This window comes from Canis lupus, chromosome 29 (assembly GCF_048164855.1).
Source record: "Canis lupus baileyi chromosome 29, mCanLup2.hap1, whole genome shotgun sequence".
NCBI lineage: Eukaryota > Metazoa > Chordata > Mammalia > Carnivora > Canidae > Canis > Canis lupus.
In genome coordinates, this window is record NC_132866.1 from 27,401,721 (window position 1) to 27,468,226 (window position 66,506).

General features: G+C 51.8%; 1 protein-coding gene and 1 pseudogene across 1 annotated transcript; both read left to right on the forward strand.

The window, feature by feature from the left end:
- Nucleotides 1–28,078: 28,078 nt before the first annotated feature.
- LBX1 (ladybird homeobox 1) lies at nt 28,079–30,740 on the forward strand. Its single transcript, XM_072804732.1, has 2 exons — nt 28,079–28,440; nt 29,142–30,740. The coding sequence occupies exons 1-2, from the start codon at nt 28,116–28,118 to the stop codon at nt 29,660–29,662; spliced, it is 846 nt and encodes a 281-aa protein (XP_072660833.1). The 5' UTR covers nt 28,079–28,115; the 3' UTR covers nt 29,663–30,740.
- Nucleotides 30,741–58,433: 27,693 nt separating this feature from the next.
- LOC140620630 (SWI/SNF-related matrix-associated actin-dependent regulator of chromatin subfamily E member 1 pseudogene) lies at nt 58,434–59,098 on the forward strand (annotated as a pseudogene).
- The last annotated feature ends 7,408 nt before the right edge of the window (nt 59,099–66,506 follow it).

Consider the following 66,506-nt stretch of genomic DNA (forward strand, 5'->3'; position numbering starts at 1 on the left):
GGCACCTGATAGAGGTGGAAATGGTCATAGGTGGCAAGAAAGAAGGCAGGCAAGTAGGCTTTTAATAAACAGAGCCTACTTGAGTGTTTGCAGCCATTATTCCTACACTACAAGACCAGGGAAAACCTTGAGTATAAATGTCTAAAATATTGGAATGATAGTCACTGTCCCAAGCAAGAGAGCTTAGAACTCACATAATCATCCTTGGCCACCCGTAGGTACTCACTCTCCTTTTGCTGCTCGAACTGTCCTCTTACCCCTCTTAAAAACTTCCTGGGGCACCTGAGTGGCTCAGTTGGTTAACGTTTGGGTCATGATCTCGGGGTCCTGGAATGGAGTCCTGCGTCAGGCTCCTTGTTCAGCAAGGAGTCTGCTTCTTTCTCTCCCTCTGCCTGCTGCTTCCCCTGTTTGTCCTCTCTCTCTCTTTGTCAAATAAATAACCTTTTAAACAAAAACAAAAACACCTTTCTGACCAAGGAACATCTAGGAATATGCTGAGATTTGGGCTGCCTTTATCAAAGGCATTTCTTTTCTTTCTTTCTTTTTTTTTTTTAAGATTTTATTTATTTATTTATGAGACACACAGAGAGAGGCAGAGACACAGGCAGAGGGAGAAGCAGGCTCCATGCAGGGAGCCAGACGTGGGACTTGATCCCGGGACTTCAGGATCATGACCTGGGCCAAAGGCAGGTGCCAAATCGTTGAGCCACCCAGGGATCCCATCAAAGGCATTTCTTAAAAGGAACAGGCTTTTCTTGGAGGTTATCTGCTCCACTCTCCTGCTGCCCAAGGCTCTACGTTTAGATCTGTAGGATATGTAAGCCTGGGGGGATAACCGCATTCTGGGGATAGCAAAGACTGCTGGTTCTCCCCCAATATCCATCCGCCCCTTCTTTTTAAAATAACAAATCCCCAGAGTATTAGGCAGAACCTGGCCACCCAGTTTAGTACTACATTCCCCAGACTCCCTTGCAGCTAGGTATGTCGAGGTACTTAGATTCTGGCCAATGGTGTGCAAGCAGAAGTAATGCTATGCCTTCTGGGCTCAGCCCTTAAAAAGAAGGAGCTGACCCTCCACATTGTCCACTCCCTCTTTCACTGAGTATAAAATGGACATGGGACCTAGAGCACCCATCTTAGAGCCCAATATATAAACCACGTATTGAAGATTGTGGAGCAGCAACTGAGGCTGTGGCCTTGACACTGTGAAATGGAGCTGCCATCTCTGCTCTGGAGTACTTCTGCTTGGACTTAATGGGAGAGAGAAACAAACTTGTTATGTGCTTAAACACTGTCACTTTGTAATTTGCTTGGCTTCTTTCCTTTTGTTTCCCTAAAGGAAAAGCAAATGATCTAAGGCAGCACTGTACAATATAATGTGAGCCACGTGTGTCATTTAAAATTTTCTAGGGCAACCCGGGTGGCTCAGTGGTTTAGCGCCACCTTCAGCCCAGGGCGTGATCCTGGAGTCCCAGAATCGAGTCCCATGTTGGGCTCCCTGCATGGAGCCTACTTCTCCCTCTGCCTGTGCCTCTGCCTTTCTCTGTCTCTGTGTCTCTCATGAATAATAAATAAAATCTTAAAATAAAATAAAATTTTCTAATAGACACAGTTAAAAAAATTAAAATAAACATGAGATTAATTTTAATAATCTATTTTATTTAATACAATATTTCCAAAATGTTTTTTCAGCATGTGATCAATATAAACAATTAGTTGAGATAGTTTCCATTCTTTTCATCATACTAAGTTTCCAAATCTGGTGTATATCTTACACTCCCATCTCACTTGGACTAGCTGCATTTCAAGTGTTCAATAGCCACATTTGGCTAGTAGTGACAAGATTGGCCACCACAGGTCTAAGGGAGCGGCCAGAGGTTGAACCAATTAGGGACTGAGGTAAGTACAGCAGCTACAGTAACCAGTGCTCCTACTGCTACAAAGAGGGCCTTTTGGCAGTTAGCCCACTCGTAGCCAGATGTCCAGATAGCCATTATGCTCTGGCCCCAACCTGTAAGGAAAAACTTCTCTACCTTAGTTTCCTATTTTGGACCTTGGAGAAGGGGTATTTTAGGAAACGAGTAGACTCCTAGGGAGATGGAGAGAGGGAAGGGAAAGTGGAGTGTGGGTTACCCTCTAATCTCCAGTTGGCTTGTAGTCAGCTGTGATCACAGAGGCTTTAGGAGGAGTCCTCCCTCCTACCTCAGAGAACCCCAAGGCCATGACACATTCCTCCAGAGCTCACCTGAAGGAGCAGGCTCATCTCATATACTTGTTAGGATTAAGAAAAGAACAATAATACTAAACAGAGGGAGTCCATATTTACCAATGTAATTCTTGTCACCAAGTCCTGCATCTGGACAGTTGGACATCTCTAACATCGTCACAGCCACCTTCACTTGTGACTATAATTATCCAGGGATACTATCCAGGGATACTATCATCACTCCCAAAATTATTGCTTCTGTCACAGCTAGTTTCAACATTACCAGGTTTCACCATGACAGCAACCATCACCACTTACTCCCTGTATCACCATAGTAGCAATTATCCACACCACCATCATGACCGCTCAGCACCCCATCCTTGCTATTACCAGGGTTGTACCATCATTATCATTATCAGCATCATGGCCACAGCCACTTCTACCACCCCCATAATGAGTATTAGGATCTCCAACATCTCCTTCACCTCATTTTCTAAGGTCACCCCTAGCTTGTCCCTGTCCTAATTAAGAGACCTTGGAGTGTCCCCCTAGTTTCTGTCTGATTCAAAATAACCCCGTGTGCCCCTTGCACCCCAGGATCCCCCTCACTCAACTACTCTGGCCTCAGAATCGGGTTTTCTTTTCTTTTCTTTTTTTTTTTTAAGATTTTATTTATTCATGAGAGACACGCAGAGAGAGAGAGAGAGGCAGAGACACAGGCAGAGGGAGAAGCAGGCTCCATGCAGGGAGCCCGACGTGGGACTCGATCCCGGGTCTCCAGGATCACACCCCGGGCCGCAGGCAGCGTTAAACCGCTGTGCCACCAGGGCTGCCCCAGAATCAGGTTTTCATTGCCCTATTTCACCTTTTGGACGCTCAGCCCCTGGGCTCTTGCCCACCCTAACCCGTCCATTGACAACCATCATCCCTTTCTGCCTGCTTGGATGCTCTGGGTTTGGGTCTCTCGGTTTATCTCTAACTCATGGCCGCTTAGCCATAGGCATTCTGCCATTACGTACAGAGGTCTGCCTGGCCAGGCCTGGGGGGCTTGACATCGCTGTGCTCTCTCAGGGGACCAGCATCCTGCCAACACCTTTTCTTGGATTTAGGCTGAGTGAAAACAAGCTGGCTTTACATAGTTGGTTCCTAAAGGCTGTTTGGTGACTCCCAAGCCCAGAGGAGGCTGGAAAAGGGTATTTTTTGGCAGGACTTACCAGAGACAAACCTAGTGCCTAGAAAGTGTGAGAGGAAGGGGAAAAAGTTGAGGGGAGGTTTGTCCAATGGAGATTACAAGATCATTGCCCTCATATATTTCCCTGTTTACTCCAGAAAGCAGGGGAATACTGCTTGCTCTTTTATAGAAAGCTTGTGGTAGAGAAAGACCCTGGACACCTCCTATCTCTTCCATGGACAGTGAGATTTTGGGAGAGGAGGCTCTGCTGGTGTTAGTCTTGGTGGTGGCCATATCAGGGGCAGCAAGAGCTCTTCTCTCTCCCAACCCAACCCCTGTGCTCTGGCTGTGGTCACCAGTCACCCTCGTACCCCCCCCCCCCCATGGATCCACAGGTACCCAGGTTTTCTGTAAGTAGTCAACCCATCCAGTCACACCTGGTTCACAGGGAAAAACGGATGTGTATCTGGATTGAGTTTAGAGTTCAGGGTACATCTCTTGATCTGATCATGTTACCAGGAAGGAATGGATCTCCAATCCCTAGATCTGAGTAACATTTACCAGAGGGCTGGGGGTGAGGTAGGAAGGAGGGAACTGCATTCTTGTTTTATATTATTTTGAGGCCAGACCCTTCTCAATGCCTGGCAAGAGGTTCTTCCCAAGGTGAAAGGGACTTATTTACTGCTTATCTGTACAGAGGATGAGTTGGTGGCTCTATCACATGTGAGTAAGTCTGCCTACATACTGGGGAAAGCCAATGAGCGAGTGCTCATTAATAGTGACCGTCCTCCCAAATGCTGGCCAGAAGGATTGCACAGTGACTCAGGGAAGTGGCCAGGTGGAAAGGAAAAAAGCAGCTGCCTGCATCACTCACTATAAGAAAACCCTCTGGTCATAGACAAATCAGTTAATAAACACAACCACTGAGGCCCATGGGTGGCTTAGTCAAATGAGCATCTGACTCTTGGTTTCTGCTCAGGTCATGATCTCAGGGTCATGAGAGGGAGTCCTACTTTAGGCTCCACACTCACTGGAAGGGATCCTCTCCCTCTGCCCCTACTGGCCCCCTTATAGCATGTGATCACATGTGTGTGTGCACGAGCTCTCTCTCTTTGAATAAATAAATAAAATCTTTTTAAAAAGATGAAAATGCGGAGGAGGTGGTATTTCTTTTATTTCTTTTTTTTTAAGATTTTATTTATTTATTTATTTATTTATTTATTTATTTATTTATTCATGAGAGACACAGAGAGAGAGAGGCAGAGACACAGGCAGAGGGAGCAGCAGACTCCACACAGGGAGCCCAGTGTGGACTCGATCCCAGCACCTGGGATCATACCCTGAGCAGAAGGCAGATGCTCAACCACTGAGCCATCCAGGTGACCTAATAAAATCTTTTTTGAAAAAAAAAAATAGGGATGCCTGGGTGGCTCAGCGGTTTGGTACCTGCCTTCAGCCCAGGGCGGGATCCTGGAGACCCGGGATCGAGTCCCACGTTGGGCTCCCTGCATGGAGTCTGCTGCTCCCTCTGCCTGTGTCTCTGCCTCTCTCTCTCTCTCTCTCTCTCTCTCTCTGTATCTCTCATGAATAAATAAAATCTTTTTAAAAAAAAAACAAAAGAAATAAACACCACCTCCTCCCCATTTTCATCATCTAAGAAAAGAGGGGAAGTTCCCCCTTCTCCCCATTTTTATGCTTTCATTTGTTCCACCTGTTCTTCGAGCAACTACTATATGCTGAGCATTGAGCTGGACTTTGGAGACACAAAGATGTATCAGACTTGGTTCTTATACTTAAGGAAGGAGTCCCCAGTTGTCACCAAGAAAAAAGTAAGGAAAAGGTACCACTGGCCCCTCAGCTTGACAAGGGTCAAGCAAATGCCTGGGCCTGTCCCCCTGAGAGGGCGGTGGGCAACATTTCAGCAGGTAATGGATGAGGGCAGCTATGCCTTGACAGGGACATTACCTGCAATTGGTTCCAGTCATCTATGGAGCCAAGCAGCTTTGAAAATTGCCAGAGGATGGTGACAGAGGACAGCAGGCCCCACCCCTCCATCCCTAATCTACCCAATCCCTCTCCTGAAAAAAGCAGAGTCTGGTCTCCTATGGCTGGAAGCAGAGAAAATATCTTTAGCCTCTTCTCTTGTTAGGCCGACCTCCACACAGGCTGGAATCCACCCCCAGGGAAGAAGCACTGAGGGCCCTAGGAGAGAGGGCAGGGGCCAGAGGCAGGGGATTGCCAGCTCATGAGGTCAGGTTCCAGAGCAAACAGCAAACTGTCTGCCTTTCCTGACTCTGGAAGGGTGGGAGCAGGGGTAGGAGAGGAGGGGAAATGTTAGGGTCCCTGTGGGCTAGAGGAGGGGCCTCCAGGGTTTGATGGAGCACTCTCAGGACATCTGAGCCTCTGCTAGGAAAGGAGTCCAGAGGCAGCCACTGGGTGAGGGCAGCCCTCGGATCTGGCTCTGCAGTCAGGGTTGCATAGAACAGTCTGAGCTGGCGGAAAGCTGGCAGAGCATGTGGTCCTCCTCCCTCACCTGGAAGGAGAACTGAGGCCTAGGTCAACAAGGACAACCAGATGTCCTCCTGTTGGATGGCCCTTTGGTCTCCCTGGCTACTCTGACATCCGGCATATCTCCCTCAGGGACTCTCTGAGCACATTTGCCCAGATAAACAAGTTCCCACCTTGGCCCCTAAGTACCAACGTGAGTAGACCTAAGGGGACAGTTTCAGATTTTAGGGGTAGTAGTGAGGCTAGCTGTGCTGACGGCCACCTAGGACTCTGGCGACCTCTAGACTCCTCCTACCCTCCACCCCTGACCCCTGCAAGGCTGAGGACAGGCCCCTGTCCGGAGCAGTTTGCCTCCTGCTCCACCCTAACTTGTTCAGCCTCCCAGCATGTTTACCTTCTGTCCCCTCAGGCCTTGTCTCTGCTCTTCTACCAACCTCCCCACCACATCTACCGCCTCCTTGACCCTTCTCATCTCTATAACCCCCTACGTGTCTCCCTCAAAATATTGGGCCACAGGGCTCTCCGTTTGAGGAACTCTGCTGTCTTCAGGGAGGCAAAGGAACCCTGTGTCTACCTGAGCAAGTCTCCTGGGGACACAAGCAGGATTGGCAGTCAGAACCTGCAGGGTGAGGCACACAGGGTATCAAGGGCTGGCATTGGGATGGGAGCCTGGACAGCACGGGCAGGGTTTCTCTCAGGCCCAGCTCTGAGGAACCCCCATCAGGGCCTGCTCAGTCCTGGGTGTCTGTGGACCAATTCGCAGGAATCTTCTCAGAGCCTCAAACAGGCCTGAGAGACAAGGCAGAGAGCATCCATTCAGGTGGGTGGGGAAAGGTCTGATCCCTTGCTATCTCTCCAGCCAACAAGCCCACAGTTCCCTCCACCCCTAGCCAGGAACAGTGCAGAGGTAGAGCTGGCCTTCTCCTCAAAGATCTCCCTGTCTCCAGGTCACCGGTCTTTGGCCTAGTTGGAGGAGAGGGCTTAGGAAGTAGGAGAGAAGAGGGAAGCCTGGGGGGCTCAGTGGTTGAGCATCTGCCTTGGTTCAGGTCCTGAGCCCGGGGTCCTGGAATCGAGTCCCACATCAGGCTTCCTGCAGGAAGCCTGCTTCTCCCTCTCCCTATGTCTCTGCCTCTCTCTCTATGTCTCTCATGAATAAATAAATCTTTTTAAAAAAGGAAATAGGAGAGAAGCAGCTTCTGGAGAATGCCAACGACACTCACTTGCATGCACACATGCAGAAGATACACACAAACTCTCGGTCAGGTCCACACATCCACATGCATGTGCACTCACAGATGAATACTTGCATCTGTCCCATTCATTCATTCATTCATTCATCCAGCAAATGTCTGTAGAGCCACCACTCTGCCCCACACATTAGGCCAGGAGGAGTGTTCCAGCCAGGGTAACACTGACTAGACAAGTGGTCCTAGCAGTCACACTCTGCACAAGAACTCTCCGTGAGAGCACAAGTGAGGGAGCGATATCTTTGGGGAGGAAGGGGTACCTTTTTCTAATCTTCACAAAGTCACCTCATGGGCTGGCAGAGACCTGAGATCTAGCCCCTTCTGGGGGTCAGTGTCACATCTAATACCCAATCTCATAATGTCTCAAGGCCAGTTTCAGGGTCAATCTCACTGTCACACATACATTATTATACAATACCCTAGCATGCTCTTCTCAATCCCCCACACCTACTCAACAACACCCACAGGCTTACATTGGCTCCAACACGCTATTACCGATGTGCCTTTGACGTGCCCTTAAAGGGTCCTCACGATCACATGCAGATTCTCACACATAAACTGTCACATGTGCAGACACAGCTTCACCACAGTCACACATAATCTTTCATATCCTGTTACGCACACGATTTCTCTCACACCATGTCACCCATATGCCCACTGCTTCACTAGAGTTGCACACAGTCCCTCACACCCTGTTACACACACACACACACTCACACACACACAGTCTCTCACACACACAGGCGGCCACGCTCCTGTTAGGCTTCTGGAGACAGGCGTGTGCAGCCCCTGATCACAGCTAAATGTCAGCGAGTCCCTCTCCTCCCAGTTAGAGATGAATTGTTGCTCGGGAGATATTTCATCCTTAATGCCTCCTGCTTGAACTGGAGCATGCGTCTCAAGGAGGTTACGTTTTTCCCAATCCGTCTGCTGCCCCCCGACTGGCTCAGGGAACTGCCCTCCTGCCTCTCAGCTTTCATGGGGGGAGAGGAGGGCTCCCTCTCCCCTTACAGCCTCTCCTCATCCTTTCCCTTCCCGACAGCTCAGCTCCTGGCAAAAGAACAAAGCCTAGGCAGCCTCCCAGGCCCCCTACCCAGCTCCCAGCACAGGTCTCCCCAGAACCCGGAGGCCATAGCCTGACTGACACCCCACTCCTGCCCTAGCTGCTAGCTGCATTCAGGGCCAACCAGACCAGACTCCCCAAACCCGTTGCCTAGAAGAATTGAGCATAGAAAGAGGGATCTGGAAATGAGAGACAGCCCCTCTTAAGTCTTCTGCACCCACAACCTTCCCCCTTGTAAACTTAAAAAAAAAAAAAAAAGCCTGAGTGATGCTGGTGTGAGAGTAAGCTGATACCACCCTTCAGGAGGCCAGCTGGATAAAATATATCCACAGCTTCTATAAGGTGTATCTCTTGTGCCCCAGCAATGCCATATTTAGGAATGTATGGTAGGAAATAAGCAGGGATAGTCCAGATGATTTAGCTTCAAAGGGCTCATCCCAGCCTGCTTTATAAGAGTGAAAAATTGAAAACAACACAAACACCCCACAGGAGGGATTGGCAGTGACACAACCATCAGTGGAATATCACACAGTCATTAAAATGATAGCGTGAAAGAATGTTTAGCATCATCGAAAGGTGCTTACATGTAACGTTGAGTAAAATAAGCAGGTTGCAAAACAGTATGTGCACCAAATGTGATGTGGGGCCTGGATGGGATCCTGGAGTCAGAAAAGGACATTCGTGGGAAAAACAGTGAAAACCAAATAAACTCTGGAGCTCAGTGAACAATAATGCACTGGTGCTGCTTTCCTAGCTCTGACAAATATACTCTCTCTGGTAATGTAAGATGTTACCACTGGGGGAAGCTGGCTAAGGGGCATGTGGAAATGCACTGTACTCTTTGTAAGTCTTCTATAAATCTCAGATTATTCCAAAATTAAAAGTTATTTAAGAAACCATTATGTGATTCCCCTATTTTGTTTTTTAAAAGTACATATTCATCAAGTTCTGAAAGACTGCTCACCAATATGTTAACTTTAAGAGTATCTGAAGGGTGGGATTTTTTTTTAATTTTTATTTATTTATGATAGTCACACAGAGAGAGAGAGAGAGAAAGAGAGAGAGAGGCAGAGACATAGGCAGAGGGAGAAGCAGGTTCCATGCACCGGGAGCCCGACGTGGGATTCGATCCCGGTCTCCAGGTCTCCAGGATCGCGCCCTGGGCCAAAGGCAGGCGCCAAACCGCTGCGCCACCCAGGGATCCCCTGAAGGGTGGGATTATAGGCAATTTTAATTTAGTTAAATTTCGATCATTTGATCATTTTGATAAATACATTTGGTCATTTTGATCATGTTGTTTTTTTCAGATTTTTTGAAATATAACACCGTGTAAGTTTAAGGTATATAACATGTTGATTGAGCACACCTATTGCAATATGATGACCACTGTAGTGTTAGCTTAACACCTCCTTCATATGACATAATTACCATTTCTTTTCTATGGTGAGTACACTTAAGATCTACTCTCTTTGTGGAGTACTTGGGTGGCTCAGTGGTTGAGCATCTGCCTTTGGCTTGGGGCATGATTCTGGGGTCTGGGGATCAAGTCCCATGTCTGGCTCCCCACAGGGAGCCTGCTTCTCCCTCTGCCTATGTCTCTGCCTCTCTCTGTGTCTCTCATGAATAAACAAATAAAATCTTTTTAAAAAATCTACTCTCTTTGCAATTTTCAGGTATACAATATACTACTGGTAACTATAACCGGAATGCTATGCATCAGATCCCCAGATTTTTAAAAAAGATTTATTTATTCATAAGAGAGACACAGAGAGAGAGAGGCAGAGACACGGACAGAGGGAGAAGCAGGCTCCATGCTGGGAGCCCAACGTGGGACTCCATCCTGGGACTCCAGGATCACGCCCTGGGCCGAAGGCGGCGCTAAACCGCTGAGCCACCCAGGGATCTCCTTTTTTTTTTTTTTTTTTTTTTAACAAAGGAACATGAACTACTTGTATAATTAAAAAAAAAAAAATCAAACCAGAGGAAAACCAGTGGGGATGCTGAAAGCAGCTTAATTCCAAGCCACCCCACCCAGCCTCGTCAGTCCCTCGGAGGTATTGAGCTCAGACATTCTGGACACTTTCTTGTACTTCTCTCTGGCCACTAATTGGCATGACTACCCCTGGCCCCTGGAAACTCCAGAATTTCAGAATTTGCAGTTCTCTTCTTTGATCCCAATCTCTTATCACTCTTTCCCTCCTTTTTACTGACTCTTTCTCTGGTCCCTTAAACTCCCCATGTTCTCCCATTCCATCACTCCCATTCTGGCATTACTTCCTCTCTTCCCACCCTGGCTCCATAGCAGCCATTTCAATAACGTGCTTCCTGCCATCCTGCCTACCAGTTTCTAGCCTTGAGCAACACTGCCATCCACTCTCTGGCTCCTACTCCTGGGCATGCTGGAGCTGGTGAAAAAACTGGCCCATTTACGCTTCCTCAACTCATGCTTCGTCAGTATGTGTTAAAACACAAAACCCTCTTTTCCTTATCTGTGATTGAGTCCTCATTACAATTCCACAATCACCTCACACTTTCTCTACAAGACTTCAACTCTAAATTGACCAAGAATATGGAGTCGGATCCTCAAATAATGTTCCCCTTTCCACCTATCCCCAAACTCATCAATTCATCCCAGAATTTCCCTATTACCCATCCTTGTTCTTCCCTCTTGTCCCTGAGAAAGAAGAGTCTTTTCCTCCTTACCAAGGACCCAATCTCTCCAGCATTTTCCAGAACTTCCTGTTGTGCCTCTTCTCCTACCTCTTGTCCATCTTACTTTTCCTCCCATACTTTTTTTTTTCCTCCCATACTTTTTGAATGAGAAATTGCCCTAATTGCCTCTAGGCAATTCACTTCTTTGCCATTCCCTTTTTTTTTTTTTTAAGATTTCATTTATTTATTCATGAGAGATACACACAGAGAAAGAGAGAGAGAGAGGCAGAGACACAGGCAGAGGGAGAAGCAGGCTCCACGCAGGGACCCCGATGTGGGACTCGATCCCGGGTCTCTAGGATCACACCGCGGGCTGAAGGTGGCGCTAAACAGCTGAGCCCACCCTCCCGGGCTGCCCGCCATTCACTCTTCATGCAACATCCCCACCACGCTGTAGTCTCTTACAGTTGCCTGTAACCTTGGCATTGCCAAACCACTGGCTATTGATTTTGTCCTCCTCCCTGATCACTCTGCAGGATTTAATACCAATTCCCTCCCCAAAAGCTTCCATCAATTTTAGGTCACTAGCTTTCTTTGTTTTTCTCCTAACTTTTCAACTACTCTTTCTTCGTCTCTGACTCCTCTCTCTCCTCCAACTTAGAGTCTTCCATGATTCAGCGTCCAGTCTTGTCGCACTCTGCCCTTTGTCTCTGGCAAGCTTACCACTCCCCTGGATTCCGAAAGCCATCTCTTTGGAAGAATCCCTGACAGCTTCTTAGTTCCTGTCTGGAACGTCCAACTTCCTGCTGAGCATCTCTGAATGGACGTCCCAGAACACCTCAAACTCATCATAACCACAATTATCATCTCCACTCCCTAGTCGCCCCAACAAACCCTGCCTTTAGGCTTCCATCATTCTTCCCAGCAATCAAGCTGAACACCTAGGAGTCACTTGGACCACCCTCCTCTCCTTCACTGCCCACCTCCCAAATCCATTCACCTGCTAGGTCTGACCAATTCTGCATTAGCCCTGTCTCTTGCCCACACTCCTTTGTGTTCAACCTTCTGTGCCCCCACCTGGTTCTGGCCTTCCTTGCCTGGACTATGGCAATATCCTTACCCATGATCAGCCATGATCAGCCTGCCCCTCAGCCTGGCCCACCCTCATTGACCCTAGCAGACTCATAGCCCACAGCCTCTAAAGATGGAGTGACCATGTACTTTACAGTTCAAATCCAGATGCTTTTGAGGGTGAAAAGAGGCTCTGTAAATTATAATAAACTTTAATAAAAATGATAGTAATTACAGTAGGGCAAAAGGCATAAATAAGAATTGCCTTGGGCACAGGGTCATCCTACCAAAAGCACACATCTGTTCATATCCCCTTCCTGCTCAAAGACCTATTCCAATAGGAATAGATTCCTATTGAATTAAGTTCACACTCATGTTGGCATTCAAGTTCCGCCTTTCAGCCTGTATCCCAGGCACCCCACTGTTCCAATAAGCAGAACTCCTCAGTGGTCCTTGCACAAGAGTCGTGCTATCCTAGTCCTATACCTGTGTTCATGGTCTTCCTTTCTCCAGGAAATCTTCATTACTAACTCTGCTCCCTAAATCCCATCTTATTTCAAGACACAAACCACAAACTGGCCTCCATGAAATCTCCCCTCACCCTTTTTCACACCTCTCTTGTAGCACTTTGCCCTTCGTATGATCTTATTTCTAATCTTGGATGTATCAATGATGCTGATCTGTGGCTGCATACAGCCCCGCTCCCCGCCAGCTCTTTGGCTGGGCAGCTGCTTATGATGTGGCCTGGCATTAAAAGATGAGCTGGGCCAATCTGATTTCTTCTCCTGGGAATTCGAACCATGAAATATGGAGAGACTAGAGCAGTTAGCCGAGGTGATGCAGAGAGAGACGCAGGGAGGCCGGCTGGTCAAGTGCAAGTCACGGTTATGAGAAATTATGAGGGAATCCAGGAAGCTCTCCATGCTGCACAGAGGTCAGAGGCAGTTATGAGCTGGGGTGCCCGGGGCCTGCCCTGAGTGAGGATCCTGACTCCTCCACTTCCTGGCTTGACCCTGGGGCAGGATATTAAGCTCCTTGAGCCTCAGTGTTCTCATATGCAAAATGGGGTAACGATATTCACTAACTCACAGTGTTCTTTTTTTTTAAACAGAGTTTATTTATTCATGAGAGACACACAGAGAGAGGCAGAGACATAGGCAGAGGAAGGCTCCCTCCCCTGCAGGGAGCCTGATGTGGGACTTGATCCCAGGAGCACAACCTGAGCCAAAGGCAGATGCTCAACCACTAAGCCACCCAGGTGCTCTAACTCAGTGTTCTTAAGAGGATTTACCTTAAGGTAAGTTTCTAGGTAAGCATGGAAACTGATGTGGTAGGCATTTGGTATGTGTTCAGAACCTGTTAGCTATCATTCCTCCTTCCCCCTAATAATAATTATTATTACATTAATATTAATGAGGAGAGAGACACACAAAGAAAAGAGAGACACTTTGAAGTGCTTCTCCATCTTACCATGAGAGAGAAGTTGGTCTCCAGAGCTGCCAGGGTCCCTACATGTTTTCTGGGCCCAGTTCCTTTTTTAAAAAAATATTTAATATATTTATTCATGAGAGGCAGAGAGATAGGGAGAGAGAGAGAGAGAGAGGCAGAGATATGGACAGAGGGAGAAGCAGGCTCCATGCAGGGAGCCTGATGGGGGACTCAATCCTGGGACTCCAGGATCATGCCCTGGGCTAAAGGCAGGAACTAAACCACTAAGCCACCCAGGGATCCCCTCTGGGCCCAGTTCCAATGCCAAGCCATGTGCTTCAATAGAAAGGCCCTCCTTAAAAAAAAAGAAAGAAAGAAAGGCCCTCCTTTTTCTTGGGATTACTCAAGTGTACCTCTGTTTTTTGCAAATGGAAGGACCCCTGCCCAGATTCCTGTCTTCCTGCTGCATCTGGACTAGAGCTTCTCACAGTGCAGTATAATGAATGCTCTATTTCAATATCCTGCCTGGACCTTGAACACAGCTGATGCTTATTTCTTGAATGAATGAATGAATGAATGAGAGTCTAAGTCCTCTCTAGGGAACCTATAGAAAGGCTACTTTTAGAAGACTCAGAAATCCATGGGGTAGTGGTGGGGAAGAGTCAGCCCCCTGGTTTGTGGCTTCATCCTTCAAAGCAAGAAAGGAGGAAAGCCAGGATGAGGGTCACTCTGGAGACTGGCCTTACCTACATGCTGCCAGGCCTTGCCTCCTCCTTTCCTCACCCCCTTCAAGCCCAGGATGAGGGGCAGTAGGGTCATGGGAGGGAAAAACTGAGGGAGGAGATTTGCCAGGTCAGTTGCCAGCCGGCTGAAACAGAGCTGGGCATCACAGACCAGGCCTGGCCCACTCCCCTGTCCAGCCCCATCCACTCCACTTCACCTGTATCTCAAACCCCAGTGACATCACATCTTTCCACACCCTTACCTTCACCATGCACTTTATTATGCCTTTGTACATGCTATTCCTTCTTCCTTACATGCGCTTCCCTGCCTTCACCTCCAATGAAAACTCTCACCAGTATTTTAACACCCAGCTCAGGGCCAGCCCCTGTTGGAATCTTCCATGGATCCCCCAGGCAGGGTTAAATGCTCCTGTTCTGTGCTTCCAGTCCTTGTGGAAATACTTACGAGCACTTTTACCAATTACCCGTGTATTTGTCTGCCTTCCCCTGAGATGGTCTCAGCTATAGGAATTACGTCCTATTCATCATCATGCCCCCAGTGTGCAAATGCAGCAAAGAACTTGGCACATAGTAGGCTTAACTGAGTGTTCATTGACTGACTTACAAATATATGAATCAATTAATTCAGTTTCTCCCAGCTCTGGGAGCCCTAGATCCTGCTGTTTTCTCCCTTTCTCTAGCTGTCTTGGGCATTTCTTGAAGACTTCTGCAATCCCATGATGATTTCTGTCAAAGGCACTACTACCCACCCCCAGTCCTGAGCAACATCTGGTGTCCACCATGTAGGACACTGCAGGGTTATGGACCTGGAGCACTTCTAGGTGAGAAATTTGGGGTTTAGGGATTGAGCAGGGACCAGAAGAGAAGGAGGACAAAGTGGGGCAGGTTGGGGACTTGAATGACTTCATTGCCATTTGGGTCCTGGTGGGTGGGTCCAGGCTCTCCCTCCCAGGCAGGCCTCTGACTGGGCTGCTGGGCATGGCTGCCACTTGCCTGCCCTCCTATCTCCCCGGGCCCATGGCTGAGCGGCTGGCGGAGGCAGCACTGGGCCAGCCCGAGCAGACAGCCTTACGCGATTGCTGGCTCCAGGCCTCCCAGCCCAGCTTGTAGCTCCCCCCAGAGTGGCGGGATTGATTGGCTGCAGCCGGAATGGGCACCAGTCTCCCTGGCTTGGACAGAAACGGGGCCATCTGTTACACCTCTAGTTAAAAGTACATAAAGTTGAGCATTTGTGCGCCGACAATACCACCCCTGACACCCTCCACGCGGCACAGCGCTCCGGCTCCTTGGCAGGCTCGCACTCCGCGACAGGCCGGAAGAGCAACGCCTACATGCTGGCTGGGCTGGCACCACCGCAGGCACCACGGCTCCATCCTCCAGCGGCCTGGCCCAGCTGGGTTCAACCTAGAGGTTGGGATCCCACCTGTATCAGAGGGCGGAGGGAAGGACAGACAGTGGGGGAAGGGTGTATATTGGTGGGTGACTTCTGCTGCAGTTCAGAGGGCAGCAGAGGATGCCAGACTTCAAGTTCTGATTTGGGAGGACTCAGGACAGCTGCTCATGCCAGTCCTAAGAGGCAGGCTTCAGGTGGCCCAGGCCAGCTTTGGGCTCATGCCAGGTCTTGGGTTTCCCTGCCCAACCTGATCGGAAGAGTCTATCTTGTTACCCAGGAAGCTCATGAGCCTGGAGTATGGAGTGCTATGGTGGTGTCTTACACTCACTGGGAGGACAGCTTTGGATGAGGCTGGGTTCTGGACTTTGATCTTCAGTTCTGACTTCTACACCTTGATTTCTGAATCCCAGTTTCTGGTGTCTGGCAGGGCTTGGGCTTGGACATTCAAGGCATTCCACAAATGTCTTTTCCCACTTAATTTCACTCTGGTGCTTTATCTAGCTAGGCCAGCCTTCCCAACTCCAAAACTGTTGTGAACAGTCCTGCTCTGGCTGCCCTCTCACTCCGACCTGGAATACTCTATTTCTTCCCACCAACCTCTCAATTTTTCCTACCTTTCAAGGCCTAGCTCTAGTCCCAACTCTGCCACACAGACTTCTCCCTGCTTTGACCACCCCCCAGAGGCCTCCTCCCCGACCCAAGTGATTTCTCCTGAGGCTCATCCAGTGTGAGCATAGAGCTCTTCCTGAATCGGTAGAACAGGGCTGCGCCCTTGTCTCACCCACAGACTAGAACAGGGCTGGGCACACGATGTGGCAGGAAGGTCTATAAGTGTGCCTGAACTCGGCTCAGCTGTGGGGAAAGGGGGACAATGACTGTAGAGGTGATACTGGCTCTCCCAATACCCACCCTAGTGGCCTTGCTGGTCATAGCCCAGGAAGCATATGGTCAGGCATACACAGCTTCAGATGCTCATTTACTCATGTGTTTGTTCAATACATATTTATTAAACAAATGCTATGTGCCTTATTCTGCATGGGGCATGGAAGAGGCGAGGGAATGGTAAAAAAAAAAAAAAAAGAGAGAGAGAGAGAGAGAGAGATTAGACATAGTCCTCATCCTTAAGGAGTTTACCCATTAGTAAAGGCCACAAAACAAGTCCAAGTAATAACTATAATGCAGTAAACCAACCCAAATTAACAGAAGTGCCTTTTGTCTTCTGCAACACTAGACTCTTAGAGCTGAAAAGGACCCAGAATATCAGAAACTCTGATACCCCATCCTTGGCCAAAACACATTTATGTGCATTACATGAGATAACAAGGTAAAGCTCTTACGTAGCACAATGAGAGCGACAGTAGAATGATGACGATGATGATGACAATAAAATTGTGACTATTAGCCTTCTTGGCAGGTTCTAAGCCCTACTTGTATACCCTACCTGTTGGGGGAAGCTCACTCCCACACAAGGCAGCTCATCCATTGTTTTCATTTCTACTCTTCAGAAAGCCATTCACAAGGATAAGCTGAAGTCATCCCATCTCCACTCAGCAATTCATGGTAGCAATTCTACCCCAGGGACCACACAGCAGAGCTGGGACTAGGGTGAGGCAAATGAGCTGCCTAAGCACAGAATTTAAGTACACAACACTGAGAACAAGTACCCCTTCAATCCTGTGCCCTAGGCACTTCATTCCTCTTCCCCTAGTCCCAGGCCTGCCACACAGTGAGTCTGTACCTTCCTCCACTAGCCAGCTCTGGGCGGGAACTGTCACATAAGCTTCCACCAACAGCCTATGGTATGTGGGGAGACCTAGGACAGCCCCAGAGATGAGGTGATGGGGGCACAGGAGGACTGAGAATGATGGGAAGATATTAATCCTAAAATATTAATCCTTACCTGCCCACTCCAGTCCTTTCCTGCACAACATCTTCTGTCTGTCCTGGTTGTCCCTAACCCTTCCCCACAGCAGTGCTACAAGGGCCTAAGAGTAAGGCTGGTGTTCCCAATCTGAGCCCTGAAAGAACCCAGGCAGTGGGCTCTGAGGGGCAGTGGGCAGTGAGCCTGGATATGGAAATTCATGCGACTGTTCCTCCTTCTTATGTGCATCCATAGAAAGCCAAACTATAAAGCTTACAGGCCATGGAAAACCCTGGAGGATGGAGGTGGGGAAGGGAGAGAGGAGGAAGGTAGGGAGTGGAAGGGCTGGGGTAGGAAGGAAGCAGAGTCTGAAGACTGTATGACCCGCTGCGCTACATTCCAGCTGGGTCACCTCAAGCAAGCCACTCGACCTTTCTGAGTCTCAAGGCCTGAGCTGTGAATTGGATCACAACGACTGCCTGCCTGCCTGCCTACAGGGAGAACCGAGGGAGAGCCCACTGTGACCGTCCAAGAGCTCTCCTGCATCGAGTTGCCTTCACCAGCGGCAACTGGTGAAGCCCCGAAACACACAAACCTGGGCTCTGCTCCCCAGCCTGGGCTGGGGCCCTACTTGAGGTTCTACGTTGCCTACAAAGAAACACTTTTGTTGTAGCCCCCCCGTTTCTCTATGGCCGTCGCTGGGCCCCTCTCGACAAATACTTGCTTTTTTTCCTTCCTGTTTATAAAGCCCTGTCCACCCCCACGGCTTCTTCGGCCTCCCCGCGAGGAGTCCCGAGAGGAAAGGGGATAGTAACCCTTGTTTCCCGCCCCGCCTCCGCCCCCCGCAGGCACAGACGGAGGCCCCGGGTCTGTTAGAAGCGCGGGGTGGGGGCCTGGCCCGGCTCTTCCGAGGCCCTCCTCCCAGGCGGGGCCACAGCCGGCCCGACGGGCGCTCAGGGTGGGCTCCGGGCGAACCAGGCGGGGGCCTGCGCGCTCCCCGGGCGGCCAGCAGCAGGCGCTGTGGCGGACGCGCCCCCGTACGGAGCGTTAACTTAAGAATAGCTCACACTAATATCCCTGGCTGTGGGGAAACAGCGTTTTATTAAATGCTTCACACAGATTTGGTATAATAAAGATGAATATATTATATCCTTTGCCTCCCCCAGAGTGAGACAATAATAAGAGAGAAAAAAACCAATAAAGTGAAACATAAATACAATATAATGGGACTTGTGCCGAGGGACGCATGGCCTATCGGGGCTGCGACGGGGCGACCTTGCAGCGGGAGCTCAGGACGGGTCGCCGGGGAGCCAGAGTCCAGCTCTTCCCTGCCCAGCCAGGGGACCCCAGGCCCGCGCTTCCAGCCTGCGCACCTCTGCTCCCCCACAGCCAGTCCCACTTCCTGCAGCTAGGAAGACCCTACCCCAGAGAAGGGCCCCTGGAAAGTCTGAAAGAGTGTGGGGTTGGTCCGGCCATACCTCTGCCCTGAGCCGGGTGCCCTCTCCCTAGTGCTCCTTGTCTCCCTCTGACCAGGACTTCTGGGGACATAGGCCCCAGGGGACAGACAGACTCAGGAGCGGATGGGTAGAGTGCTCGGAGGAAAGACTCAGGGAGCGATGGCTTCCACCTTGGCCCTGCTACCACCACCTCCCAGGGCTGGGCTTTGGAGAAACACTGTCCTCCCTGTCCTGTCCCAGAGGCTGTTCCCATAACCTGCCAGACGTCTCTCACTGGGTCTTATTTCCATACTTCTCTGGGAGCCGCCAAACTCGTTTACCTAAAAACAAGAATTTCAAAGCTCACCCAGGGTGGAAAGAAGGGAACACTTGAAGATTCAGCCCAACCCCTCAAAGCTTCAGTCTTAGCCAGCCCTGGGAGGCCTCAATTCACCAATCTAAGGCAAACTGCGTGGCATAAAAAGACTGCCTCCAGCTGGATATGGGTTGGAACCTCACCTTCCGCACTGACCAGCAGGAGGTGATCTTAATCTCAGTTTCCTCTCTGGTAAAACCAAGACCTGGTGAGGATGGGAGAGAAAGTTTCTAATGCCTGGCACCTATCAGCCATAAAAGAAAAATAAAAAGCAGCTACCAGCCGAAATATTCGTTAAAATAAACGGCCATTCCAGACCTACAATTCTCCCAAACTTCACTTCCTCCTCAGGCCCCAAAGAAGGCAACCCTTATTCTTAAACGAATTAAAAGGCTTAGTCTCCCATCTCTTTCCCTAAACCTCCTGATTTTTGCCCCATCAAAGCTCAGAGTGGTTAAGAGACTTACCCAAGATCACACAGCTGGCCTGGAGTGGAGTTGTCTGAGGTCATGGTGCCATCAGCCTTCTCACCTGCCTCTGCAAAGACACTCAGGTGGTCCTGCTGCAGAAGGCATTGGAAATTTGGCCATTAACCCAGCATTTCAACTGAGGACTGGAGAGGCAGAGTCAGCCCAAGCCTCCCCAGGGGCCAGAGGCTGGGGTTGACTACACCTCACTTAAGGAAAAAGCCAGTGAGAAAAATGCCTGGGGGCAGAGGGATGAGGAAGAGGAGGAAGCCTGGGCAGTAGACTGGCGGGAGTGTGGAGTGGGCCAGGGAGGAAATGAGTTGCCTTCCACCACCACCCCTGCGAATTCTGGTATGGCTGCCTGGAACACCAGTGAAGACCAGACTGAGGGCCTTGTTGGAGCTGCCCTGGGCTCCTGGCAGGCCAGCAGGGCCAATGTGAGGGTCTGGGTGGGAGGTTCAGCACCTAGGGGTATGGAGCCTGCTGCACAGAGGATGAGGTCGAGCTAATGGAAGTGAAGGAGCATAAGAAAGAGCTGGAGGAATTAAGCCCCTGTAGATGTTTGATGGGATGTGATCCCTGGATATCAGAAACCCAGGGACCGGTGGGAAGTGGAATAGCCAAGGGGAAGTGATTTCACAGAAACGAAATAAGGCTGCAGGTACTTTGAAATTAGCCTCTCTCTCGGAACAGGCAGCCTGGGGCTTCCTCCCCTCCCCTCCCCCCCCCCCCCCCCCACAGCCACGCGACCGCTGACCAACAGGAATTGGATCCAGGGGTCCAGAGAAAGGCGACTCCGGAGAGAGGCGGGGTAACCTGGGGTTCACCGCGAATGGAGGATCCTGCGGCTTCCCGGGAGTTTCGCTCCGATAAAAAGGGACATCTCGGCCTGCTGAAGTAGCCTCAGGGCATCCGGGCTCAGAGAAGGGGCCCCAGCCAGCCTTCTTCACCTTGTTCAGAGCCAAGCCGCCCGCATCTTCCGCGCAGTTGGGCACTGCCGCAGCTCGGCTCTCCTCCGAAGGTTGCCCCCGCAATCCCCTATTCTGGTTCTGCCGCCTGAGTTCTCTTGACCAGGGTCTGGAGAGCAGTTTAGCTGGAGCAACGCCGCCCTGCAGGCAGCCCCCTGACCTTTGGGGAGCGGAGGAGATCGACCCCGAGTTGTCTGGGACTTCTGGGACCCCTGCCGAATCCGGGATTGGGGCAGGCAGGGGGTCTTCTACCTGGCTCCCCCTGTCCCTCGCGTTAGTGACCCCCTCCCCTCAGCGGGAAGGCGAGGGGCTGAGCTGGCGGCGGCATTGCAATGAGCCCCCCCGCACTGGCTGCTGAATTATTCACGCGCAGTTTATTATGAGAAGCCTGACTCAGGCCTTTCCTGAGCCGCTGAGCAGCCACCGCCCGTTCCTGGGCCTCCTTGCCTTTCCCGGCTTCTGTTTCTCCTAGCCCCCTTGCCCTCGCCCAGGCCCCATAGGGGCCTGCAGCCTGGTGAGCCACAGAGAATGACACGTCTGTGGAATGGGTAGCACTGACCAGCATTAGTGGCTTTGCTCAGACCCAAGAGTTCCTGGGCCAGCTAGGTTAGTGAGAGAGAGGGTCAACTGTTGGAGCTTCTGTAGATAGCAAGGGGAACGGAGCCCCATGGTAGGTCCAGGAACAGCAAGGGCCGGGGATGCAGCCTCTCTAACTCTGCTAACCCCCTGCAGTGGGTAACAGCCATCCCAGGAGCCCACCAGCCGCAGGCTGTGCACCTAACGGGGGTGCACAAGGGACCAAAGATTTCAACCCCATGCTAGCAACTTGCTGCTCTGCAGCAGAGGAAGGAAACAAAGGGGGACACTCTGGCTCCCCCCTGGGTGGCCACTCCTGGCTTCTGGCCTGGCTGTTACTCTTCCCTGGAAAATGGTCCTGGCTTCTGCACCTACTCAAAAGCTCCTGGGTTTTTAAAACTCAATACAAATGCCACCTCCACTGGGACAGAAACAGACTCCCCCTCCCCCCCTCATCCTTTACTCTCTTCATAGTCCCCTGGGCTACTGGGATGGGGGTGTGTGTCTCCTGCCACTCCTCCCTGCCCATTACCCTCCTTCTTCTGTCTGTTCTTCCTCTCTGCTTCTGGGCCCAAAACATGGTGGGGGCTCAATCCTGTAGAAAATGAGAGAGAGAGAGAGAGAGAGAGAGAGAGAACAAACTCCATTCCTGAATCAGGCCACACCACAGCTGGCTGCAGAGCCCAGGACCTCCCTCCACCCTCCACCCTCCACCCTCCACCCTCCATAGCCAAAAAGCATTAAAGAATGACTTCTCTGTGCCCCTCTGTGCATGTTAGAGGTATAAGCAGCAGGGGCGCCTCACACATCTGCACACAGCTGGCTAAACAATGCACGTACCCTTCCCTCACAGCTCTGGTCCTCTTTCTGGAGCCCAGGCTGAATGAAGTCCCTGCCTGGCTCTCTCTTTTGTCTCTTATTATTCATTCGTATAGTTTATTCACTCAACACATGCATAAAGAGCCTGTGGTATATGCCAGGCTGGCACAGGGCATGGAGAGAAGGTGCAGGCACCTTTCCTCCCATAGCCAGGTGGAGAGAGGGGTGGAAGGACAGACAGATAAACCAGCAAGTTCCTGACAATCTGATAGATTCCAGGGGCAGTTGTGCTCAGGAGCACGGAGGAACTGAACAGACCAGGGCAGTTTCCCCAAGATAGCTGAGCACTAAAAACCAAGCAGAAGGTACAAGGAAGGGGAGTGATACTCTTCTGACTCCAGTTGAGGGGAGCAAAGGCTTGGAGCCAAAAAAGAGGGATGTTCTGGAGACTGCAGAGTATGGTCTTGTGGGTCATGAGCACCTCCTGGGAACTGTCTCTTACTGTCTCTACTTGTCTTTTTCTTTTTTAAAAAATTATTTATGTATTCATGAGAGACACACAGAGGGAGGCAGAGACACAGGCAGAGGGAGAATCAGGTTCCCTGCAAGGAGCCTGTTGTGGGACTCAATCCCAGATTCCAGGATCTCGTCCTAAGCCGAAGGTGGATGCTCAACCACTGAGTCACCCAAGCATCCTTCTACCTGTCTGTTTTTTTTCCTACCTGTCTTTATCACTAAGTGGTCTGTCCATGCCCTCCGCCCCCCACATTTCCAAAGGGCATCCCCCATGTAGGGCTGAAGTGCCTGGAAGGAGTTGGCCCAGGTGGTGTAGCCATCCTTTCACCACCCTCTGGAGTTCACAAAAGAAGCGGTGGGGGAAGAGCAGGAGGAGATGCTCCCCAAAGCAGTGCCCTAGCCAAGGTCTCTGCCCCCGCCTCTCTTAGCCTGATGAGGTCCTGAGAGCCAGTGGCCACAGAGAGCCGGACAGGTCCAGAAGCAGGCTTGGAGCTTGGCCTGAATTTTGGAGCACCTGGCTCCCTGCTCCCCAGACCTACAGGTAGGTAGCTTCTCTCCCCCACTTCCCGTATTGGTCTGATCCTTTTCTGGATCTCCAACCCCTTTAGAGAGTCCAGTGTGTTATGTAATATCGCCCCTGGAAAAGTGTGCCCACTTGGACTCACATAATTTTACACACAATTTCTGGGACCTGTAGAGCCCTGGAAGCCCATTCAAAGAACCCTGCACAAGGCGGGGGGTGGGGGGAAGGGGGGGTGTCTCTGGGTAAAAACCCCCATCGTTCTGGGATTACAATTAGAGTCAGAAAAATCAGTCTTCAAATCCTAATTTTTCCAAAACAGGCTGTGTGACTTTGGATGGGTTACTTAACTTCTCTGGGACTCATTTTCCTTATATATAAACTTGGGGTAAAGTAGCTACTACCTCACAGGGTTGTGAGTAATAAATGAAATGAATAAAACTCTTAGCCTAAAGCCAGGTACACAGTAAGGGCTTATGGTGTTTATTGTCATGGTTATTGTTGTTGTTACTGCTGAAGGTGGCCCAGGGCAGAAAATAAAAACCAAGTGGGCAGTCCTGGTTCAGTCAGGAAGGCAGGAGGCCATCTATTGGAGTCTACTTCTACATCAGAAGAAACACTCTCTGAATTCCACAAGGAGTGTCAGAGTAGCAGGTCCCTGGGGAACTAAAATAATCCCAATTGGTGGTCAAGTTAACTCCTTTCAACCAGTGTCAGAACATTTCTCTCTGAGGGGAGCTCTGACTGGTGCTTACACAAATAATCTGGAAACAAATGGTGCTACCAAAACAATCTGGATTAAAGCTGACCAAACCTTTGGGAGTTTACTTGAATTATTCTCTTATGCTAAGGAATAACTCATTTTGTTTGATTCTACTGGGTCCCCTTTTCCTGGCAATTCATGCAATGCTCTTTCCCTCTTCTTTGTCTGAAATAGTCACTGAACTAGGGGGAAAGCAGATTTTTGCCAGACTAATCTCTTCCCCTTCCACTGAAGACAGAATAAGGCTGGACCCTGGCCATTTAGGTAGCAAGCAGGAATTTGGGAGTCAGGATACCGTATAAACCAGGCTCTGAATACAGGCATTCCCTGTGCAGCAGACGCCAGGGATCAAATGCTTCCAGCTTCATGGGAGAGGACACTAACTCAGCTGACTGGGGGTGGGAGACCCCACAGTGTCTTCCCAATTCAGCCTTGGATCCCAGGAAGGTGGCTTGGGCAGGATAGAGCCTAGAAAGCAGTGGCGGAGTTCTTCCCCTCATCTCTCCCCACGCCCCCCACAGCCCCTGAATTACTCCCTTAATTTTCACCATCTCCAGAACTCCTCTGAGAGAGGAAAGTCAAGGCCCAAGCCTTCCCCCTCCACAATACACCATCATTTATACTCCATTTGCTCAATAAAAACTCATTCAACCAGTACAGGGAGAGCACCAGGTATCAGCCTGCCTGCGCAGGTCTGGGATGGATAGAGTCCCTAGATCAAGGTCCCTGCCCTCAAGGATCTCCCTCTCAAGGAGGAGAGGGAGGGAGTCTGACTGCAAACCCAAGATATAGCCCCCTGCTGTGCTGGAGGAGTCCGGGGGAGCCAGGAGATCTGGGTTTCTGAGAGTTCAGAAGATCTTAGCCCACACACTGGGTGTGGAGTAGGGGAAAACCTCAGGGTTGGGGAAAGGTCGGTGGGACAGTCGACCTGTTTTTTGAACATAACCTGGATAAGACAATAGAAATAGGGGACCCTAAGCAACAAAATGGGTGTGTGGCACCATATGCCCCCTGAACCCCCAGCTGTGCCTGCTGGAGCTGTTTTGCTGAGAGTCCAACCAATTAGGCTAAAAACAAAGCCTTCTGATTGAGCCTCAGGAAAAAGAGGTTTAGCCACAGTGGGTTTAAGAGGTAATATAGCAGATGACTGTGGAATGTCCTGTCCACTTTGACATGATGTGGCCAAAGACTAAAGATCCCTGGAAACAGGGCTCCATTGAAGGAATTCTGTGCTCCTGCCCCAGAGCTCCCCAAATTCACATTCCTCACCTTCCTGGCAGCTTCACAGTAACACTGAACTCCACTGTTCCTGAGAGACTGGGAAAGGGACAACAGCAAGGTTGTCCTTAAGCTCCTGTCCTGCAGACCAATAGCAGGTGCAGCCAGGAAGAATGGCCGGGGGGGTTAAGAGATGGAGCTTCTTCCAGGATAGGGCCTCAAATGTTCCTCTTCCCTGATCTGGAGAGGCCTCCTCTCTAGCATGGAGGATGTGGCTTGCCTGGGGCTCTGGGTCAGGGCTTTTGGAGTTATAGCAGGAAAGGGCTAGAGGCCAGAGGCAGAGGCAGGACCCTGAGAGCAGAAAGTGAGAGAAGGCGGACCCCTTAGGGTCCCCAAGCTTCCAAGCCATCAGAGTCCATCAGGCTCCCAGGCACCTTCTCTCCCAGGTCCCTGTCCACCTCTTTCACCTCTGACTCCACTGTTGCAGGGCCCAGCGTCACCTCATGGCTCCAGAGAAGCGCTGATGCACTAGAGACAAGCCTGCTTTAAGGACAGTTCTGTGGCTCTGGGGGAACTGAGAATCCCATTCTCACCATTCCTGCCTCTGAGCACCTGTCCTCCCCGCAAAAACAGGAAAAAGACGGGAACAAGGGTAAATAACACTTCCCAATACTCCCAAACAGGGTGAGGGCAGGCACTGGGGTCCCAATACAGGAATTTTTTCTCCCTACACTGTCCCTTTTACTCTGGGGAGCTGCAAGCATGTTTCAAACAAACAACTAAACAGGAGATAAAGAAACCAATCTCTGCTGTGCAGAGGCCCCTATGCTGGAGGCATCCAGGGAGAGAACCTGTCCCCTGCCCTGCAGCCCAGCTCGGCTCCCTCCCTCTCTGGGACAGTACTAATGGGGCCCAGGAAGCCCAAAAGGTCCTATTCTCCCCATCCTAACCTCTAGGCTGGGCCACAGTGCTCTGCAGGGGCCTCTCTGGGCCCTTCTCTTGACTAAGCAGGGCTGCCAAACCACACTGCTTGCCCAGGAGTTTACAAACAAAGCCAGGAAAAGGGCTGAGGCTGTATGTGGGGAGAGAAACAGCTCCCTTGGCTCCAGCCCCTTCTTGCTCCCGTCCTTTCTTCAGGCGCAGACAGGGAAGAATAGGGTGGTGGGGCCAAGGGTCCCATACAAACCAGGGGAGGGAAGCAAGAGTAAAAGGAGCCTGGGGTACAGCCCCTTTGGGTGTCTCTGGGGAATGAAAGATATAAGTAGGGTTCAAATACACCTAAATGCCCACAGGTTACATATGTTTACACAAATATACACATTGCGAACTCCACACAAACGTACATATTCAAAAACGTAAACACATTCAAATACCGATGCGCACAAATGCTCGCCTGATGTACACGGAGTCGGCCCCGGAGGGTTCCCAGCCCCCAGTCTGACTCGAACCCGGCTTCCCTGCGGGTTCCTGGGAGCGCAGCCCCAGCCCTGGCCCGGCCCCCTTCGGGCCCCCGCCCCGCATCCGGAACAGCTGGAGTCGGGCGGTGTACTGGAGCCCGGCGCTGGGCTGGGCGGGGCCGGCAGCGGGGCCCCGGCCGGGGCCTGGGCAGAGCTCAGCGGGGAGGCCCCGAGCCGGCCCCGTTAGCCCAGGCAACCGGCCGGGCTGCCCGGTCGGGCGCCGGTCACCAGGAGGGCCGTGGCCCCAGTGGGCCGGGAGAGCCGTGGCCCGAGGAGTGTGCAAGACTGCCGGAAGAGGTAAGGTTGTAGCTTCGGGCTCAGGCCGAGGGGAAAGGTGCCTGGAGCCACCAATAACTAACCCCCTCAGCCTACCCGCTGGGAAGACTAAGCCCTCAGACCCCCTCCCCCAACCCCTGGGGTCCTCCACCCCTGTCCCGTGTCGCTTCACCCAGGGCTGCAGTACCCGCACGGACCTCCCGCGGGCCAGCCTGGAAGCTGCGGATTCCCTTTCCCCAGGCGTTCGGACTGAGGCCGGGGGTGACCGAAAAGAGGGTCGAGGGGGTAGGGAGGCTGGGTCCTTGAGAGCTGGGCAAAGTCCGCACTGGGCGGCGGCGGGGCCCACCCAGGCTCCGGGTCTTACCTGGCCCGCGCGGCGGCCGTCCCTCTCCGGCTGGGCTCACACCGCCCTTCTCGGGCGCCAAATCCCGGGTCGGAGAGCCTGAGACCTCCGGGCCAGCGCTACCATCGCAGCCAGGCGGGCGGGAGGCGGGTGCGCCGGGAGCGAGGCTCGCAGTTTGGGGTGGGGGCGGCGGCTTTTGAGTCGCCCGAGGTTCGGGTGCAATAAAGGCGCCGCTAATGTAATTTACAAACAGCTCGGGCCGAGCGCGGCGCAGCGCCCGGACTGACAGGCGCATTAGGCAGGCTAATTCCAGCCGGCTCCTCCTACCCCCGGCCCGCTAATTAATGAGCTTCCCAACTTAGAGCCGCCTGCATTGGACAGACAGAGAGTGAAAGAGAGGGCGAGGGAGAGGAAGAGAAGGAGAGAGACGGGGGGGAGCAGAGAAGAGAGAAGAGAGAGAGAGAGAGAGGGAGAGAGAACAGGAAGAGAGAGAACAGAGAGAAAGAAGAGAGAGGAGAAAGGGAGAAAGGAGAGAGAAATAGAGAAGTGCCGCTGCAGATAATTGATTACTCCTCGATCAAGGCTAACTTGTTAGCAATAGTCAATTGCCCCATCTCTCCGCCTCCCCTCGCAGTACGGGATCGGCGCCCTCGCCTCGGCTTTTCCAACTGCCGCCGCCAGGACCCGGGGCCAGGAGCCGCCGCGGAGCCACCTGACACCTTTAAATAGCACCGGGGCTGGCGAAACTGGAGCCCCGCGCGGCGCGTCCCGGCTCGGGCCCCGGATTGCTGGAAGCCCCGGCGGCGGCGGCGCCCGCGTCAGCACCCTCCTCCCGGGGCCCCGTGCGGCTCTGCTCGCCTCTGCCGCTGCGCTAATCGGCCCCGCGCCCGGCCCCGCGCCCGGCCCCGCGCCTGGCCGGCGCGGCCTCCTTCCCGCCCGCCGCTGCCACCCACCCGCGCCGCCCGGCGCCCGAGCTGCCCGCGGGCTGGGTCCCCGCGTCCCGAGCCGCCCCGGCCGGGCCCCCAAACGAGGCCGAGATGACTTCCAAGGAGGATGGCAAGGCGGCGCCGGGGGAAGAGCGGCGGCGCAGCCCGCTGGATCACCTGCCGCCACCCGCCAACTCCAACAAGCCGCTGACTCCGTTCAGCATCGAGGACATCCTCAACAAGCCGTCTGTGCGGAGAAGTTACTCGCTGTGCGGGGCGGCGCACCTGCTGGCGGCCGCGGACAAGCACGCGCCGGGCGGCTTGCCCCTGGCGGGCCGCGCGCTGCTCTCGCAGACCTCGCCGCTGTGCGCGCTGGAGGAGCTCGCCAGCAAGACCTTTAAGGGGCTGGAGGTCAGCGTCCTGCAGGCAGCCGAAGGTAGGCGCCGCTGCTGGGTTCCCCTGCTCCCAGTACCCCACGACCCGCTCCCCGTGCCCTACTCTTTGTGCCCTGTGCCTCTGCCCACCTCCTCCCGCGCCTGCCGTCAGGGCTCTCCAGCCCAAGCTGCTGCCGCTGGGAGTGGAAATGAGTGGGACAGGACCCAAACCCTATTTCCTAGGGACCTCTGGATAGGCCAGAGTTCAGTGACCCAGGAGGGGTGGCAGAAACCCAAGATCTCTCCGCAGTTTGCCTGCTCTGCTTGGCTCCCTCCTGTTCCCAGTGGCCTGGGCGCTCCTTGCCCTGTTCCTGGGTTGGGGAACGGAGATCCTTTCAGCTTGGATCTTTTGGATAAGGATAGAGTCGAGGTGATTGGGAAGAGGTATAGAACCAACATTCACCCGGCAGTCAGGGCGTCCCTGTCTGGCTTCGTTGTGCTCTGGCGACCTTGGTTCTTTCAAATCAACTCTTGGGTGGGGAGCAGAGACTAAAACAATTTTTCCTAGAGACTCCCAGTAGACAAGAGTTGGAGGTTAGAAGGTTTGCCTTAGGCGAGGCTTGCCCTAGTCCCGCAGGCCGAATCAAGTCCGAAAAGGGAACTGCAGCAGACCTCAGGCCGCAGGGGCCTGGGTGGGGTGAGCGAGAGCCGGGGTGTGGTCTCCTCTCCCCTGGCGCAAGCCTATACTATGGTTTCCTCGCAGGCCGCGACGGGATGACCATCTTTGGGCAGCGGCAGACCCCTAAGAAGCGGCGAAAGTCGCGAACAGCCTTCACCAACCACCAGATCTACGAGTTGGAGAAGCGCTTCCTCTACCAGAAGTACCTGTCCCCCGCCGATCGCGACCAAATCGCGCAGCAGCTGGGCCTCACCAACGCTCAGGTCATCACCTGGTTCCAGAATCGGCGCGCCAAGCTCAAGCGGGATCTGGAGGAGATGAAGGCCGACGTGGAGTCCGCCAAGAAACTGGGCCCCAGCGGGCAGATGGACATCGTGGCACTGGCCGAACTCGAGCAGAACTCGGAGGCCGCGGGCGGCGGGGGCGGCGGCTGCGGCAGGGCCAAGTCGAGGCCTGGCTCTCCCGCGCTCCCTCCAGGCGCCCAGCAGGCCCCGGGCGCCGGGCCCCTGCAGCTCTCTCCCGCCTCCCCGCTCACGGACCAGCCGGCTAGCAGCCAGGACTGCTCAGAGGACGAGGAAGACGAAGAGATCGACGTGGACGATTGAGCCGCGCCCGGGATCTTCCGCCGCGCCGGGCCCCTAGCGCCGGTACGCCCGCCGCCTCCCGGACCGCCGAGGGGAGCTGGGACCTCCTCTGCAACTCCCGCCTTCTCTCCCGTCCCTGGCCCGGACTCAGCTCCCGGCAGCCGCCTCCTCCCTCTCGAAGCAATAAACCCGGGCTGGCCGGCCGGGCCGGCCGCTGCGAGCGGCCTCGGCCGCCCCGGGAGCCCTCGCCGTGCAATTCTGTATGGCTTCTGTATAAATATTTAAACTTATATAGCGGGTTCTTCCCACCTCAGCCTGACTTTTTTCTTTCTTTTATTTTTTTAAAATCTCGGAGATTTCCACGTTTTCAAAGCTCTCAGGCTGCCGGGTTTGCTGAGGGCGAGGCAGTATCGAGGGTAACGAACACTTAACCCCGCGGTCTGGAGGAGGGGGCCCGCCCCAACTGTTTTAATTTTTCTCTGCATGTGGCGAATGCACTGGCCCTTTTCCTCCTCCCTCGCCTCCCTAGGCCTATTGCAGTTGACTTCTTTTATTTCCTTCTAACCTTTTTCCCCTCGTGGGAAGGGGCTGAGGGGGACAGCCGGGGTCCTGACTTGCAAGTTTCAAATCGATCTTTTCTCTCCCCCATCCCCGTCCCCAAAAGTCTGTTTTCGATGCCATTTCTGCCTCCTGATGCCCACTAACGCTATTTTTAAGATTCCTCCTCCCTCTCTCGGTTTCCTTGGATTGACTGCTGGGGTCCGGGTCTTAGGGACAAAGCAGGGGGAAATCCAGCCAATCAGCCAACTAAAATGGAACCCAAAGCCCTAGAATTATTTTTTACTCTTTTTAGAATTTTTTTGCATGTGACAGAGACTGAGAGGAGGCCACCCGAAGCCCTCACCCCACCTCCTCCGCAGCTCTGGGTCTGATTGCAGTCTCCAACGCCCTGCTCCTAGCTCTACTTGGCCAGACAAGGGCGACTCGATGAGGGTGGGTCCCGCGTGCCCCTTCCCTGCTCCTGCCCTGCCCTCTCTGCCCCGGACTGTACCCAAGGCCTCTTTCTCCGATAAATAAAGTCTTTGCCATTTTACTAGAACCGGCGGTGACCGTGTCTGAATGAGTGGGCCCTATTCAGGGAAGCCGCGGCCGACTCCGTGTCTCGCCGCTGCTCGCTGCCGGCTGCCCAGGCCTTGGAGATATGGAGGAGTTTCAGGGCAGGCTCGAGAATAAGGGGTGAGGGGAAAGCAGGAGGTGAAGCGCCTCTCGCCCAGAAACACGCGGCAGCTACCAAATTGGAGGTGGGGGCGAGAGAAGCGGGCTTCGTCAGGTCCGGGTAAAAAGTGAGGCGTGCATTGCTGGGAGAAAGAGTGCGTACATTAGGGGCGCCACGACTGGAAAATTAATTTCGAGAAGGGTAAAGGTTGGGGGGGAGGACTTGCCCTGCGGCTGGCATCCCACCTGCACCCCAGGGCATTTCTTCCCCACTCTGCGGGACTCGGGCTAAGCGTCAGGTGGACGCAGGTATCTCTCGGTCCGCAGCAGAGTGCAGCCCGAGGGCTCCCAAGTTTTGGTTCTGCCAGAGGGCCTTGCCTTTGGGGACAGGAGGAAAAACGAGGCACCAAGGGCAAGCTGAATCGCGCACACGAGCACGGGGAGGTGTGAGCCCGAAGCGTTTGAGAGTTGGGGTGAATTTCTGGTAACATTCACAGATTCTATCCCCCCCCAACTCGGCTGCGGGCAGAGACATCCATCTCCCCAGGACTCTCTGGAGTCCCCGCGCCCTGAGGGCGGCCAGGGCAGGGACGCAGGCAGCTTTTACTTTTCCGGACAGAGCGGGTTTCTCTCTGGGCTTTTGTTTTCGTTCGGCTGGCGAGTGGCCGCTGTCACCAAAGGAGGGTCCCGCCTCCGGGCCGCTCGGCTCTCTTTCTCCGCAAAATTGATGTGAGAAATGCGCATCTGGTCTCGGGCAGGCGATGGGGCCCCGGGGCCTGAGTCGGGAGCGTGCGTGTCCAGGAGGAAACTAAGAGACAGAGAGAAACAGAACAAGCACAGAAAGACACTCCAAAAGCAGAGCCAGAAAGCGAGAGCCACAGGGCGCGCGGGGGCGGGGGGTGGAGAAAGAGGAAAAGCTTCACAAGGAGAGACGGAGACAGAGAGACAGAAACGGAGAAGAAGGGAATGGAAAGGGAATGGGAAAGGGGGAGAAGCGAGAGGAGAGAACGTAAGGAGGAGAGGCAGCGGGGCAGCCAGGCGGGCGTGCGGCCGGATCCTCCCGGGCGACATAAATCGCCCTCTCTCAGGATGGATGGGTCTGTAATTCGGAGCGCGGACCATGAAGGCCGGGACGAATGGACCCGGGCGGCCGCTGACAGGCGACAATAGCCGGGCCCAGCCCCCCGCGGCTCCGGGTGCGGGCGCGGCCGCGGCCCTCCGCAGCCCAGAGTGCGCCGGCGCTGGCGACCATATGGTTTTTGAATTTTCTTCACAATTTGTAGACAATTTGATGGATTAGGTCCCCGCGCGCGCCTCCCCGGCACAAAGGCGGCGCGGGGACCGCGGCGCGGCGGTCACCCGGGCATCTGCGCCCGCCGTGCGCACCCCCGCCCCCGCCCGGCCCCCGCCCGGCCCCCGCCCCTCGCCCGGAGCCCGGGGCCGCCCGCCCAACACGCCCATGAATCCCAATGAAGCGGCCCTGGCACCTCCGGCCGCTCGCTGCTTCGCTGCCCCGGGCCGGGCCCTGCTGGGTCCCTCCGGGCTGGGGGCGGCGGCCCCGGGGCTGAGCCCACCCGAGCTGCGGCGCCCGCGGGGCGCGCAGCTAAGCAGGCGCATCGGGGCTGAGGAGAAACGGGGCCATTTATCCGCCCGTCTAGTTAAAGCGGGTTATTTGTTTGCTTCTCCGGCCTCCCCTCCCCTCCTCTCCCCTCCCCCTTCCCTCCTCCCCCTCCTTCCCCTTCTGCCTTTTATTCTTTTGTCTCTAAATGGATTTAATGAGCCTGAAAAACATGACAATTGAATATAACCAAGAAATAAAAAATAACGAGGGAGGAAGGAAAGAGGAAAAGAAAGAAGGAAAGACGGAAGGGGAAGGATTCATAAAATAAAGGGAAAAATCCATTCCATTCAGCAAATGTTTATTGTGCGTCTTTTCTGCTCCGGGCCGCGCCGGGGGCTGGGGAAATGGAAACAAATCAGATGCAGTTCCTGCCCTCAAGGAGCTCCCAGTCTAGCGGACGACCACCGTTGCACCCCCCTGGCGCTATCAGGAGGCCAGGGCTCTGCGGCAGGGAAATGCCATTCACAGAACCGGGAGGGCTGGCTCTGGGCTTGGGGTCGTAGGGGCTTCCCGGAGGAGGTGGCATTGGACCCAGGCCTTGAAAGATGAGAAGGAATTCGTTGTTTCTATAGGTCAGAAAGAAGGGCGGGCGAAGGAAGTGCCAGACGGTCGTCGGTGGGAAGCGGAGAGAGGTGTAAGCCAGAGCCCTAGGCTGAGCGAGCCGAGGAGGCCTGGGGGGAGCGCGCCGCGCATTGGGTCCCGCATAGTTTGGGGAGAGCATTCGAGCACACACAGCCCCCCCCCCCCCCATCAGCCTCCTCGGCTCTGCTGGACGAGAAGCCTCTGCCAGGCTGCCAATGGGCTTCCGGAGCCCGGCTGCCAGCGTGCGTGGCCGTTTCGGCCAGTCTCGGTCCGACGCAGCGCCGCGGCCTGGGGTAGTTTCCCGGCGCCCTGGCGCAGGGAGAAGGCGGCGATGGGCAGGGGCTGAGCGGTCGTCTGCAGGCGGGAGCGAGGGTCGGGGAGTCGGGGAGGCCTGGGCTCCGACCCACTCTGTCTTCCGCTCTCCTGGCTCAGACTGGAGTGCTGGGGGGCGGGGGGGGTGGCTTGGCCGCGCTCCGGGCGCTACCATGGGGACCTGGGATGTGAGACGGCCTCGAATCTTAGCGCGGCCCTGGGCCTCTTAGCGGCCGCCGGCACGGCCTGCCTCGGGGACGCCCGCGGAGTCCTGTGCACCGCCTGCGTACGCTCCGAGGGCGCGGGCCGCACGCATTCCGTGGCACTCCCCGCGCGTGAGTGTACGAGTGAGTGTGGCGTGGATGGCGTGAGGGGCTGCGGGCCCTGCGCCCATTCACGGGGCGAGGCTCCTTAAGGCTTGGGACCCTCTGGGCCACCCGCCCGTGGCCAGAGTTCCTTCACCCCCGGGGCTGTGGCAGGCAGGTTCCCCGAGGACGCTGGCCTCTGTGCAGACCCGCTTTCTGCTCCCGGCCGCGCAGGGGAAGCGGCCTGGCTTGGCCTCTTCCTTCCCTGTTTGGTCCGGGGCCTGGGCCCGGCTTGCCAAGCTCCGGAACGCGGGCGGTCTCTGCTCCCCGGGCCTGGGACCCCGCGGCGCGCTGCCGGGCCGGGCCCCACCGCGCGAGCCAGCTGCCTCGGCTTTCCCGCTCCTCCTTCCCGGGCCTGCCCGGCGGGTGGCGCCGGGTGAGGCCGGGAGGCGCAGTTCCTTATTTTACGAGGTGTCGGGCCGGTGTCAGACGCAGCTCCGATAAGTAATACTCCAGTCTGAGGGACCAGAACGTGGTAATTAATCCCAAAGACTTAAGTGTATTTTAGTTCAGGAGAAAAAAAATCACTAATTCAATCGTCCGGAAAATTGAAGTTTGATGCATGAGTCCCCCCTGAAAGGGACGGGCTGGGGCCGCGCGCCTCCCCTCCGCCCCTGCCGGTCGCCGCGGGGACCCCCTCCTCCCCACCCTTCTCAGCCTCTAGATCCAGGGAAGTCCACTCACCCGGTCCTGCATGTCCTCAGCCACGTGAACCCAGGGGCACCTTGGCTTCGCTACCTACCCCCACCACCGACCCCTCTCTCTTGGGTCTCAGAAAGTGATTTGTGCTGAGACTACAGATAGCCCCCCCCCAAACATGCACAGGGAAAGGGTATAAGGGGGTCTAGGAGGTGAAGGAGTGACTGGATAAGGGGCCCAGAGTGGAGAGGATGAGGTGCTTCAGGGCACTTGGAACCTGAGAGGAGTGGGGTCCTGCGGGCCAGCAGGTAGGAGGCTCCTGTTGTCAGGCGGAGAAGAAGTTTGGCTGGCAGTGAGGTGATGCGCCTGGCGCTGGAACTGTTGGTGTGCTGGGTGCTGTGCATAGGTTGGAATGTAGAACTGTGTGTGCATAGGTTGGGTGGGCAATGGGTGCATCCCTAAGCTGCAAGTGAAGCACTAGGCCTCCTGACAGAGGTCAGGAGGCCTGGGGGAGATCAGCCTGACCCGGAATGGGTCCACAGGCCACAGTTCCCAGAGAAGTGGCTCCTGGGATTGGAGTGAAGGAAGGTGAGGGCTCCCAGGCCTGGTGCAGACTCCTGAGTGGGGTGCAATTATGCTGGAGGGAGAATGGACCCCCTGAGGTTCCCTGGGGCCCCACCTCTGCACTCATAATCCATATCTGCTACCAGCAGGTCACCTTTTCTCCTCCTAAGGGTTGCCTGTCCTAGGAGAGACCTGAGGCTGGGTGGGGAGGAGGGGTTGCATGAATTGAGCTTCACAGACATCAACAGGGTGTGCCGATGAGTGTGTCAGTGTGTGCAACTGAAAGACTGGGCCTGTGCAGCTGATTGACGAAACAGAGCATGTGCAGCTGGGGGTGACTGGGGGTGTGCTGCTGTGTTCGTGTAACCAGTTGTTGCAAGCTAGTGTGTGCAACTAGGTGTGACTAAGTTTGTGCAATAGAGAGAAGTAAAGCTGTCACTGGGGTGGGTGTGACCAGCAGGCGAGTGATTCCCCGGGGAGCATGATGTGTGCAGGGAGCTGGTGTGAGCAGATAACCAGGAGAATGCACGTTGATGTGGAACTGAAGCTACAGAGGACCAGAATCTTAGCTCCGATACAGCTTTGATTAGGCTGGCTACTCAATTTTTCCACTTACAATAGAGGGTGGGGAGATGAGCACATGGCCAGGAGGAGGCTCCTGAAAGGAGTGAGCAGAAGGTGGGATGAAGAACCTTAGCCTGGGCATGAGTCTACTCTGAAGGCAGCCGAGGTCAGTGAATAAACGCTATGTAGGCATGGACTGTGCTTGTTTGAGACCAGGTTAGGGTGAGGGCCGGTCCTCTGCTGTGCTGTTGGGTAAAGGCCAGGCTGTCCTGCCTTGCCCCTTCCTTCTCCTGTTGGGCCTCAGGCTGAACCTTTGTCTCTAGAGTAATCTGCAGACCCACCTTTGCCTCTACTGCTTCCAGGACTCCCTTGAAGGCCCAGTTTCCCCCAGTTCACTCAAAGGAAGTTACTCCTCTCCGTGGGGGCTCAACTCTGCCTTAAATGGGGAGGGTACAAATGGTGATATGTATGCATATGCCTGGTGGATCAACAGTGCCACTAGTGGGGTTGGGGGTGACTGAATTCTGCTTGCTTTGGAATCTGGTTTGTGTTAAGTATGAGTGTGTGCAGGGACTGCTGTGCATTGGTGTGTGCCTATGGACAAGTGCACCCTTCCCCATGGAGAGCTAGATGCAGCTAGTTGTTTGTGAGTAGGGGTGGACTCAGTGGGGAAGGAAGATTAGCTACCTGTGACTGCCATGAGACCTGTGTGGCTTTAGTTAGCAGCATGTGTATACAGAGGTTTGAGATAAGTTGTCATCACATGTGGAAGTGGCATCTGATGATATGGGACAGAGTAGTTCCTAACTGGGTGTCTGCACCACACCCCTACCAAATTCAGGGGCCTAAGTCAGAAGCAGTAGGGTCCGGGGCTCTGTGGAAAGGGATCCAGGTCTGAGAGTCCCCTCCACCAGGAAATGGAGACCTCATTTGCCCTTCCTTACCCCTACCCTCCCACCTCCACCCCACATGGAGGCTGGAATGGGGGCTAGGGTGGAGAAGAGGTGACCCCTCCCAGACGGCTCAAGGTGAAGTGCTCACTTCCATAGGGACTGTCTCCCCTCCCCTGATGTCTGTGATGGGGCCTATGATCTGGATGCCTGAAGCCCCGCTGGGACCACGCGCCCACGTATAGATAAAGGGCAGGCACAGGTAGGCTCACGTACATGACGCATGGCCAATCCAGAGCACACACAACAGGCACACGGTGTCACACAGACATCTCGGGAACAATGCAAGCACACACAAGTCAGGCACCGAGTTACCCAGACCCACCATGGAGAGACCCAGTATACACCCCAGTGACACAGACATACAGGCAGTATGGTTACATATGACACAGCACACCCACTGAAAGAGGCAGCCAGTGGCATATACAACAGTTAAACGGATAAACCTTTGCTGTTAAACAGATACACCGCCCCCACCCACCATTATACACACAATACAGAGTGACAGAGGCGCAGCCCACAGTTACCGCAAGCACACAACGTACAGGCTTTGAGACATTCTTTGCAATCACAGGCATGGATAGAGAGTTAGCTGGTTTAGGCGACTTTGGGGGAGATGTTGTGAATGTTCTGATGTTCTGAGAGGAGTCCAACATCAGTGGAGGGCAGCAGATAGCAGATCAGGGTGGTGGGGCCGGGCGGCTCTGGCTGTCTGGGGGAGCTCCCAGCCCTCGGCCCAGGAAAAAACCAAGTCCCCAACCACCTCAGAAATGCAATCAAAGCTGCCTGCCACCTACCCGCCCTGCACAATGGCTCTGGCTGGAGTCGTTATCATTTTTGTTAACTTTTTATCGACTGTTTGCTAGATGGCGTGTCAGTAAAGTGTATGATTTGAGATGAAAAATTAGGCAGATTAACCTGAGGGGAGAGCCTGATTGATTACTAAATAGGATCAATTTGAAAGTTTTAGTCCTGGCGTTTCTGCAGAGCCTCTTAATACTTCAAACTTCAATTTTACGGGCGATTGAACTAAGCATGTTTCTGACAAAATTGATATATGTATTAATTTGCTTTAACTGGTGATTAATTACTCTCCACTGAAAGAATTATATGGAGCTGTTTGCCTGCGATTTGCATATTAATCAAATTCTAGTTGATAATTCCGCTGGTGGGGGGGTCGGGGGCGGGGCGTGGGGCATAAGGGTGTGAAGGGGTGTTTGCTTGCAGGCGGGTGTGTGCGCCTGTATATGTGGGGGGGCTCCCTGCCCCCCCTCCTTTGCTCGCTCCCTGCTTAGCTGCCAGTTTAGTGCATTAAAACCAAAGATGCAGAACGAGTTTGCCCGGCTATTTGGCGGGAGCAGAAATTGCCTGTCCGGTTTTATGATCTGCTCAGCCTGAGCAGCCGGGTCCTTAATGTCCCCTGTCAAAGTGTCCGCGATTTAAAGGGAAAACGGCCCCCGCTTTAGCATTGCACCGGCCTGACAAGGGGCAAGGCAGGGACAGCACCCCCTAAAATAAATCCCCTTCCAGAAGGACCATGGTTTCCGGATGCACCCCAGCTCTGGGGACCCTAAGCCAAGCCATGTCCTTGGAGAGGTCCCAGTTCTCCTGATGTTCCAGCCATGCAGTGCCCCCCACCAACACTCATATACTATATGTGGCCAGGGTGGGGGGCACATGCAGGCACAGCAGAGACCTAGAGACACGGTCAGACGTTGTCACTTGAGCTGACAGGCAGGAAGCCACCCTCTTAGACACGTGCAAACACAGCTACCCAGTCACACTTCTGTTCACTTAGACCCCTGCTCTTGGGTCTGTCTGTAGACACACTCAGCTACCCACATGTACACTCAGACACACAGAACCACACACAGACAGGGAGCACACATAGGCACCCAAGTCACGTCCACAAGGCCTTTCAGGCACACGTGGTCATGCACACTCAGACACACGCACGTTACGTTTTCAGATCCACACGCAGACCTCGTCCACACACCCAGGCAGGGGGGCAATCTCGCATTGGGATTCGCAGCTGGACACACATCAAATGTTGATTCACACCCTCCCTGGCACACACAGTCCCACAGCCCCCTCCAGGTCCGCTTGCCTGGCCCGAATCTTTAAGCTAAAGGGGGCAGCACCACTGAATCAACTTTTCCCATCTCTGGATTCAAAGGGTAGGAGTGTAATTAAAACCAGATAATTAATGAGACAATATTCCTCCAGCTACATCTTTAATGAACAAACCCCTTCAGGGCAGCCTCTTCTTCTAGGCTCATTAAAGAGAAGAAAGTTGGGCGGCTCGCGGACTTCCCAGCGCGTTAATAACGAATCCGGAGTGGGTGCCTCGGCCGGGAGCGCGGGAGCAAGAGCCGCGCACCCTGGCTCTGGTCCTCCCACCACCACTTTGCACCCCTGCCTGCCCCCACTCCCACCCTCCATCGCCGCCTGGTCCCACCGTCTCTGGCGGCCCTCCAGCAGTCCCAAAAGCCGCTGTTCGGCGACTCTCTGGCCTCTCCGTGGTGGGCTCTCCAGCACTAGGCAACCTGCGCTCAGATGCTGCGCGGCGTCGGGCCACCCAGCTTCCCTCCCGCTGGGCGCTGCGCGCTCCAGGCTCTTTGGCTGGGTAGGGACGGCTCTGTCCAAGGGAAATTGAGGCAAGGTAGGGGCCCGAGTCTCCCTCTGAACTTCAGTGCCCTAGCGGATTGGCTTAGGACTGGCGTTTGAGCTGCCCCGCGAGGGCGGGGGCTGGGAGGGAGGATCGGCGGTGAGGAGTAGGGGGTGGGGATGGAGATCACTTCATTTTCCACGCGCGCCCCGGCTCACTCTCAGGAACGCGCACTAGCAATTGCAGGCATGTGCACTCGCGTGCACGAGAGCGTGCGTACACGGACAAGCCCTCTTGCTTGTGCACCCAGGTGCCGGGTGGCGAAGCCTCGGATCCAGACGGCGCGGTCCGGGCAGCCTGGAGCACCTGGCTTGGGCCTTCCCCCCACCGCGTGAGGTCGCCCTTGCTTCATTCGTCTCCAGGGTGGGAATCTTCGATTGGCACGCAGCCTCCCGGGCCTGGAGCGGACAGCCCGGCCAGAGACACTAGGAGCGCGCAGCGTAATGGGGGCCCGGGGCCCGGGGAGCCCTAGTCAGACCCAGGCGGGGGCGGTAGCTCTGGCAGCGGCTTTGGCGGAGGCGCCTGTGTTCGCCTGAGCTGGCTTTTAGGGATGAGTTATGTGGCAATGAGCGAAGTAAATCTGCATGCGCAAAAGATGCTAATTACTCTTAATAGCCTACCCAGACGCCCCGAGACTGGAAACCCAGAAACGTAAATCTGCTCCCGATAAATATTTTTAATTGTGAGATTTCCTGGAAAGAAGGCTTTGGGTGCGCGGGCCGAGGCATTTGGCTTTGGAGGGAGGGAAACGGCCCCCACTCCGGAAGCGGGGTCCAGAGTCCGGGCCCGGCGCAAGGCGCGGGGCGCGCGGGCCGAGCGACCTGAGCTGGGCTGGCCGACGCTGGGTAAAGTTAGTGATGTATCGCATTAATTACCAGTGTGAGCTGCAAATGGTTCGAGGCCCAGGGAAAATTAATGGGAATCCAAATTCTAATTATGTAGCTGTTGTTAAAGAGTTTAACTAGATAGTCATGGAGAAAATTGGATTATGCATAGAAATATGCAGCCAGCGCGAGTGGTCCGGAGGATGGGTCTGGGGGACTCTCAGCCAGGCCAGCCCCCTGCCCTGGAGGACACTCCTCTTCTCAAAGGAAGAAAAAGACCCACCCCTGCGCCCCAACGTATAAATAAAGATCCCCCGTTTTCGGATGGCACTGGCGGGGCGGGTCTCAGGATGGGAGGAGAGGCCGAAGCTTGCGGATGCACGCGCTTGGATACAGGGTCGGTGTGGAGGTCCGGGGTTCCTGGGTCTCTTGGTCTGGGTAAGCATTTGTGCCCATTTCTCAGGTTGCCTCTGGGTCTCAGCGAATCCTTCCTGCACCTCTTTCTGATAATCATATAATTACATCTGGGCGCTGTGGACTTATATTTTTACCACTGTCAGTTTAAGAAAATAGCCACCAACCGGAAGCCCAATTACACCCGATGCCTCGTCATTCACTTTATTAAGGACCCTGGATATGTTTCCATTTTCGCAGGAAATGAGGTCTGATCAAGCAGCACTAATATCTCGGGCCTCGGGGAGGGGGCGGGGACTCTCAGAGGCGGGCTCCAATCCCCCAGAGGCCCGGCTGCCGCTGGCGCCTAAATTAGAAAAGGGTGGGGCACTTCGGGGCGGCAGACATCCAGTCCCCCACTTCTCCCAATTTCTTCCAGTTCTCCCGGATTTTTCCAAATTTTCCTGAATTTATTCTGTCCCAGGGTACCCACTCTGTAGGCCCAGGCTCTCCAGCATCCCAGCCAGCAGAGCCTGGAGCTCCTGCCACGCTGGCCCTATTAGGGGCAGGATGGCGAGGACCTGGGAGTTGAGGGGCATTTCAGCCTCCAAAGGGAGAACTAGGGTCCTTTCAAGACCACCTACCCCCCTCCCAGGAGCTTGGCCACCTCCGAGGATGCTGCTAAGGCCTATAGTGCTGGGCAGGGAGGCCTGGACAGGGAGGGAAAAGCAACACCTCTCGATCCCAGTCCTCTCCCCTTTTAGTCTGATTCCGGATTTCTATCTCCCTTTCAACAAGAACGAAACCTCTCCCCACCACCCTCTACTTTAGAAGGGGGAAGCCGGCGGTCTGGGTCTCACTGAAGAGCTCCAGTCCGCCACCCAGGCCCTGCTTGGTGCTTCCCACCGCCAGCAGATTCTAGGACCCCTCATAGGACCTAGATTTCCTAGACTAGCCGGGTGGGATTAACGCTTGCCAGCGCTGCCAGCAGCACGGGCCTTGGGGGCTCTCCAAGGCTTCCCTTCCTTCCACACTGGCTCCCATCTGAACTCGGAAAGTGAGGATTTGGGGAGAAATGGGATCTCTGGGCCAAGCCTCGGGAGACCGGGATGGTCTGGAGGGAGGACCCCAAGATCCCAGCATCAGAGTCTCAATAACTTGCAGCTGGTGGGAAGAAGCCAAACCGGGACACAATGGATCAGTTCAGAGAAGGCATCACGCAGAGAAGGATGAATGACCCCATGGCCCCGGGGGTGTCCCTGAGAGGCAAATTCTGACTGGGGAATGGATCTGGGTCAGACAGATGCCTTTAGAGCACCCTTCCCTTCTGGGCTCTGGGGGCCATTTCTCAAAGCTTTGGGCCAACTCCCCACTGTCAGCAGAGGGTATGGAAGAAAGAGCAAAGGTTCAGAGATTACAGCCCACTCCACCTGCTTCCCAGGGTGGAGTCTGGAAAGCCCAGAGCAGGAGGTAATACACAGATCCACAGATCCTGGTGGAAAACACAAACAGATGGACAGTCATGAGCATGCTCTTGGATTTTTTATTCCTGGGTCAAATTGAGGTTCTTCTCCCAGTGACCTCAAAACAGAACCCAGAGGGGCAGGTGGACCTACAATAGACGAAAAGATCCAGTATCCTCCACCCTTTTCCAGGTCCTGGGGCAGGTCTAGGGGATCCTTCCTCTGTCTCAGCCAACCCGAGCAATGCCTTATGCCCCATCTTCTCCTCACCCCTTCCAGGACTCCTGGGAACCGTGACTGCTCCGTAGGCCTCCAAGTACCCGAGCTGTCCCTCAGTTCCAGTGAGGAGGGTCCTTGGACGGCAGCTGGCTCCTTCCTGCAGCCCTCAAGGGGTCTCCAAGCCAGCCCCCTCCACCTGAGCCACTTTTCCAAAAGCCTGCGTTTCTCTGATGCAGGCTTCGAGCGCCACCTAGCGGCATTTATGGAGATGCGCAACAGCAGCGTGCGCCCTCCTGCCCCCCGTCCCCTCCTACCCATCCTGGAACCCCAACGCCTATCCCGACGCAGTCCCACTCTCACACCACAAGCCCTTCCGTGAGCACGCTTCACTTCCACTTCCTGGTACTTAGCCATTAGGAGAAGGCCACGGCAAGGAAGAGCAGGCGACAGACACCACGATGGCTGGGTGTCTTCCCTGGAAACCCGCAGATGCTCGGGACCACGCTCTTTCAAGGAATTGGGTATGCGGTAGGGCTGAGAAAGGGGCCGCCTCATGTCTCTGCTGGGGGTGGGGAGAAAGGGTCCTCCTTGGGGCACTGCAAGAGGACACTCCCTCTTTTGGGTGAGCGCCTAAAGGGAAAATTATGAGCCCTTAGTCATTCCTATTCCTACCCAAGCCCGGCCCTCCTCTCTGCAGGCACCTGCACATTAGAAACAAACGATCAGAACGCTCCCGGGTCGCCCAAGTTGACGTTCTTGCAAGCGCCTCTGCGCGGGAAAGGTTAGACAAGAGCTCCCTCTGGTGTCCATAGTTGGGTACTGCTGCAGGCTGCCGTGCCAGAGGCTGCAGAAGTCAGACCAGAAGCAGGGTCTGCTTCTCTGATCCCAGTCTGATCTGCTGGCGGTCATCTTAGCCATCCCTCTACCTTCAGGAAGGATATCCCTTTCCAAGATGGGCAGAAGAGGTTTCTCTGGTCCTCATGGGTCTACACAAGGAAGAAAGGACTCAGTCCTGCTGAGTTTCACCCCTACCGTTCTATGCTTATCTGACCTCTTCCCATTCTTCTGCTGGGTCAGCTGTCCCTCAGCTGATACGGTGCTGGAAAGTTAGAAGTTTCTTCCTCTACGTTATGATTTTTAAGCTTGACAGGAGGACCTGTATTACCTTGTTAGCACTCTACAGATGGAAAGGTCAGGTGAGGAGAATGCCAACCGTGTCTGGGTGATAGCCAGCTACTCCCTGGCACAGAACCCCCATAAGGGCACTCACAATGCCTGCCACAGCCTGATTCCCCCACACACCAAATATTCCCTTACACTGACCCAGGCTGTTGACACTGAGCCTCCTGACCACAGCCACACTATGGCACAGAGACCCTCTCCTGAGATCTCCCATGCAGAGCATTTTCCAGCCCTAGACAACAAGGAGAAGCAAGGATCAGAGTGGGCAGGAACCCAGGCAGGTGTGGGACCAGGTGGTCTCTGAAGGTCACTCTGAGTCTTTAACCTTGATTTTTGTGATTGTCCATAGAGAAGAGAAAGGGAGGGCGATGTGTGCCTGCGTATGTGACAGGATAGATACAGGGCTTTGAAGGTTCCCCTGAGATCTGGTGACAACCTTTTTTTTTTTAAGATTTTATGTATTTATTCATGACACACACACACACACACACACACACACGCAGAGGCAGAGACACAGACAGAGGGAGAAGCAGGCTCCATGCAGGGAGCCCAACACGGGACTTGATCCCTGGTCCCCAGGATCACACCCTGGGCCAAAGGTGGCGCTAAACCTCTGAGCCACCCAGGCTGCCCTGGTGACAAACTTTCCTTTGAGGTGATGCTCTGAAATGTGTCTAGGCCTCCCAGAGTTCTAATCCAGGCTCCCTCCTGTCCACCAGCCATGTCCAAAAATTGTCTAAAAAGCACGACTCCCATCTAGACTCTGATCAAAGGAAGCTACAGTACTGGGAATTTCCACTTACTCTAGCCCAAGAAAACGAGAATCCTTAAATCCAAGCCTTAGATGGGGAAAGATGTGAAAGGGATTCTGATCTTTTCCATTCTTTTCCTTTTTCTCTCTCTCTTGAGGCCTTCAGTAGTTTCCCATGAGGGGGTAGTGCTTCCACCTCTTTCAAGTGTGGACATCTTTGGAGTCACTGCACTCACAGCCATGGTACTCCGTGTCCCCTTCTCCTCCACACAGGTCTAGGAAGAGGAGGTAGCAGGGGAGGAGAGGCCGATATGCCTGGCTCTACACTAATCCAAGCTTGAGAAAATGTATTTCAGGACCCCACTCCAGAGCCACTGGAATCCCTGGAAGTAGGGCCTGCAAATCTTCTCTTTGATGTAGGAGCATGCTCCCTCTTTACCTCTTTTCCAGATTCTTGGTGGAGTTTTTTTGTTGTTGCTGCTGTTTTAAGATTTATTTATTTGAGAGAGAGAGAGAGAGCAAGCATATGCACAAGCTGGGTGGAGAGGGAGAGTCTCAAGCCAACTCTCTGCTGAGCAACCCTGAGATCATGACCTGAGCTGAAATCAAGACTGGGATGCTTAACCACATAAGCAACCCAGTTGCCCCTCTTTCCCAGATTCTTAAGGGCACTAATCTGTGAGCAGTGCAAAACCTCTTCCCTTCCTATCCATTCACTCACCCTAGAAGGGCTGCCAGGTGAGAAATCAAGCATGTCAGTAGGAAGCAGCCACCCCAGGTTCAAGCCTGTAGCTCCCTAACTGTGGGACTTGGGCAAGTCACTTCATTCCACTGAGTTTCCTCATCTGTGAGTTGGGAACAGTAATCTCTGCTTCAGGGTTTGCACTGAGGACCATATGAGCCTAATGTCCCCTAAGGAGCTTTGTAAAAGGCACATTTCAGCACAAATGCTGGTTATTATTCAAGAACTTCAGTGCCAGGTGTAAGGTGTTAATCCAGGAAAAGTCTCCCAGGCCAGGGGAGACAAGCCCCTCCTTTGGGATTTCTCTGAAACTGCTCCCACTGTTTCTCCCCAGCCCACCTCTCCCACCAAAGAAATAGAACTGATCTCTCTGGGCCGCCACTCCCTTACCCTTCCCATAAAGGATTGGGTTTATCTACTGGTTTCAATATTAACACAAAGTGGCTATCAAATTCACTCCCCCTGGGGGATTCTTATTTAAAGAAAACACAGACTGAGCCCAGATTCAGGAGTTTTAAAAGGAAAAGCCCTGACTGGCACATTTCCATCATAGTCTCCAGGTAATGAGGATTCCTTTATCGCTGAGACCGACTGCCCTAGAATATCCAGTGTTATTAATGATAAGCAGGCAGTGAGGCCATACCAGAAAAGCTCCTCCAGAGACTTCCTGTCTCTGGTGTCTCCTAAGGCCAGGGTTGAGGTTGGGGTAGGGAGTAGTGAGCTAGGCAGACTAGGGTGAGTGACAGTAACCTAGAATGTCATTGACTTAGTATGACAGGAGGCAGGTCGAATGGGAAGAGCAGGGCTTTGAGGTCTGAGGCTGAAGAGCATTGCAGGGGTCTCACTCATGTTAGCCTCATAGTCTGGGCCAACATCCTGGACTTTTTTTTTTAAGATTTTATTTATTTATTCATGAGAGACACAGAGAGAGGCAGAGACACAGAGAGAGGCAGGCAGAGACACAGGCAGAGGGAGAAGCAGGCTCCACGCAAGGAACCCGACATAGGACTCGATCCCGGGACTCCAGGATTACGCCCCGGGCCGAAGGCAGATGCTCAACTGCTGAGCATCCAGGCATCCCCATCCTGGACTTTTGAAGTCCCAGTTTCTTCATCTGTAAAATAGGGTGACACTGAGAACTGCTTTGCTCCAGAGCAGTCCTGAATAGCCACTACATCCAGAGAGGAGCCTGTGTCTTCACAGGTATGTGCACGTGTGTGTGGGAATAAGTGCAGAACATGCATCCTGTTCTGAAATTTACTTTTTTTTTTTTCATTTAATGAGAGATCTTGGATATCTTTCTATGTGGATGTTCTGTGGTGCTATCTTGTAAACTGTAAACTGCAAAACTGTTACAATGTTACATGATTTTAGTTTAAAGATTTTATTTATTTGAGAGAGAGAGCATTTGCACACAAGGGAGGGCAGGAGAGGGAGAGAGACAAGCAGGCTCGGCACTGAGCACAGAGCCTGAAGGAGGGCTCCATCCCAGGACCCCAGCATCATGACCTGAGCAGAAACCAAGAGTCAGATACTCAACCGGATGAACAACCCAGGTGCCCCCCAAATGTTACTTGATTTAAATAACAGGCACAGGGGCACCTGGGTGGCTCGGTCCATTAAGCATCTGCCTTCAGGTCATGATCCCACAGTCCTGGGATCAAGCCCCGCATTGGGCTCCCTGTTCACGGAGAGCCTGTTTCTCCCTCTCCTCCTTGCTCATGTTCTTTCTTGCTATCTCTGTCTCTGTCTCAAATTTTAAAAATCTTTTTTTTATAAGATTTTTTATTTATTTACTCATAGAGGCAGAGAGAGAGAGAGAGAGAGAGAGAGAGGCAGAGACACAGGCAGAGGGAGAAGCAGGCTCCATGCAGGGAGCCTGACGTGGGACTCGATCCTGGGTCTCCAGGATCACACCCCAGGCTGCAGGCGGTGCTAAACCGCTGCGCCACGGGGGCTGCCCTCAAATTTTAAAAATAATAAATAAATAAATAAATAAATAAATAAATAAATAAATAATAAAAAGCAGATATGACACTACCCTTTGGAGAAGGTTGAGGGGCTGTGTCCTCGGGGTATGGTGTGTGTGTATATGTTGGAGGAAAGGGAGGGTTGGTGAGCATGCATGGATGCCTAGGAACTAGTGATGGGGACTTTTCATTATGCACAGCCTGGAGTGAATAGGAGGGATTCAATTAGGAGCCTTTGGCCCTTAGAGAGCTACTCCCAGAGTCTGCCTCCTTTGCTACTGCCCTTTGAGGGGCTCATATTTGGGACTTAGGCAAGGTGGAGATCTATGGTCACTTCTGGGGTGGCACAGAGGGTATATTAAGGGATATCTAAGCTGCTGTAACAAAGGGACCCCCAAATACAGAGGCTAAATGGAATAGATGTCTATTGTTCATTACACAGCAGTATAGTGTACCAAACTGTCTTCTGTATGCTGTGATACTGAAGAGCAGACTCAACCCAGGTTTCCTGGGCTCCAATCCTGCCCTTCGTGACCTTACAGAAGTTACTCAACCTTTCTGTAACTCAGATTCCTCATCTGTAAAGTCCGAATGACAATAGACATGGCAAGGTAACCCTACCTCAGGATTGTCATGAAGATTAAATGAGTTAAGTCCCTCCAAAAATGTGTTTGTTGAGTGCCTGCTGTTTGAGCCCATGGTGGCTCCCATCAGTGGGGTCAAACTGGCTCCTCTGCTTCTTCCATCATGTCTGCTTCCCAGTTAGTGGGAAGAAGGAAAGGGCAATGGGGCATCTGGGTGGCTCAGTGGGTTAAATGTCTGCCTTCTGCTCAGGTTATGATCTCCCAGTCCTGGGATCAAGCCCCACACAAGGCTCTGTGCTTAGCTGGGAAACTGCTTCTCCCTCTCCCTCTGCCTTTCCTCCCCACCCCGTACCCCGGCTTGTGCTCTCTCTCAAATTAAATACATAAAATCTTAAAGAAAAAAAAAAAAAAGGAAAGAAAGAGCAAGAGGAGCATTTATACATTCCTTTTAAGGTCACGACCTAGAAGTGGCATACCTCTGATCTCTTCATGGCCATCAATCATGATTTAGTAGCATAGCCTCACCTAGGCTGCAAAGGAGGCTGGGAAGTAAAATCTTCAGCTGTGTGTTCATGTGCCAGCTAAAACACAGGCAGGCTAAAGAAAGAGACAGCAGACCCTGGTAGAAAACTAGCAGTTCCTTGTCTCTTTCTAGGGGCAGCCACATCTTACTCACATACAGTAAGGAAGACAGAGACAGAGGGAGGAGGGAGGGTGAGACTGAGGAGGAAGAAAAAAGCAAAGAGGGATCACTTAAGAAGGGAGGTCACTGAAACAGTGACAAGTTGATGGGAGGGGAGAAACCAGGACTGGGGCTGCCAGGTTGTGGCCAGGATCCGGGGCCAGGGAGATGCTGTGGATACGTGGACCATTTTTATGCCCTTGGATCTTGTTTATTTCCTGCCATTCCCTCTGGGTTCTGAGTAAAGGTCAGTGGTCCTTCTGTGCTGGGAGAAAGGATACCTTATTTTGTGTGCTAGCCTGAGCCCAAGAAGAAGACTGAGGGTATGCTGCGGGTGGTGCTGGGAATAGGCTGGAAACCTACCCTATTCCAGTGAGAGGGGAATCAGCCACAGACCAGAGAGAAGTGTCCTGGGTTTTTATGTCACCAGGCCCGATGCATTGAGATTTCTGAAGATCCCAGGAGAAGCAGCTGACAGGGATGCACCAGCTGGATAAGTCTGCACTCTGACCTTGGGGAGAGTGCCAAGGGCAGCTGTAGGTGGCTACTGATGCAGTTGGGAACTTGAAGGCAGAGGGACAATGTGATGACACTGAAAATTAGGGACCTCAATCATCCCCACCATCTCACCCTGTTGTCTGGCTATGTTCTGCTGGTATGCCTAAGCTTATAGGAGCCTCTGACCTGAGAGTTCCTAACCCAATGCTCAATATCTCTAGCAAGTGGTGACACAACTGTGTGGGTGTGTGCTTATGTGTTTTCCTGAGTGGGTGATGACATTGGGTGCTTTTATCAGATTCCTAAAGGGTCTGTGACCCAACAGAAGTTAATAGAATCAATTCTCTTCTTGGGATGCCTGGGTTGCTCAGTGGTTGAGCATCTGCCTTCAGCTCAGAGCATGATCCTGGGGTCCTGGGTTCAAGTCCTACATCAGCCTCCCCACAGGGAGCCTCTTCTCCCTCTGCCTGTCTCTGCTTCTCTCTGTGTGTCTGTCATGAATACATAAATAAAATCTTTAAGAAAAAAAAAAGTTTCCTTCTCTTTTTCCTTGTGTCTGTTATAGGGAAACCATCTTGATTTGATTCAGAAGCTCCTGTGACCATATAAATGTTTGTGTAAGTTTGAAGATGAGCAGGAATTCTGTAGCCCCTGCCCCTTGGAGGACAGCTGCCAGGATGTAGCTGAGCTTGGGGCCAGAGCCCTAAAACCAGAGAAAGGGGAGAACAATCCAGGGAGAAGGGGGTACTGGGGGAGCCACGCCTTTACCCCCAGGAGGTTCTGGAGGAAGATGGGCTGCCCACTGGCCCAGTTTTCTCTGTTCTGTGGACCCCAGCCAGAGAAGGAGGCCAGAATGTGAGAAGCACAGAGGACCCAGAAAGACTCAGCAGGGCTGGGCCTTGGCAAGTGGGGAGTAAGAGCTAGGCTGGCTTTGTGCTTCTTTTCCACTCCAGCTGTTTGCAAATCTGGATTCTGTGAGGCAAGAGACTTCAGACAACCGATTCTTGGGAAGCCCATGATGGGTTTTCAATGTGTATCTGTTGACTGAATGATTGAATAAGTAAAGCAAAATGGCTTCACAAGGGTTGGCCATGTTAATAAAAACCAGAGAGATGTCATGCATGTCAGTCATTTGAGGCTCATTTGGCAGTCACTTCCACAAGTGGTTGTACCTCGTGCTAGGAGCCTCACACATGACCACCTCATTCAGTCCTCAGAACAACCTCAAGGCATAGGGATTGGTTAGGATGCCCATGGTGCCAATGATGACATGAGGCTGGGGGCTGACGCACTTGCCCTATCTGGCCGTGTGCAGGAATGGAACCTGCTTCCCGAAGCTGCAGAGCCCACACTCTGCTCTTCTCACTGGGCCATGGGCCACCGCGGCCAGCTTGCCCTCCTCCTCAAGGTGGCCAGGTTGCAGATTGTGTCTGGAGAGTCACAGCTTCCCTTTCAGCATCTCTTCCCCTCCTCCCAGGTGAGGTGGCGTTGGACTCTTCAACTCCTTACAACTCCGTGAGTGTGGTCCTGGGACCCACAGCCTCGGCATCACCTGGGAGCCAGTTAAAAGGCGGAAACTCAGGCCCCACCCAGACTTGCTGAATCAGAATCTGCATTGTAACAAGATTTCACAAAGTGATTCACGTGCGTATCGGAATTGGGGCAGTTCAGCTTTGGATCTCTCTCTGCCAGCTACAGGTAAGGAAAAACACTGGCTAACCTTGTTTATAGGAAGCTACTTCCCCAGCAATGCCGGGGCAAGGTTGCCTGTCTCCGTTGAGAGCTGCAGCCTCTTTGCTTCTACTTCAGATTACCCAGGACTTCTCTCTTCCAAAACTCCCCACCCCTCCATCCCTGCATTACCTTTTTTTTTTTTTTTTTTAAATAAGATTTTAACTTAAGAATAGTTTTAAATTTACAGAACAGTGGCAGAGGTAGGGCAGAGAGTTCCTACAGAGGCCTCATCCAGTGACCCCTCTTGTTAATCTCTCACATTAGGGGAGTGTGTTCCACCCAGTTTCATTCAATTTCACCAGAGTTTCCACTACCCAGCCTCCTTTTTCTGTTCCAGGATTCCATCCCGGACCCCACACTACATTTAGTCATCATGTCTTACTGTCTGATGATCTGTGACAGTTTCTCAGACTTTGTTTGTCTTATGCCCATAACAGTTTGGAGGAATACTGGTGAGGTATTTTGTAGAACTTCTCTCAATTTGGCTTGTCTGGCAGTTTTCTAATGGCTAGACTGGGGTCGTGGGTTTGGGGAAGAAGACACAGAGGTGAAGTGCCCTTTTCATCACATCACACAGGGGGACAAGTAATCAACAGGGACTCCTCACTGATGATGTTAAACTTGGTCACCTGGCCAAGGGCCTGCCCCACCTAAGCTTCCCTTTCTCCTTTCCCCAGGTCTCTATAGTTCCCCTGCTGGTGGCTTGCCATTCTTTTAGTAGTTAATAATATGTTTGGGCCACAACATCGCCCCGCCCAGCTCTCCAGTGCTTCCTCCCTATGCCATTTAGGTTGTTGCTCGATGCTTTTGTTACAGGCAAGGTGTGTTGTTGAAACACATCTTCTGCCAAGAGAAGCACTGATGTAGTCATGTGTCTCCTGCCAGCAAGAAGCCTAAAAGCTAAATGGAAGCTGCCCACCAGGGCCTGGAGGCAAACAGGAGGTTGGGCCTTGAACAAGCCAAGATATGCTCCGGATGATTTTGGAAAGTGTATTCGACTCAGGTGGAAGGAGAAAATTAGATTAGAAAGTGGTCAGGGGAAAAAAAATGGTCAGGAACAGAGTGATACTGGATGTGTGAGGGAGGGAGGTATCCAGACATGCCTGAGTGTTTGCATTTCTTTATATCTTACTCTAAATTCTGAATCATCCCTCTCAGCCATTTTAGGCAGTAGTTCTAATGCTTCTGCTTTAACACAAGCCAGTGATATTTTCAGTGCGGAATAGTAACACTCAATAGGAAACGTTCTGCTGTCCTCCCCACGGTGGGCCTTCGATGTGCCTGTGTTCTGTGAAGCAGCCTCCATCCACCCCCCACCCCCATGCTGCCGAATGATCACGAAAAAAAGAGAAGTTAAAGACATACTACAGGGGATCCCTGGGTGGCTCAGTGGTTTAGCGCCTGCCTTTGGCCCAGGGTGCGATCCTGGAGTCCCAGGATCGAGTCCCACGTTGGGCTCCCGGTGCATGGAGCCTGCTTCTCCCTCCTCCTGTGTCTCTGTCTCTCTCTCTCTCTCTCTCTCCCTATGTCTATCACAAATAAATAATAAATAATCTTAAAAAAAAGACATACTACAGGGGGTCCTCCCAGCAGACTGAGTATGCAGGAAAGGAAACTCTGGCCTCTGGGTGGAATTGATTAGAGTCCTAAGTACAGGAGTGGGAAGAGGTACCCAAGACTCCTGCTGACCTGCCTTAGCCCCTGCAGCCCCACTACCTACCTCCCCTTGTGAAATTGAGAATCATCTTCAACTTCCAGAATTTTCCATTCAGAGCTAACTCTGTATGGTTCTGGGATTGTCCAGAGATAGTGAAATGTTGGTATTTGTCCTTACTGAAAGGGCAACTTATGATGTACATGCCAGTAGGAGTCTGCCTATGGAATATCATGTAGGATTCTTTGCCACCCTGCACAGAATGGCAGGGTAATATGTCACCCCTTCTCCCTCAGGGGTAGTAGTCGATGGTGTGGAAAGGGAGGGGCAGTTGGCTGCCACCAACACGAATTCATGGGAGAACCACTATGGAAGAATGTTCCCTGCTCTCATTTGGGAAGAACTTACCTTTTGATCCAGCTGGACATACCCTTGAGCCATGCACCTTCCCATAAGGAGAAGTAAGGGGCAAACAGGTACCCTAAGGCTATTGGCAATTGTGTTAGTCAGTCCTATTTAATGGCAATGAATGGAAACTTACCCAAAGCAGCCTGATAGAATATGGTTATAGAGGACTCCTCTTTGACCCTTCCCCAGAGGTGGGCTGCAGAAGCTGGAGTACAGTCAGACACAGCTGATTGGACCAGGGGTGAATACTGACCCAGACTGGGCCCAGAGCTATTCTGATTTGGACAGAGCTAGACAGTGAGTAGAACATTGCTATGGCCACTGGAACATAGACACTCTGGGGCTACAGAGCAGCCAGATTCAGCCTCACGTACATGAACTGAAGGAAGTTGGTCTCAAGTAAGATGCTTGAGACCATGGTGCTCAGAGAGAAGGGCTGACTGGCTTCTAGGCCCTCCTGGGGCCCCGGTGTGCCACTTGCCCTAAGGTTCCAGGGGACACCTAATTTTATTTTTATTTATTTTATTTTTTTAAAGATTTTTATTTATTTATGAGAGACAGAGAGAGAAAGAGAGAGAGGCAGAGACACAGGCAGAGAGAGAGGCAGGCTCCATGCAGGGAGCCTGATGTGGGGACTCGATCCTGAAACTCCAGGATCACGCCCCGGGCCAAAGGCAGGAGCTTAACCACTGAGCCACCTGGGAATACCAAGGGACACTTATTTTTAGAATAATTGCCCTTTTTGTCTAAGTTAGCCTGGGTGGGTTTCTGTCACTTATACCCAAAAAAACTCTAAGACAGGGGATATTGTAGGGATTTAGAGAATATCACGGAAAGGAGGTGTGGAAAAACACACTGGAGCTTAGGAATGAGAAAAAAATCATGTCTCTCTCAATCTGCCCATCTAATTCTTTCTTTGCCCCTATTTATCTCAACAGACCAGTTTTCTTTTTTTGTTTCCATGAAGAAATACCAGCCAATGGTTACCCTAGTCCTGGATCCCCCAACCTTTCGGTTCTAGCTACTGGACTGTAATCTCTGCATCTAGTTTAAATATGAGAGACAGGCAGAAAGGGGAAGGAGAGTGACAGAATGAGAGGGATTGATTCTGCTTGGCTTAGGGAGACAAGGAGTCTTACACAGTGTATTGATCACCCCTGCTTTTTTTTAAGGGCAGAAGGTCAACTCAAAGTGGCCCCAGAGGAAAAGCAAGAATTGATTAGTTCACATAACTGTTATGATCAGAATGGAAAGGGCTTCAGAAACAACTGGATCCAGGGGCACCTGGGTGGCTCAGTGGTTGAGCATCTGCCTTTGGCTCAGGGTGTGATCCCAAGGTCCTAGGATCAAGTCCCACATTAGGCTCCCTGTGGGAGCCTGCTTCTCTCTCTGTGTCTCTCATGAATAAATAAATAAAATCTTAAAAAAAAAATAAAAACCCTCCTGTGTTGCCTTCTGTCATACCCAAGTCTTAAGCAAAGTTCTGTCAAATGCTAACAATATAGAAAGACATTAGAGGTCAGAGGCCTGCAGGCAAACTTTAAAACTGAGACATGGGGAGACATCAGGATTACTTCACAACTCCAGTTGTCTCTCAAACAAGTCTGCTCAGACATCTTCAAATATGCACTTTAGCACTTCTCTCTGCCAGAGTGTTGACACTCAGGCTGGCTTCCCCAGGGCTGAGTGAAGCCTCAGCGGGTCTACGGAGCACTTTCCTGATGCCTGGAGGCCCAGGCATTGCCAAGAGGCAGGAGAGGGAGCCAGAAGAGCATTCCTGCTTCTCAATCAGTACCTTTTCTCTTTGCAAATCCCTCAACACAAACCACTTAATACATGTGGACAAATCTGTCCAGACTTTCAAAAGATACAATCCGTGGGGGTGAGGGACAGAGAGTCTTCCCCACACCTTGGCCATGATTTCCTATTCCCCACCTCTTGTCTCTGGCCGGGAAGATTCTGAGAGTGGGTGAAAAAGCAGAAGCTTGGGGACCTCAGTGAAGCCAGATGATGGGTAAGGACTTTGACACTGGGTCTCACTGGCAGCCTGGAGTTGTGCTACCTTTGCACTGTCCTTCAAAAGCATGGAATTGCATCTCTCAGAATCTAAATTAGTGCCAGGCTCTGTTAATTCAGTAACTTCCTTTTAGCAATGGTTTTATTTTGAAAATATTAAACCTACAGAGAAGTTCAAAGAATAGTATAATAAACTCCCAAATGCCCTTTACCAAGATTCACTAATATTGTACTACATGTGCTGTAATGTCTCTCTCTCTTACACACACACACAAATGTAAATCATTTTAGTATTCTTTTTTTTCTGAACTATTTGACGGTAAGTTTCAGATGTCATAACACTTTGCCCCTAAATACTTCAGCACATATCTCTTAAGAACTTTTTTAAAACAGATTTTATTTAGTTATTCATGAGAGACACAGAGAGAAGTCAGAGACATAGGGAGAGGGAAAAGCAGGCTCCCTGTGGGGAGCGCCACATGGCACTTGATCCAGAAACTCCACTTGATCCCGAAACTCCCGGATCGTGACAGGAGCCCTGAGCTGAAGGCAGAGGCTCAACCGCTGAGCCACCCAGGCGTCCCTCTTAAGTACATCTTCTTACCTATCCTTAGGACAACTACCAAATTAAGGAAATGTCATTGGTTCACACTATCATCTAATATGTGGTCCTTGTTCTAATTTTGCCCTTTGTCCCATGCTGTCTTCTGTAGGAATTTTTTTTCTCAGATCCGGTTCCAATCCAGAATTATGTATTGTGGTTTTTCATCTGGAAGTTCTTCTCAATTTCTTTCACCTTTCATAATATTGACCTTTTGGAAGAGTTGGGATGTCTGACAGGTTTCTTATGATTTGATTCCGTTTCTTTGCCAGGTCCTCCTCTGTGTGTCAATGGTTAAGTACTGACTCGAGTAGGACTGCTGAAATTGGAACCTGAATCCACTATCTACCTGTGTAACTTTGGGTAAATCACTGAAGCTCTCTAGGTAGGCCTGGTTTTTGTCACCTGTGAGAGGCACAGAATAGTATCTGCCTCATGATGCTGTTGTGAGAATAAAATGGATTAATACACGGAAAGTGCTTTGCCCAGGGGGGGTTATTGCTCAGTCGATGGTGGTGGTGGAGGGTGCTGAAGAGAAAGATGGTGTTGGTGTGGTGAGCAGCAGAGCTTTAAAGGGCCACAGCTTCAGGGTAGTGTCTGCCTGAGGCCAGAACCAGTGTGATTGGTTACTTGAGAAGCGGGTGGGTAAGAGGAGCAGGAAGGATATTCCTGTCCTGTGAGGCTGGGAGGGCCAGGATGACTCACTCACTCACTTGTTTACACTTTATCTCTCACCTGCTTCCAGAAAGACTTTGAAGTGGCTCATAATTAAAGCCTCAGGTGCTTTAGCCTGCTGGGACGGGAAAGACCATGTTCCAGCTGGAGCTGGTCTGGGCGAGGCTGGCACTGTGGGCAAGTCCTGGGCTCCCGGAGAGGGCTGGAGGAAGGCCGACTTCCACCGTGTGAGGGGTGGGGGATGGCAGGGAGGAGACACCGAGGAAGACACCGAGGAAGGAAGCCTGGCAAGCCTTGACCACCTGGTGCAGAAGGGCAGAGGGAATGGAGGTTGGGAGTGTCCAGATTGAACAAAGGAATCAAGAAGGAGGAGCCCTGAAAGAGGACTTCACAAAGCCTCGGAGTCTGGCTGGGCCCATTTCTGGTGTGTGCTAAACTGCAGTCTTTGGACTTAGCCCATCCTTTAGGATATTCCTGTTGGCCAGCCCTGGGCCCTCTGGCTGCCCCAAGGCTAAGGCCCCCTCCACCAAGAAGCACCAACTTCCCTTCTCTGGAGAGCAGACCTTTGCTCGGGGTTTCAGGTGCCTCTGGCCTCAGGTTGAAATACCTGTTAGGGGAAATCCTGTCTTCCCCCCACCCCCTGACCCCATTCTCCCCACCCTTCCTCCCTCAACCCCTCCCAGCAACAGGTGGGCCCCACCCACCCACCCCCAATGCTGTCAGGAAGTTCCTGCCCCATCCTCCTTTCGGAGGGGCCTGAGCTTTGTCTGCCCCTCCCTCATGCCATTTCCGGCCTCTTACCTTGAACATCCTGACTAGCCGGGCCTCAGCTCTGCTCAGGTTTCCTTAGGAGGCACAGTGACTGCGTCCCCACATTACACCAAGTTTTGGCAAGTCTAGTCCAACTGACAAGACTTTCTGTCACATTTCCCTACAGCTACTTAAAGCACACTTGACCGGGTAATGGAATACCTTCCATTTCAGGAAGTGGAGGGGGGCTCACCCAGGCGAGATTAAACATGATGACAGTTCCTAAAGGTAGGGGGTGGAATTTAGGCTGAAAAGTAAGACAGCAAGACTGGGTGGAGTGGGGAGAGGATCAGAAGTTAGTGGACCAGCCGGTGCCAGCCTGGGTTGTGGGGCTGCCCAAGTGGCCACTCTGCTCAAAGGGTCCCCGCCTCTACCCCTGCTCTGCAGAAACCCGCCCCCCCCAGATCAAACTAGGGGGAGAAGGAAAACCAGTTGAGGGGGAGCCCAGTGAGTAGAAGAGGGAGCATTAGGGCTAGAACTGCATTGGCCTCATATCTTGAAGACCAGAGGACCGGCGGGCAGCTAGATACATTGTGGTGAGCATTTCGTAATGTATATAAATGTTGAATCACTACTGTACACCTGAAACTGGTACAATATTGTGGGTCAGCTACGCATTGATAATAAAAAAATTTTTTGAAGTCTGCTATAGACAGTCTGCACAGCTTTTTATGTGGACATAGATTTTCAACACATTTGGGTAAATACCAAGGACCACAATTGCTGGATCATATGGTAAGAGTATGTTTAATTTTGGGGGAAACTGCCCAATTATCTTCAAGTGGTCATACCACTTTGCATTCCCACCAGTAGTGGAAGAGAGCTGCTGTTGCTCCACATCCTTGTCAGTCAGCATTTGGTCTTGTCAGTGGTCTGGATTTTGGCCATTCTGTGCAGAGGTATCTCATTGTTTTAATTTGCAATTCCCTAATGACATAGGGTGTGGAGCATCTTTTCACGTGTTTATTTTCCATCTGCATATCCTTTTTTAAAAAAGATTTTATTTATTTATTCATGAGAGAGAGAGAGAGAGAGAGACATAGGCAGAGGGAGAAGCTCCATGCAGGGAGACTGATGTGGGACTCCATTCTGGATCTTCAAGATCACGCCCTGGGCTGAAGGCGGCGCTAAACCACTGAGCCACCTGCACTGCCCTCTGCATATCTTTTTGGTGAAGTCTTTTCAGGTCTTTTGCCCAGTTTTTAAATTGGATTGTTCATTTTCTTATTGCTGAGTTTGAAGAGTTTTTTGTATATTTTAGATAGCAGGACTTTATCAGATGTATTTTTTGTTTTTTTTGTTTTTTTTTAAATTTTTATTTATTTATGATAGTCACACACACAGAGAGAGAGAGGCAGAGACATAGGCAGAGGGAGAAGCAGGCTCCATGCACCGGGAGCCAGACTTGGGATTCGATCCCCGGACTCCAGGATCACACCCTGGGCCAAAGGCAGGCGCTAAACTGCTGCGCCACCCAGGGATCCCCTGTTTTTTGTAAATATTTTCTCCTAGTCTGTGGCTTGTCTTCTCATTCATTTGGCAGTGTCTTGTACTGTAGAATGGTTTTTTGTTTGTTTGCTTTAAGATTTATGTATCAATTTCAGACAGAGAGCACAAGAGGGTGGGGGGCAGGGTGGGCAGAGGGAGAGAGAGAATCCCAAGCAGACTCTGCTGAGTATAGAGCCGGACTTGGGTCTCAATCCCACAATGCATAAGATCATGATCTGAGCCAAAACAAAGAGTCAGACACTTAACCAACTGAATCACCCAGGTGCTCCAGCACAGCAGAAGTTTTTAGCTATAATGAAGTCTAGCTTATCAATTATTTTTTTCATGGATAGTGCCTTTGGCATTATATATAAAACCATACCCTAGGTCACCTTGGTTTTCTCCTAAATTATCTTTTTTTTTTAGGATTTTATTTATTCATGAGAGACACAGAGAGAGAGAGAGAGAGAGAGAGAGAGGCAGAGACACAGGCAGAGGGAGAATCAGGCTCCATGCAGGGAGCCTAATGTGGGACTTGATCCCAGGACTCCAGGATCATGCCCTGGGCTGAAGGTGGCGCTAAACTGCTGAGCCACTCGGGCTGCCCCTAAATGATCTTTCGATGGTGGCTCTTCAGTGAAGCATACAGCCACTTCTTTTAAGAGAAACCATCACTGTGATACCTAGTGAAAGTGTGGTACCAGATGTTTGGTCAGTTGTCATAACAGCTAGAATGCAGGACCTCAAGCAACAAGTTCAATTCTTATTTATCAGTGAAAACTAGAAACTGAACTTCTTCAAATAGAGGAGCAACATTGGGAAAAGAAGTTCCTGGAAAGCACAGACTCATTTAACAATGAACTTGAAAGGTTGTGTGGTTCAAAGGTAGAAGTGGATCAAGAGAAAATTGCAGTTGAAATTGCACGGGCAGAGGAACCGACTTGCAAAAGGCAGGGAGAAGGAGAAAGAGGCAGCAGAGCAAGTTGAACTGGATCAGAGAGCAGCATTGCTCCTGAGGAAGAGCGAGCAGGTAACAAAACTGAAGAAACGTAATATGAAAAAGCATTCCACCAGAGATAGGGGAGATGCTTTGAAGAAATGACAGAAAGCCAAGAGAATGGTGAAGAAGGCACGTCTGGTCCTGAGAGTGAGCAGGAGTGGTGGAACTAGTGAGAGTGATGCTTGACTTGCAGAGCAACAGTGCAACACAAGAGGAGCCACCACAGGACCCTATATGGGAAGATGAGAAAGAAAGAAATGTGGCCTTGTTTAATGTGGTCTAAATAACTTTATAGGGATGGCTGAGTGGCTCAGTGGTTGAGCATCTGCCTTTGGCTCAGGGCATGATCCCAGGGTCCTGGGATCCAGTCCCTCATTAGGTTCCCCACGGGGAGCTTGCTTCTCCCTTTGCCTATGTCTCTGCCTCTCTCTCTGTGTCTCTCATGAATAAATACAATCTTTAAATAAATAAAAAAAGAGAACAACAAGAGAGGGATGGAGCCTGGAGAGGCCACTTTTAGGTAACAGGCTTGAGCAATGGAAACTTAATCAAGGCAAAAGGGTCCACAGCAACCACCAAGCCAAATACAGACTGGCTCATTAAAGGAACCACCTTGGGGGCACCTGGGTGGCTCAGTTGGTTGGGTGTCAGCCTTCAGCTCAGGTTATGGTCCCAGAGAGCAGGGAGCCTGCTTCTCCTTCTGCTTGCTGTTCCCCCTGCTTATGCCCATCCCCTGCCTCTCTGTCAAATAAATAAATGAAATCTTTTAAAAAATAATAAATAAAAGACCCACCTCGAAATAACCACAGGTTCTAACTGACCAATTATAATCAGGCACATTTCCCTGGATTGCTAAAAAGGGAAAATTGCATAAGTTCCCATACTTCCCCATTCTGCCGTATAACTATGGCCCCACCACCACTGCCTCCTGGCAAAGTCTCTCCTTTGCTGTCCTGCCCTCTCTTCCTTGCAGTACATTCAATAAACTTCTAGCTCCTTTGTTCTGCCTTAAGTGAATTCTTTCACTGCCTGCACTGCTGGCCCTGACTCAATTGGGATGCCTCCATTTGGGTGTCCCCTCCCAATCAGAGCACCCCAACTCTCACTATCACTGCATGGCTGATCAGATGCTCTCACCTGAAGACTGATGGAGACTGAAGGACTGAAGACTCTCCTAATGGAGAGACAGGAAGGAGGAAATGGACAGAAGTCCCTTATCCATGTCAGTGCCCACCACCATCCATGTCCCACCATCCTTGTCCCTTCATCCTCTAGGCAGTGGGGCACTGGCCAGATTGCTCTGGTGTGAGGCTATTCCTGTTGTTCCTCCTGCCTGGCATTTGGGTTCCTGGCTTTCCCAGATTCTTTCCAACACATCCCATCTTGTTTAAGCTAAGTTAGCTATTTTGGTTGGTTTCTGTTGCTTGCAGTCAGGGATTCTAACTGACACATGGCAGGAAATGGCTATCCCAGCCATGATTCTGCATTTTCTCCCCAGTTCAATAATGACAAACTAGAGCTCTGTATCACAACTTTAAATTTCTGAGAGAACCAATCTGATTGGCCAACTTAAGTTAGGTTGGCTCCAGACGAAGGCAGAGGAACATGATGCTGACAAGGCTGACAGGGAGGCTGGCAGGACATAGATCCACATATGGTTATGCTGACTGTGTAATGCATAACTCCAATGGGTACCATTCACACTACAGACATTGTAAATATGCATATTCTATTTTGGCAGATGGCAATAAAAGGTATTATGAAAGGGGCACTTTTTCTAATTCTTAGTAAAGTGTCCCATGGACTAGTGGCAACCCAGTTGGGCCCATTCCTCAGCAGAGGGATTTGGTTAGCAGCTCTTAGAGAAGATAACCAGGGCCAGGTACACCCCACCAGTGGTTCTACATATCACACATAGCTGGCGGGGGGGTCCAGTAGTCTTGATGTCTGGCACACACATATCATCCCCTCTTTGTGGGCAATAACTGGTTGTGAAACACCTAACATTTAAAAAGTAGTTCAAGGCTTTGGAATAGATGGTCTTGGAAAGGATGACAGGGAGAGTGGGCAGCAAAGTCTGATAAGCCAGGTTCCACCCAAGGGGTTCAGGGCTGCTGCACATTCCTAGCAAAATGCACCAAAAGATTTTTCCTCTCTGTAGTCCCCCTGGAGAGTGCTAATTTGTTCAGTCATTGGCTGTGTGTCAGCTCTGCATTATGTGCTGGGGGTACAGCAGGAATAAAAGAGGCAAGGTCTAGTCTAATGCAAGAGACAGGCAACAAATATTTATTAGATTATGCATGTGCTAGCAAAGGGGAAGCCCAGAGTATTAGGAGAATGCCCTTACAATAAGGGAATCAGACTTAGAAGTCAGGAAAAAGGAGAGGATGAGTAGGATTCAACCAGGTGAAAAGTAGGATAGTGTAGGTGAGGGAGGATTTGTATAAGCTATGGGTTAAGCTCCTGTTAGAAAGAAATTGAAAAAATGAAAAGGGGCAAATAAGATACAAGTGCTTTCTCTCCTATAAAGTTCTAACAATAGAAAAAAAAAAGTTCTAACAATAGGTAGGGTCCAAAGTGAGTAGATGTCTCATCAATGTGAAGTCAGATCAAAGTAACAGTGGTTTAGGGGCACCTGGCTGGCTCAGTTGGAAGAGTGTGTGACTTTTGATCTCAGGGTTGTGATTTCAAGCCCTACATTGGGTGTAGAGATTACTTAACAATAAAATATTTAAAAAAACAACAACAATGACAAAGTAACAGTGGTTAAACAAGAGAGAAATGTCTTTCTCTCTCAGGGAAAGGTCCAGAGCTGGAGAGGCCAGAGTTGGTACAAAACTTCTTCTCCATTAATTCTGTAGGAAAGTTATCTACTAGAGTTCAGTTGGGGAAGCAGAACCACTAAGTCATAGAATCAATGATTTATTACAGGAATTAGACTTTATACAATTGTCAAGGGAGCTAGAGAAGTAAAGGTCACAAAGAGGACTGGAGGGTGCCAGAAGAGCCATGACCTAGCTTTCCAGAAGCACTGGGTCCATAAGAAATGAATATTTATTGATATGTAAAATGTCAAACTTTGAGCAAGAAGAAATAGAAAATGAGCCAACAATCAGGAAAATAACTGAGATGACAAGGTCATCTCCTTTTAAAAATTTTTTTCAGCTCTGTTGGCTTAAGAGCAAAGTTCTACCAAACCTATTGCGTTACATTGCATGTCTTTTTATTCTGATTCTTTGTTTCTGGGGGCCTTACTAACCCTGGGGAGACTGGCCTCTGCGGCCCAGCCAATTCCTAGAGACAGCAGAGGATTCAGCCACGAGAACACCTTTCACATATAAACTAACAGGTCCAGAGCCCACACCCCTATGCCTCTTCTAGCCAGCTCTTCCTGCCCCAAGCAGCTACTATTTCTTTGCTCCCATCACACCCAGGGCCAGAGACCAGGCAATTTAAGGACAGTTCCTACACCCAAGAGCCTGTTGAAATTATTTAAACCAGCCAAGCCTAAGCCTGCTTGCCTTGCCTTACATCATTGCCTCCTGGCCACATGCCTCAGAGCTACTCAATCTGGGCTCCATGAGGGGACATATGAGTGTTGTTGGCTGCAGCAGAGGAATCAGCGGCATCCTAGGTATCCATCACTAGGACAAGTAAATGTGATAGATAGATGCATTCTGTGGAGTAAATAGGTAGCAGTTAGAAGCAATGGGTTTGAGATATTCTATGAATAACGTGACAAAAGTAAGGACTAGAAAGTGATCTCAAATGCATAAATACATAAAGCACAATATATTTTTCAAAGATACATATATACCCAGGGACATAAGCCAAATACAGTATGTTAAGTGTCTTTGGGGGAAAGGGCAAATATGAGCAGTGATGGAGATGAAGGAAAAAAAATAAGCATATCAGGGATCCCTGGGTGGCGCAGCGGTTTGGCGCCTGCCTTTGGCCCAGGGCGCGATCCTGGAGACCCGGGATCGGATCCCACATCAGGCTACCGGTGCATGGAGCCTGCTTCTCCCTCTGCCTTTGTCTCTGGCGCTCTCTGTCTCCCAGTCTTTCATGAATAAATAAATAAATAAAATCTTAAAAAAAAAAAAATGAAATCTTAAAAAAAAAAAAAAATAAGCATATCAAAGAATACAAGAGAAGGCCCTGTATGAGCCCCTGATCCTGATGCATGATCCAGGGAATATGGTGAATTGGACTCTGCATCTGAGGCCCACCCCAGCCAAAACACGCTCCCCTCCCCCTGCCACATACATGTAAAAGCTACATGTCAGCTCCCTTAAAATCAAGTCAGGTGCCTCTAAGGTGGGAAGTAGAAGGACATTCAGGTGGATCCTGGGGCACAGGCAATGTTCTATTTCTTGACTGCATGATGGGGTATTCATTTTATAACTAATTGTTAAATAAGTTGTATGGATTTTTCTTTATTGTTCTTTGCATCTTATTTACAAACATAACCTATTGCGGTGCCTGGGGGGCTCAGTCGATTAAACATCTGGCTCTTGATTTTGGCTCAGGCCTTGATCTCAGGGTTATGAAATCAAACCCCATCTCAGACTGCACTGAGCATGAAGCCTGCTTGGGATTCTCTCACTCTCCCTCTGCCCTTCCCCTTTCTGCTGATGCATGCATTTTCTCATTCTCTCTCTCTCTCTCTCAGAAACAAAACAAAACACAAGTTCTTTTGGAGCTTCTATAGTGAAATGAGGACAGGGGGCTTTGCACATTTGTTGTCTACCTTGCCACATCCCCCTCCTGCCTCCTTGTCTCTGAGGGGTACTGAAAAATACAGTTTCAAAACCTTCAATGTGGTCCAACTCTTGTTTCACTGAGAAGCAAACTGCAGTCTGTGTGGGGCACCTTTGGGATGGCCTCTGTCATCTTCCAAAAGGAGCTAAATCATCTGCTGGCCGTAATGAGCCATGACCAAACCAATGCCAAGGGATGAAGGCTTGGTCACTCTTGACCCCAGAAGGCTCTCTAAGTGCCAGGCACTGAGCTGGGCACAGATGGTAGAAGTCTTCTTCCTGCCCGCCAAAGAGCCCAGACAGTCCCCAGTAACTGACCCGTGAAGTCCCATCCATGGACTTCCTCTGCCTGGAAATCCTGCTGTCCTTTTCTTGACCTTGTCAGGTTCTCTGCTTGTCAGTGCTTAACCTCAGCCAGAGCCCTCTTGGGAGAGAGTTAGGGAGATGCCGATTTCCTGCCCGCCCCCACCTGAACCCAGGTTCACCTCTTTGGCTTGAAGCCATCTGTCAAGAAGCGGCCACCTCTCCTTTTTGGAAATGACCTGTATGTCAGTTTCAGCGTATGTTTAAAGATGTCTCGTGGGTGAGGGGAGAAAAGGATTAAAGTGGCTTGTTCCCTTTCCCTGAAACAACCTTAACATCCCAAAAAGTAAAATGTTAGATCTTCTTTTAATTTCTACTTCAGGGATCCCTGGGTGGCTCAGCAGTTTAGCGCCTGCCTTCGGCCCAGGGCATGATCCTGGAGTCCCAGGATCGAGCCCCGTATCAGGCTCCCTGCATGGAGCCTGCTTCTCTCTCTGCCTCTGTCTCTGCCCCCGCCCACCCCCTCCCCATGTCTATCATGAATGAATAAAATCTTTAAAAAAAATTTCTATTTCAGAGTGCTTGGGTGGTGGGACAGCCCCAGTAGTTGAGCACCTGCCTTTGGCTCAGGTTGTGATCCTGGGGTTCTGGGATCGAGTCCTGCATCAGGCTCCCCACAGGAAGCCTCCTTCCCCCTCTGCCTATGTCTCTTCCCCATCTCTCTGTGTCTCTCATGAATAAATAAAATCTAAAATAAATAAATTAAAAAAATCTTATTTCATGGAAGATAACCATGGAGGTGACACAACTTGCCCAAGGTTACCAGCAGAATGAAGACTGGACAATAGATCTGTCTCTAGATCATGTAGCTACCCAACCCTCTCCAGAAGCCATCAGGGTGTGGGGTGGGGGACTGTTCAAAACCAAGTACCTTTCTAACTCTGGGGGGAGACTTGTGGGAAGTTACTTTTTCTCTGGAAAGAGAATGGGGTCTGTGCAGAGAAATGAAGCTCTGCTGGTCTAGATGGCCCAGAGGTGCCAGGTGCAGAGCCTCACTCTCACCCATGCTGCTCGAGAGGTGGGTTCAGTGGGTTTTTTGTGCAGGTGGGAAGAACCCGGAAAGCTGAAAAGAGCATAGCATAAGTGGTGGCTATTTTGGGGAATCAGAGCTATTGTGAGGTGGTGAGAGTCCAAAGGAACAAATCTTGGGCTCTTGGAGGAAACACAAGGACAGGGCTGTCAGGAGCCACTGAGGCTCTGGGACACACTACACTTAGCAGGGGTTGGGGGTGTTTGGGGGGCGCTTTGTGACAGTTCTGTAAGGTGGAAATAGCCAGCCTCTGCCGGGAGACCAGCCACTTGCAGGCGGAGGGCCGGGGCCCGGGACACACTATAACAGGTGATGAGCTCCGCCTTGTGGCATGTTAGGGTAATGGCAGCCCTGAGCTCAGGCCTGGGCATCTGGGGAAATTCCTTCCTTGTCCTGTCTGGAACTGATGGAGCGCTTACAAGTGTGTTGGGTCTTGCACGAGGCATTTATATCCACCGGCTCACCTTCACAGCAGCTGACACAAAACCACTTCTCTTCATTAGCGCTTGTCCTCCCTCCATCCTCAGGTGTGAGCTGAAGCCTCGCTTCCTCCCAGAAGAGTCCTCTGACCCCTGCCCCAGGTCCTGTACCTCTAGTTGGTACTTCTGGAAAGCCTGGCTGTCTCTCTGACACTTGATGCACTTTCCTATTATTCGTGTATCTAATGCGTACCTTCACCAATGGGCCATAACTTCCTCAGGCAGCTTACCCTCCTTTACAATTGTGGCCCAGAGAAGGAACTGAATTAATTTTTGTCAGATGAATAAATGGTGAATGAAAGAGTATCCCCGATATGTATAGCTTGGATGCCAGGGTGACACTGCAGCCTGCAATAATGCAGTGCCCCAAGCTAGCACTCACGCTAGGGAGAGTGTCTCCAAAGACCACTAACCTTGAAATCTCAAGCACTTCCCCTTGCAAAACCCCAGCTGACTACATGTTATATTCCTTTGTATTTGCACCATTCTTTCACTGGTGAGACACAGGGAGAGAGGAAGCAAGGGAGGAATTTTATGACATAATTGTCTGGTGTTGAAGCAGGGTCCTGGAGAAGGTTGATCCTGGCCACGGTTGCTGAAGTGAGAGAAGAGAATCCTTAGGTAATGACCCTGGCAGGTGAACCCGAAGAGGACATTTCTTTATTTATTTTAAGGATTTATTTACTTATTTTAGGGGGAGGGAGGGACAGAGGGAGAGAGAATCCCAAGTTGACTCCACGCTGAGCACAGAGCCCAACACTGGGCTTGATCTCATGACCTTGAGATCACCTGAGCTGAAACAGAGTCGGACGCTGAACTGACTGCGCCCCCGCCCCCCATGCCCCCTCAGAGGACATTTAAACTGGTCTCTGATCCTGGGTCTCAGGTCAATGGGGTCAAGGATCCCACTGTCGATCTCTCACTGTACTGCCTTTTGTGAGGTTTTAATACATGACTTTGGCCTCTCCGGTCAGAGGTTTGTCCTCATTCGTCATCTGTGTGTAGTGGTAGAAATGGCAGTGGTGTCAGCAAAATCTTGGGCACCCAAATGTACCA

Excerpts from the sequence above, each read along its gene's own strand:
- LBX1 (XM_072804732.1), top strand. The coding sequence starts at position 28,116 with ATGACTTCCAAGGAGGATGGCAAGGCGGCGCCGGGGGAAGAGCGGCGG. Across the intron at positions 28,441-29,141 it reads CGTCCTGCAGGCAGCCGAAG|GCCGCGACGGGATGACCATC; the intron begins GTAGGCGCCGCT and ends GTTTCCTCGCAG.